General features: G+C 36.8%; 4 protein-coding genes, 2 non-coding genes and 2 pseudogenes across 8 annotated transcripts in view; 4 read left to right on the top strand and 4 right to left on the bottom strand.

Moving 5' to 3' along the window:
- LOC143574656 (nuclear pore complex protein NUP133-like) overlaps nucleotides 1-4,600 on the top strand; it is a 7,576-nt gene extending 2,976 nt beyond the window's left edge. For both annotated transcript variants that reach the window (XM_077059227.1, XM_077059228.1), the window contains exons 3-8: nucleotides 1-418; nucleotides 1,353-2,062; nucleotides 2,700-2,852; nucleotides 2,930-3,260; nucleotides 3,355-3,422; nucleotides 4,054-4,600. The exon at nucleotides 1-418 is cut by the window's left edge and continues 1,316 nt beyond it. In XM_077059227.1, coding sequence (XP_076915342.1) covers nucleotides 1-418; nucleotides 1,353-2,062; nucleotides 2,700-2,852; nucleotides 2,930-3,260; nucleotides 3,355-3,422; nucleotides 4,054-4,593 — 2,220 coding nt within the window. In that variant the 3' untranslated portion in view covers nucleotides 4,594-4,600. The remainder of the gene's footprint in view (nucleotides 419-1,352; nucleotides 2,063-2,699; nucleotides 2,853-2,929; nucleotides 3,261-3,354; nucleotides 3,423-4,053) is intronic.
- A 2,379-nt stretch (nucleotides 4,601-6,979) lies between these two features.
- LOC143574655 (chlorophyll a-b binding protein 36, chloroplastic-like) lies at nucleotides 6,980-8,008 on the top strand (annotated as a pseudogene). The gene is made up of 2 exons (XR_013142635.1): nucleotides 6,980-7,145; nucleotides 7,342-8,008. The product of XR_013142635.1 is annotated as a chlorophyll a-b binding protein 36, chloroplastic-like (transcript).
- A 25,854-nt stretch (nucleotides 8,009-33,862) lies between these two features.
- On the bottom strand, nucleotides 33,863-33,935 carry TRNAK-CUU (transfer RNA lysine (anticodon CUU)). Its single transcript has one exon. It is a non-coding gene; the product is annotated as a tRNA-Lys (tRNA).
- A 793-nt stretch (nucleotides 33,936-34,728) lies between these two features.
- LOC143574654 (chlorophyll a-b binding protein 36, chloroplastic-like) lies at nucleotides 34,729-35,719 on the top strand. The gene is made up of 2 exons (XM_077059226.1): nucleotides 34,729-34,917; nucleotides 34,999-35,719. The coding sequence occupies exons 1-2, from the start codon at nucleotides 34,772-34,774 to the stop codon at nucleotides 35,648-35,650; spliced, it is 798 nt and encodes a 265-aa protein (XP_076915341.1). The 5' UTR covers nucleotides 34,729-34,771; the 3' UTR covers nucleotides 35,651-35,719.
- Nucleotides 35,720-36,063: 344 nt separating this feature from the next.
- Nucleotides 36,064-36,258, bottom strand: LOC143574670 (U2 spliceosomal RNA). The gene has a single exon (XR_013142636.1). It is a non-coding gene; the product is annotated as a U2 spliceosomal RNA (small nuclear RNA).
- Nucleotides 36,259-47,109: 10,851 nt separating this feature from the next.
- LOC143574653 (heat shock protein 90-6, mitochondrial-like) lies at nucleotides 47,110-52,133 on the top strand. Its single transcript, XM_077059224.1, has 19 exons — nucleotides 47,110-47,286; nucleotides 47,765-47,950; nucleotides 48,060-48,133; nucleotides 48,243-48,368; nucleotides 48,444-48,537; nucleotides 48,609-48,692; nucleotides 48,756-48,899; nucleotides 48,997-49,170; nucleotides 49,265-49,339; nucleotides 49,426-49,530; nucleotides 49,622-49,762; nucleotides 49,845-49,937; nucleotides 50,010-50,087; nucleotides 50,157-50,411; nucleotides 50,505-50,607; nucleotides 51,242-51,416; nucleotides 51,490-51,595; nucleotides 51,673-51,762; nucleotides 51,846-52,133. Exons 1-19 carry the CDS (start codon nucleotides 47,179-47,181, stop codon nucleotides 52,053-52,055), a joined length of 2,421 nt encoding a protein of 806 aa, XP_076915339.1. The 5' UTR covers nucleotides 47,110-47,178; the 3' UTR covers nucleotides 52,056-52,133.
- A 755-nt stretch (nucleotides 52,134-52,888) lies between these two features.
- LOC143574664 (protein NEDD1-like) lies at nucleotides 52,889-59,985 on the bottom strand (annotated as a pseudogene).
- A 1,046-nt stretch (nucleotides 59,986-61,031) lies between these two features.
- LOC143574652 (uncharacterized) lies at nucleotides 61,032-63,767 on the bottom strand. Its single transcript, XM_077059223.1, has 2 exons — nucleotides 63,601-63,767; nucleotides 61,032-63,218 (listed from the first exon to the last, which is right to left on the bottom strand). The coding sequence occupies exon 2, from the start codon at nucleotides 63,201-63,203 to the stop codon at nucleotides 61,314-61,316; it is 1,890 nt and encodes a 629-aa protein (XP_076915338.1). The 5' UTR covers nucleotides 63,204-63,218; nucleotides 63,601-63,767; the 3' UTR covers nucleotides 61,032-61,313.
- Between the last annotated feature and the right edge of the window lie 8,322 nt (nucleotides 63,768-72,089).

Here is a 72,089-nt window from a genome sequence, read left to right as displayed (position 1 = left end):
GTTTCTTTTGTTACAAACATTGCTCCAAGAAGGGCTAGTTCAGAAGCATGGGATTCAGGTGATAGACAAAGAACTGCTTTTACTGGTATTGCACATCGGACCGCACAAGATGAAGAATCTGAAGCTTTATTGTCTCAGTTTTTTCATGAGTTTTTACTATCTGGTGATGTTAGTGGTACACTGAATAAGCTTCAGAATTCAGGGGCGTTTGAAAGAGATGGAGAAACAAATGTGTTTGCTAGGGTTAGCAAGTCGATTGTTGACACGCTAGCTAAACATTGGACGACTACGAGGGGTGCAGAGATTTTGGCTTTATCTGTTGTGTCTACACAGCTTTTAGATAAACAGCAGAAGCATAAAAAGTTTTTACAGTTTCTTGCTCTGTCTAAATGCCATGAAGAATTGTCTGCTCGACAGAGTATGATTACTGATCTTCCTTTTTTTTGCATTCTACTTATGTGCAAGCCGTTACATTTTATTACTCATTAGTACTTTATATTATTCTAGAAAGAACTAAATTAGCTTCCTTTTTAACTATGTTTTTTGCGGGTGAGTGGGGTTACTGGGTTAAGAAGTACATTTATCACTATTCTTCTGTTTTCATTTGTGAATTATGCCACAAAATGTCTTTGAAACTAAAATGACTATTTTTTGGTGGATATTTTAAAGTTCAGGGAGTTCACCTTTAAATATTTCATTTCATGTTACTCTGTTTGATAGCTTCTTTAGACATGCTAATACCTACCATACACATTAAAATTAGCTCAAATAACCGATTTCGTGTATTAACTCAATTCTATTTGGATAAAAAGATAATGCTTTATGGTTCTAAATGGGCACCACATAAATCAATGCATGAAGTGATGGTGTCTCTTACACGATACACATAAAAGTTGTTATAAACCATTCGTTGAAACATTTTGTTAGTATGAAAATCTTTAAGTATGTATTTCAAGCACAGAATCATATTATAGGTTTTACAATTAAATAACTATAATGTATACAATTAAGTAATAACAAATATAATGTACAAAGTTGTCCGTAAATCATTTTTTACCATTTTTTAAATTTACTGTTATGGATTTATATTATGTTGTTTGTTATTTCTAATATATTGGTTATTTGTGAAATTTGGAAGTTTGAAAACTAAACGAGTCCACCTAGTCCAGCCTGATCCATTTTTACCCATGACCCATTTGACTAGCTTCTGAAATTGACTGTTTTGACCCATTATGAAACTTGACCGATCCTTTTCCGTTGGCTTTTTTGACTACTCTCTATGAGCATTCACCGATTTATATTTTTGTGTATTTCTTATTTTCAATAAGTTAGTTTTTACTTTTTTTTATCAGGAAAATCCTTGCAGATCATAATGGAGCATGGTGAAAAGCTTGCTGCCATGATTCAACTCAGGGAGCTTCAAAGCTTAATTAGACAGCAGACTTCAACTGGAGCTGCCTTTAACAACTCCATCTCACAAAATGACCTTTCGGGTTCTATTTGGGACCTTATTCAGTTAGTTGGTGAAAAAGCCCGCCAAAATACAGTTCTCTTAATGGACAGAGATAATGCAGAAGTGTTCTACAGTAAAGTATCTGAACTTGAAGAAGTATTTCATTGCTTGGAGAGAAAGTTAACTCTCATAATTAGTGAAGAGATGCCATTAAAGTTTCAGAACCAAAGAGCATGTGAGCTGTCAAGCATGTGTGTGACCATATTAAACACATCAATGAACTATAAGGATGAGAATCACATGTGGTACCCCTCACCAGAAGGATTAACACCATGGTATTGTCAGACTGTGGTAAGAAGTGGGATGTGGACTCTTGCATCTTTCATGCTTCATTTGTTAACTGAAATGGATCATCTTGATGCATCTTCAAAACTAGAATTTCATTCTCAGTTAGAAGTTTTGGTTAAAGTTTTACTTGAAGCATACTCGGGTGCGGTTAGAGCTAAAGTTGAACGTGAAGAAGAACATGGTGGTTTGTTAGAAGAATACTGGAATAGGAGAGATACACTTTTAGATTCACTTTATCGGCAAGTGAAGAGTTTTAACGAGGTAATTTTTTTAAGGTTTATATTTTTGACAGTTTAAAGATTAAATAATTGAAGCTTGACTGACACATTTACTTTAACCTGTAACAAACCGAACGTTCAGTGAACAGTCCGTGAACCATTTGGTGAAAGCCTGTTTATATTTGTTCATTTAGTTAAACGTACGAACATGAACACATGTCTCGTTCTTCATTTATGTACATGAACGTTTGTTTGTTCAAGTTTGCTTCTGTTCATTCATTAACGTGCATTTATGTTTATCAGGTTATGTTTGTTAATATATTCATTTAAAATATTTTGGCCCATGGTCATTACAACTTAGTTTAGTTATATTATCTTTTTAGGCCCAACAGTTCGACTCATTGTGTTTTACATTACTTTTAAGTGCTTTTAGCTCGGTTATGTTGGTTCATTCACACTCAGTTATGTTTGTCTGTTTATGTTCGTGAACCATTTGTTTATACTGTTAACAACCGAACCATGTTTGTTTTCTTAAGGAACAAACACGAACAAGTAAACCTTGTTTGTTTAATTGTTTGTGTTTGATTGTTTGTTCGGTTAGTAACGAACGGACATGCTTTGTTTGTGTTTGTTTGGTTCATTTACAAGCCTACATTTATTGATACTAATGATATTTTCAGGCTTCAAGTGAAGTAGTGGAAGATCATAACAAAGACATAGTTCAAAAACTTCCATCTAATTTGCTGGCTATTGCAAAACGACACGAAGGATACCAAACTCTTTGGAATTTGTGCTTTGATCATAATGATTTGGAACTACTCAGAAGCCTAATGGTATTGATGCAAACAATTTATTCATAAATTATGTTATTATTATTGTTATTATTATAATTAAATATTTATTCATGCAGCATGACAGCATGGGTCCAAAAGGAGGATTTAGCAACTTTGTGTTTAGACAAATGTACAACAAACGAAACTCTAAACTTATGAGACTCGGGGAGGAGTTTCCAGAAGAGCTGGCTATATTCTTAAAGGACCACCACGATCTTCTCTGGCTTCATGAAATATTTCTACATCAGTCTTCATTGGCTTCTGAAACACTTCACGGTTTGGCACTTTCTGATGGTGACAGTTCGATCTCTGAAGTTGTGGACCCCCCCTCTTACGAGGCTAAAGTTGAACCAACATTAGCTGATAGAAGACGGCTTTTAAACCTTTCAAAGATTGCTGCTGTTGCAGGTTTGTTTTGTGCAATGGTAACATAAATGACATTGCCACGTTTGCTTTTAGCCTTTTACCATACATGATTCTTTTTTGTTTTTGGTGTTTGTAGGAAAAGGTGCTGACTGTGATACCAAATTGAAGCGCGTTGAAGCTGACTTAAGAATTTTGAAGTTGCAGGTATGTTGCCTCAGTACTTGTGTTGACATCTATGCCCAAACTTATTAATTTGATATATACCCTTACAAACTTGAAAATTTTTATATGTACCCAATCAAAACTAAATATCATATATACCCAGATTTAATGAATTTTTACTTAATGACCGTTGTACTCGTTTTCATTATATTTGTTAAAACTCTATTTTTGTTAGGATTTCTATTACCGTGATCTTTTCTTCTTTGTTCTCTTGATGACAGATAATCAAACAATCATACCTATATGTTTTAAATAGATAATAAATAGGTATAACTACATAATAGTTGAACAATAAGCAATCTTACTTGAACCAGTTAGTTGCATTCTAAAAAAATTTAAGTTAAAATTGAGTAAAAAAAATTAAGCTAAAAATGGGCAAATAAAAAAAATTGGAAGTTAAAGATGGGCGTATATAAAATTTTTGGAAGTTTAGAAAAATAAGGGTAAAATGATCATTTAATAAATTAATTTTAATTAGTTAGGTATTTGATATTTAACTGCTCTGTATGGGCGATGATTATTTTTGTTTTGCGTGGGCATACATGATATTTTCCACATTTGTAAGGGTATGTATGAAATCGCTTCTAGTATTTATAAACTTGTTACTTTGCAGCAAGAGATTTTGAAACTGATTCCTGAAGATGAAGAAACCCACGAGCTAGCACAGAAGCTTCTTCCACCAGCCGACCTGATTCAACTATGTCTCAGTATTCAAAACAAACAACTGGCTCTGTATGCATTTGATGTGTTTGCATGGACCAGTCTCTCGTTTCTGAGGTGCAACACAAGTCTTCTAGAAGAATGCTGGAAGAATGCGGCTAATCAAGATGACTGGGAAGCTATAAGCCAGACAACCGTGGCTAAGGGTTTGACTGATGAGGAAACCTTGGAGGTTATTAAAGAAACAGCTCTGTTTCAAGCTTCATGCAGGTGTTATGGACCCGAAGCTGAGACTTACGAAGGTGGGTTTGAACAGGTGCTTCCGTTAAGGCAGGAAAGTTTGGAGAGTTCAGTGGGCGGGTCTTCAGTGGAAGGGATTCTAATGCAGCATAGAGGTTTTCCTGATGCTGATAAATTGATGGTGACTGCAATCATGTTGGGAAGTGTTGCAACTGATGCCACGTTGGATGATGGTCCTGCACCTATGGAGTGATTGGGTGACTGTTGGGATTTTTGTAATGATGGTGGTGATGACTTGTAATATCTGATTGTCCCTAATGTTTTGATGGGTTTTTTGACTTTGTCGATTTACAAGTTGTATTGTATAACAAGTTATCGTTGCACAAAAAGTATCTACAACGCTTTGAAAAGTTAACTCGTTTGGATCAAGTTGAATTAGTTTCATACTGGTTCTGGTGTGGTTTAGAGCTGGATAACACGACCTGGCTATGAACTTAGATTTTTATTATCTAAATACAAACTAAAACAACGTAGTTTTGTAAGTTTGAAAAGGCTGAATCAGTATTTGGGATATTCTTGTTCTGGTTGTTGAAAATTCTAAGACAAATTGCCAATTACGGTTTCAGAATCTGGAAAACCAAACAGGCCAGGTTGGGTGAAACAGCCAGACCAACTGGCTGATGTTTTAAAGGTTAGTTTTTACTGTTTGAACCTATTTTTATATTATATTTTTTCAAATTTCTTGTACTTAAAATGATAAAGCTGATTGAAGTTATACATCAACAGCAAATTTCCAAAATAAAAAAACCATAAAGGTGAAATGGCTGCTTCGGTTTTCATGGTTGTTCTTAGGTTTTAAACCGAACCGTCAGCTTTCAACACTTTTATCTGGTACCCTCGTATTCGGTTCCAATCATGCAATGAGACTTAATCTTTTGGTTTAACTTTCATGCAGTTGCAACATTCAATTTTTCCTATACATTAATCATTGTTATGTAGAATTGTAAGTTTTCTACGGGTCTTAATAAATGCATTATTGCATCTCATGAAAAAATATAAACAGCAAAATATATTCACCAAGAAACAAGCTAGACTCCAAAGGCTCATAGCATGATATGGTATCAACTATATCAAGGTTTCTTGAAGATTATAATCTCACGGTAGATAAAGTTTAGATTTTGAATATATTTAGGTGCTGTTTGTTTTTTAAGACAAAAACTGTCTGCAATCTGATTTCATCTGATTTCATGTCTGCAACTGAAGATGTGATATGAAGGTCTGCAATCTGAAAATATAATACTGTTTGTTTTATAAACTGGATATCGTCTGCATAAGCTGAAAATTACTTGCCTATCATACATATCACAGTGGATAGAATTTATTTAACGTCTGTAGACTGCTAAAATAATTGGTGGTGGTGTACGAATTGTGGAAGTGGGTGGTGGTGGGCGATTGGTGGCAAACGATTGTGGTAGGCGGTGAACGGTGGGTGGTGGACGGTGGGTGGTGGTGATGGACAGTTGTGGGGGGTGGTGGACGGTGGTGGTGGTAGTGAATGGTGGTGGTGGTTGACGGTGGGTGGTAGTGGTGATGGATGGTGGTGGTGGGTGGTGGTGGTGGACGGTGGGTGGTTGTGGTGGGTGGTGGATAGTGGTGGTTGTAGTGGACGGTGGTGGTGGCTGACGGTGGGTGGTGGTGGTGGTGGATGGTGGTGGTGGGTGGTGGCGGACAGTGGGTGGTGGTAGTGGACGATGGTTGTGGTGTGGCCGACGGTGGGTGGTGGTGGTGGTGATGGATGGTGGTAGTGGTGGGTGGTTGACGGTGGTGGTGGTTGGTGACAGTGGGTGGAAGTAGTGGACGGTGGTTGTGGGAAATGGTGGTGATGGACGGTGGTGGTGGTTGTGGGCGATGGTGGGTGGTGGTGGTGGTGGACGGTGATGGTGGTGGCGCACGGTGGGTGGTGGTGGTGTTGAACATTGGGTGTTGATAGGATGTGAAGAATTATAAAGATGTGTAAACAAGTTAAACAATAGCTTAATTTTTAAGATCATAAAAGCATTTTTCAGATTTTTTTCTTCTAAAAAAACAAACAGCTTTCAGAAAATTATATCTACGCGCCTGCAGACATAAGTTCCTTATAGACCTTTTAAGTAAAAATAAACAGAACCTGAAAGGGTGTGTGAGTTATTTGTTCTAAAAACAAACTAAACAAAAGTTAATATTATTTTCTATATTAAACAATTTTTTTAAATTATTATTAAGTTGATGATTTTCCTTCCTTATTTCATATTATGATCCCTTCATATCAATTGAAAACGAATGTTCCTAATTTCAATTATTTCAACTTTTCAAGCATAACTTTAAAAGGTTCAACCTTTGATACACAATTTACAACACACAAAATTGCCTATTATTTATTACTGTTTATTCCTTTTCTGGTGGCCCAGGGTCACCGTACCAAAAAATCTAACATATCCACATGGCAAAACAAAAACCACAATCTCAATTCTCACCCACAAAGAATCAGCAACCAAATTCAATAAACCAATCATGTAATGCTGACATGTACACAATCTAATCCTTCAATCCATAAATAACCCTCCAACTCCACGTCTCAGCCATCAACAAACACCTCAACAATCACACTCCCATTACACCAATGGCAACCTCGGCGATCCAACAGTCAGCTTTTGCCGGCCAGGCGGCGTTGAAGCCACAAAACGAGCTTCTTAGGAAGACCGGAAGCTTTAATGGCGGCCGCTACACCATGCGAAGAACCGTCAAAAGTGCACCACAAAGCATTTGGTAAAATATTTTATTAATAGTATATCGTGTAAAATAGAGTAGGCTTAACATCCACTATTAAAAAAAATATGTACCGCTTCTTAATAAGGTTTTATAATATAAATTAAATTAAGCGTTTTATTTTTTTATTTTTGAGATTTATAATTTTTAATTTTTTTTACTAGTAAATTAACTAAAATTGTTATTGGTTTAATAGGTACGGTCCTGACCGCCCCAAATACTTGGGCCCATTCTCTGAGCAAACCCCATCATACCTAACAGGTGAATTCCCGGGTGACTACGGGTGGGACACTGCTGGATTATCAGCTGACCCCGAGACATTCGCCAAGAACCGTGAGCTCGAGGTGATCCACTCTCGGTGGGCCATGCTCGGCGCACTCGGGTGCGTTTTGCCCGAGATTCTTTCCAAGAACGGTGTGAAATTCGGTGAAGCCGTCTGGTTCAAGGCGGGTTCCCAGATTTTCTCCGAAGGCGGGCTCGACTACCTCGGGAACCCGAACTTGATCCATGCCCAAAGCATTTTAGCTATTTGGGCTTCCTAGGTTGTTCTCATGGGCCTTATTGAAGGGTACCGTGTTGGTGGGGGCCCGCTCGGTGAAGGGCTTGACAAGGTATACCCAGGTGGGTCTTTTGACCCGCTTGGGTTGGCTGATGACCCAGAAGCGTTTGCTGAGTTGAAGGTTAAGGAGCTTAAGAATGGTCGGTTGGCTATGTTTTCGATGTTCGGGTTCTTCGTTCAGGCTATTGTTACCGGAAAAGGCCCGATCGAGAACTTGTTTGACCATCTTAGTGACCCAGTGGCTAATAACGCTTGGGCTTATGCTACTAACTTTGTGCCCGGAAAGTGAGTTGAATGATTGTAAATTTGAGAGTGGTTATGAAGTAATATTACAAGTTTCTGGCTATTTTAGTTATATTCTTATTTTTGTTTCTAAAATATTAGTTGCAACGTGATGGTTTATGAGATTAATCAAACACTATTTCGTGGATTGCCAATTTGGATAAACAATTTGATAAATGGAATCTAACATTTCATTTCATTCATGCATTTTTTTTTATTAAAACTGAAAGTTTGGAATTTCTTAAGTTATCAGGTATATTTCTTTTACTTCTACGAGTTGAATGACATATAATTCTCCAAATTATATTACTACTTGGTTTTATCTCTCAATATTAAGTGGATTTGTTTCTAATATTTATATATTTTTGGTATATGATTTTTAATGATCTTAACTATTGTCTTTTGGTTACTATTGGTCCTAACTAATGAATTAGGTACTGATGGTCCCAACTTTTAAAGTATTTGTTTGTAACGGTCAATAACTAACAGAATTCTAACATAGTTAGTTCCAGGTCGCTGGAAAAACGGTTTTGGCCGGAAAACTCAATTTCCCCCCCAAAAACTCAACATTTTCGTCCCAAACATCTTGGTAACTTCGTATCAGACCTTTAGGAAACTTTTTCTAGTAAAAGCCCCAATTATTAAAGTCGCCAAAAACTCTAGAACCATCTTCGGAATCAGTTGATGGTGCTCAAGTGGTGGTAGTTGGTTAACGGAGAGTCAATTGGCAGTGGTTGCGGTGTTCAGGTGGTGTTTTCCGGCAATAAATTTGAATTTTTCAGCCAAAACTGTTTTTCCGCGACCTGAAACTAACGGCGTTAGGATTCTGTTAGTCGCGGACCATTAGAAACAAATACTTTAAAAGTTGGGACCATGAAGAGCAATTCATTAGTTGGGACCAGCAGTGACCAAAAGTCAACAGTTAGGATCATTAAAAACAAATATTCCTATATTTTTTATATTTTAATTTTATTTATTGTAAGTAAATTAATAATATATTTAAGGTTTGATGATGAAATAGTTTCATAAATAAATGAGATGTTATAACCTGGTTTAAAAACTATTTGGATTTGATGAGACCCATGACCCGCTTATTTCTTTTACTATAAAATTGTTTCTTAATTATATGTAATATCTTGACAGAATTACAGAAATTGTTCTTTATCTTTCACCAAAATTTCTCTCGTTGTCCCTGATCTTTAAAATTGATTTTTTTATCCTTTATGTTTCAAATCCAACAGCGTTTGTCCTTTTCGCCTAACCCGGTTAGATTTTCTTGTTAAGTTAGGTCATGTGCCCTGCACATGAGGGAAAATTCATCTTTTTATCCATTTATTTAAAAAAACATTTTAATTAATTAAAATTCCTCCACAGCCACCAAGCTTCATCTCCGGCGAGCCCACCGCCACCGTCTTCTCCAACGACGAAAATCACCACCATAGCCACCGGAAAACCACCAACACCACAGCTGACCCACAACCACCATCAAACCACCTATACCATGTATTTTGCGGCACAGCTTGTTGCCCGTTTGCCTGCCACTTTATTGTAATCGTTTTATAGTAAATTATATAAAACTTCGATTGTGATGAAAAAAAATGGAGATATGTTAAAAACAAATATACCTTCACGCACCAAACACTCTGCAACAATCATCTTCGCAACCACCATCGTTAATCTACCGCCACCATCACCATGAAACAGCCACCACAACTTAAATACCACCGCAACCGAAACTACCACAGACCGGACCTGCTCCCCACCCCACTAACTCTAGCATCGCCACCACCGGACCTGCTGCAATCAGCCTAGCACCCTCTTCCAATCGCTTCCAATTCCACCTTCACCAGCTGCTGAACCCGTTGGCCAAACCACCGCCGGATAAACCATTTTATTAACCCGTCGGAATTGGATTCGTGTTCGCCACCAATATTTGAAGAACACCACAATCGCTACTCTCTGTTTCGTCACTCAATCGTTTCCTCTTGTTTGCTGTTTGATCCGCCGCCGACGTGTATAACTCCGGTAAAACTACAATCATCTAATCGGGCACCATCCGAGGTAGGTGATATACAAATCTACTTGCTCCTTTTTTTCTGATAAATAGCCCTAAAGTATGGATTTCAAATTGTTATCACATTACGCGAATTTTGAGCTTGAATACAACGGGGTGAGTTCTGGATCTGTTGGTGGCAAAGGATTAGTATGATATTTGTTTGTAATTATGATTGATAAGCAAAAAATAGAATATAATAGAATGAAATTGTTACCCATTTATTTGTAAGTTAGATGAACTCACTCCGGTAGCAGACTGCGAAAGAAAGAAAGAAAGAAAGAAAAAGAGGTGTTAGCAAGCAAGCAATTACATAAACATATCATTTGTTCGGTGGTAGCTACGGGTCAGCTGTGGTGTTGGTGGTTTTCCAGTGGCTGTGGTGGTGATTTTCGTCGTCGGAGAAGACGGTGGCGGTGAGCTCGCCGGAGATGAAGCTTGGTGGCAGTAGAGGAATTTTAATTAATTAAAATGTTTTTTAAATAAATGGATAAAAAGACGAATTTTCCCTTATGTGCAGGGCACATGACCTGACTTAAATAGAAAATCTAACCAGGTTAGGCGAAAAGGACAAACGTTGTTGGATTTTGAAACGTAAAAGACAAAAAAGATCAATTTTAAAGATCAGGGACAACGAGTGAAATTTGGGTGAAATATAAAGGACAATTTCTGTAATTCTGTCAAATATCTTTAAAAAAATCGGATATTAATTTCTAGTATATTCCTATTTTATAGGATTTCCATATCAAATATTTGGTGAGATTAATTTTTAATTTAATGAGATGTTATAACCTGTTTAAGGGCTATCTGGGTTTGGTGAGACCCATACCTGTGAATTCAGGTCAAATGCATGAGAAACTTCCATTTACAAATAAAGCAATCTGGTGGTGACTTGAGGGGAGGTTGGGAGCAACCAGAGAACTTTAAAGGTTTCGTTTATATATATTTAAGATTTCCTAATATGATTCAATTCAAATATGTAAAGTTTATTTATATGTCTTACTCAATATTGATAGTTAGGTAGCGTTTGGTATGCAGCAGTGACAAGTGGAATGGAGTGATTTATTGCGTGGGAATAAAAAAAGTGATGTTTGGTTGATCAATGTAATGAAATCATCCGTTACATATGGAATCCCATTTCATCAAAACCATTCATTCACACCCTCCCTTCTTTCTTTTTTCAGTCAATTCCTCCTTCACCATACTTTCTCAACGACACCACCACTTAACAACAACAACCACCGCCCCTACCATCGCCACCACCACCACCTAACCGCCACCACGAACGCTACCGTCGCCGCCGCAGTCGCTGTAACATTTCGGGTTTTCCGTACTCATATTTGTATTTGTTTATCAGGTTACGAACATTATTCGGATATTTCTTAATAATAAAATTATGCATTTATTAGTGGAATAATTATTTTTACCTTAGTTTATAATTTCTTAACTTCCATTAGTGCCAAATAGCCCTTAGAATATCTTAAAATCGCTTAAAATGACTTAAAAATGCGTTTTTGAAACTACAGGGACTAAAACTGTCAAAAGTTGAAAGTCTGGTGAAGTTGCACGTTCACACGGCGCGAAGATGCAACCAGATCAGCCAAATTCGTTTAAGATCTTCGTTTAATGCTAAAAATCACGAAATTTGAGCCACAAGTTATTTAGTGTGTAATGATGCCTATGTTCATACTCAGTAATTTGGTTAATATATCGATGATTTAAAGACCCGATTTCGTTCTTAATTGTATGATTCGGTTACCAAAATCAACCCGTTTCTTGTCCAACAAGTTGATTAAACCCTTATATAAACACATCATAACTCCAAACCCTAAAGTTGACTGCAACTAAGCATTCCCAGCCGTCACCTACCCTCAACTGACGTTTTCTTGCTCGTTTTGCTCGTTTAAAGTGAAGATTCGTTAGCTGCAGTTGACTTTGACATTCTTTAAGCCTTTGACCTCGATTTCTTGCTAATACAAACACCATCCGGGTAAGTTGTTAACTGAACAAACGTTCATTTATACTCACTTCTCGATAACCCTCAATCAATTTCTGATATTGAGGAGTATTGGCGGGACAATTCGAGTCAAACCCGTTTAAGGGCAAAATAGGCAATAACTTTGACTTTACATTTTCTCATACTTCTGGTTGGATTCAACGTTCGGTCCAGAGTACTTTTATTCTCGTAATGAAATTTTAAGGCTACTGACCAAATCCCGACTTCCGACTCGCTGTTCGGATTCTGGTCAGTACCATCTCACTTAAATCTTAAATATAACATAACCGGAATTCTAGATGTCCGTTTGGATTGATTCCAGCGGCATTAAGTTCATTTTTACTTATATTATCGTATCTCAAAGTTTTAGGTTCTGATCATTAATCTCGTTCGACGCGTAGTGGACGACTCGCTTAATCTTTAGTTCGTTTATCTTAATTATTAATCACTTGCCTTTAATCTAAGGTGAGTTTTATCATTTCCCTATTTTACTCAGTTTTCTAAAACGTTTTGGTGACATATGCGTATATCATACTATATATACATATATATAAATAAAATAGCAAACGTGTAATTATGTGTGATTAATCAAATATACTTGTTATGTGCTTGTTTATGTGCATTCGTTTGACATATCCCCCTGTGGAAGGTTCTTATTGACCACCGCCCGATTCGCTTGGCAACGGTCTTATTATTATTTGCTCATGGTTTGATTTCATTACCGCATTTATTACGTTTTGCTTATTTCTCTTATTTATTATATTAACATTATTTTTTGTGTCAAAAATTGGTGATAAACTCACTCAACATGTTTGTTGACAAAACTCCATTTTCTACGCATATGCAGGTTGCTTGTATTGAAGATTGAAGTTTGGACACGTAGATAAGACCTTAGGATATAAACAAGAAAATATTATTTGAGCTTACATTCATATACTTATATTGTTTGCTATACCTGGATATTGTGTGTATTCTTTCAATAAAATAATTAATTAGATATTGTTACATATTATATATGATAGTATCTTCGAGCCGTGAGCAATCGGATCACACCCCAACATTTCTGTCTTAGGTTGGGGTGTGACAGTCGCTGTGACATCTGACCCGATCCGACCCGACCCAGGTACCCGTTTCTCTGACCCGATCTCTTTCTTTTATGATTTAATATTTATTTATACTTATATTTTATTTTTAATAATAATATATATTTCCTTCCCGCCTCTTTCTCTCTCTTTCTTTCCGCCGTCCCCTCCCTCTTCCTTCTCTCTTTCCGCCTTCTTTTCCCTCTTGTCGCCGTCCCGCCCTTACGCCTTGTTTCCCTCTTCTAACTCTTTGCTTGTCCTTTGGTTCTTCCCGCCTAAGTATGTCTGCAGCTCCACGCGCCAGACTCCTTACATGGAAGCCTGCGTGAAGACATCTTGTTCCTGCGATGCGTGAAGAGAACTCTTCTCGCAGCGCGCTAAGAATGCATGTTCTTCCCGCAATGCGCTAAGAATGTATGTTCTTCCCGCAATGCGCTTTGAATTCTAGTTCTTCACGCAGCACGCTAAGGATTTGTGATTCTTCCCGCAGTGCGCTAAGGATTGTTGTGCCAGCCTTCGCGCTCGCGCACTCAGCCTTCCCGCGCTTTACCCTTTCTAGCCGTTTGCTTTTGTAAATGTCTTTTCTTCTGAGCTGTTGACCTAACCTATCTAATGTCTGAATGGTTACTTTCGGCGCAGCATGCGTACCAACCCCATTGGTTGGTAGAAAAAGTGACTGACATTATCTTTTGAGATCTGCTTTTGCCATGCTTTAACCAGTAACTTTATCTGTCCTCTCCCATGCCTTTTTCTGAATCCTGTCAGCCTTTTTCTCTTTTTCCCTGCTACCATATCTTTTGATATCTTTACTTTTCAGAACTTTTTACTGTTGATATCTTTTCTTTTACTTTTGGAGATCTTTTCTAGGGTTTGTGTCCCCTAGGGTTTGCCTATATATAGTACTATTTTCTTAACACTTCACACACTACACTTATTCTCTTCCTCCCTTTTTGCTCTCTGCCGTTGTTCTTCAGCCGCCTCCCTCCTCTCTTGCCTCCGTTTTCTCCTCTCCTCTGCCTTGTTTTCCGGTAATATATTATATATAATAACTTATTAATTATGCTAACTTATAATCAAGACTTAAAACAAATCATTAAAACAATAATCTTATTTATAGGTTAACTTGTGCTTGTTTAAAGTTGGTTCTTGCTTTATCTATCATCGCATCTTTATCAAGTGAGTAATCTCGTACCTAATCCCTTTTTGCTTTTAACGTTTTGGGATGTTCATGTGTTCATACAAACTTAGAGTCTTAAACTTGTTTATGAGCTTTAGTCGCGCAGTATCCCATGTGTTGAGGACGTTTACTTGGCTGTTTATTTGTATGTGTGTATCATTAACCGCTTTGTTTGGCCTATTCCGCAGTTTTCATGGATCCATTAGATGAACACGGGAGACCTATCGTTTACGGTTTTCTTTGTTTACACTTGCACAGATGTTTTCTCGTTTTTGTGCTCAATTGGGAGCACGGATTGAACTATGAACTATGAGCTATGATCTATCTAGGCTTGATCACAATCTGATTGCACCCTTGTTAAACACCAGACATACACGTGTTGCGCGCAGATTTATGGCTATCTATGTATTGTATTAAACTTGATTTCTCACCAACACGCAAGTGTTTGACGTTTATTTTAACACATGTTCAGGTTTGCAGTAGCTGTTTTGGAGCTTGTGGACACGTAGGACGTTTTTACTTTTGGACCTAGAATTAAAATGTATCAAGACAAGTTAATGTTGTTTGAATGTTATAATTTATAATATATTGATTTATGTTTGATTTATGTTCTTTATTTTCCCCGCTGCGCGTGCGCGATAAAATGTGTATTAATAAATATTGACACCAATAGTGTCGCGAGTAATGAAGCAATATGTGGCGCCCCGATGTATAATCCGCCTTTGGTCGGGGTGTTACAGATTGGTATCAGAGCTCGTTGACTTTAGGATAGGTGGTTAGACGTAACGGCCTAGAATACCTAAGAGTCCCTTCTCGTGCATGAGAGAAATCTCATGTTTGCGCGCTTATTGTTAATTACTCGTTATTTATGAATATGCTCGCGCTTGCGCAGTATATGATTTTATTCCGCGATATTTCGATTTTTGTGAATTTCGATTTTTATTGATTTTACTTACATATTCGTTTGTTGGGATTGAAAATCCGAAAAGTCATGGTGATACATGAATAGTTGATTTTCAATTTCCATTTACGATTATGTTCTGAGGTTGGAGACTTGAAAAGTCATGGTGATACATGAATTGTCAACCTCCAATACTCATTTTCTTGTGTATTTTATATTGAGGATTGAAAAGTCATGGTGATACATGAATCGTCAATCTCCAATGCTCGTTTGCTCGTATATTTTAAATTGGGAATTCGGAAAGTCATGGTGATACATGAATTGTCGATTCTTGATTCGAATTTGTTACCTTTATTAAGTCTGCATTTAGGATCATTTATTTTACTTTAACTGTTGACTGTAACTGACTCCGTGAAACCAAGCTTTATAAGATTAAAACTTTGCGCTAAAACCAAGATATTAACTAAAATTAAAATTTTTATAGAATGCCTCCGCTATCTCGCCGATTTCAGAGAAGAGAAGCCTCGCGCATGCGTAGACAGCAACGTTCCCAGGAAATGGCCGCCGCAATAGCCCAAGCTTTGAGCCAAAACAATACCAACACCTCGAGTTATAACATTAAGTCCTTTAACGCGGGTAACCCTCCAAAGTTCACAGGTCTTGAAGGAGCCACCGTGATGCTCCAGTGGCTTGAGAAAATAGAAAACACTTTCCTTCACACCCAATGCCCCTCAGACAGACGAACCCTATATGCTTCCAGTGTCCTGGAATCCAGAGCGCTTACATGGTGGAATGGAGTAGCTCATGCGCGTGGCGCAGAAGCTGCTTCTAGCATGACATGGGAGGAATTCAAGGAAATTCTTACGCGAGAATTCTGCCCTCCCAACGAAATTAAGCGCCTGGAGGAGGAATTTTGGAATCTTAAGCAATACAGCGGTGAAGCGCGCGAGTACGCGACGCGCTTCCATGAACTAAGCCTGCTTGTCCCTCACCTTGTTACCCCTTCCCGCCGAGCCATAGAGAAATTCCTTGGGGGTCTCCCCATGGAAATTCAAGATTCTGTATGGGCCAGAAACCCAGTTACCCTCTCTGACGCCATTGAGTTGGCCGCTGTGCTCAGCGACAACCATGTCAGAGCAGGAACCCTGTTCCTGCGGGGAACTGAGAAGACCAAACTCACCAAGACTGCCCCTGAACCAACAGAAACCAAACCAGAACCCTCAAACCGTAACAACCTCAAGCGCAGGCGCAAGGCCTATGCGCTTACCAACCCGCCCATTATCCAACAACCCATTTATCAACCTCCAGTTTATGCGCCTAACCCACTGTCAACCTACCCAACACCTCCTGTAGTCCATAACTATGCCCTAACCAATCCCGCACTCCCTGCCCCGCCACCTAAGAAACCTTACACAGGAAATCAACCCTTTTGCCCAACCTGTAGACTTCACCACCCAACCCAAACCCCGTGTCGTCAATGTAACCGATGTGGCCGCGTTGGTCACTCTGCTGAGTTCTGTAGAGTCCCTCCCGCCAATCCAATTGCGCCAACACCACCAGTTTACCCGCAGAACCCACAACCAACATACCAAAACCCACGACCCAGAACGTGCTTTAACTGCGGTGATCCCAGTCATTTCCGGAACGCGTGCCCGAGACTACAAGTGCAAATCACACAAGCGAATCCGGTGAACCAGATTTCAAACCAAGTGACGCGTGGACGAGCTTTTAATATAACCGCGCACCAAGCGCAAGCGAATAATGACGTAGTTAATGGTACATTTTTGCTTAACGGATTTTATGCTTCTGTACTTTTTGATACTGGCGCCGATCGAAGTTTTATTTCTCGCGCCTTCGAACAGAAGCTTGCGCGACCGCGCGATGACTTAAAAGAAGATTTTTCAGTTGAATTGGCTAATGGTGAAACTGTTTTAATAAACTCAGTGATTAAAGATTGTACGCTTAACCTTAACGAAAACGATTTTCTGATCGACCTCATCCCCATGCCTCTTGGAAGCTTTGATGTTATCATTGGTATGGACTGGCTCTCGAAGAATCGCGCCGAAGTTATTTGCGCCAAGAAATTGATTCGCATACCTCGAGAAAATGGTGATCTTCATATTTACGGCGAAAAACCCTCCAGTGGTCTTAAACTTATGTCTTGCGCCGAAGCCCAAGGACTCATGCGGAAGAAGTGTATTGCATTTTTAGCACATGTGGTTAAACCTGCTGAAGAGAAGAAGCTTCGCGATATCCCTGTTGTGCGTGATTTCCCTGAAGTTTTTCCTGATGATCTTCCTGGTATCCCTCCCGCTCGTGAAGTCGAGTTCCGTATTGATCTTGTCCCTGGTGCTTCCCCCGTAGCTAAATCTCCTTACCGTCTTGCGCCCGCTGAGATGCAAGAATTGGCAAGCCAACTTCAAGAGTTGACTGCTAAAGGATTCATCCGCCCTAGCTCTTCGCCCTGGGGTGCTCCGGTGTTGTTCGTTAAAAAGAAAGATGGATCGTTTCGCATGTGTATTGATTACCGCGAGTTGAACAAACTCACCATTAAAAACCGGTATCCCTTACCGCGTATTGACGACCTCTTTGATCAACTCCAAGGTGCCTCTTGTTTCTCGAAGATTGATCTCCGCTCTGGCTATCACCAGTTGCGCATCCGCGATGAAGATGTTCCGAAGACTGCTTTTCGAACTCGTTATGGCCATTTTGAATTCTTGGTCATGTCCTTCGGTCTAACCAACGCACCCGCCGTTTTCATGGATCTAATGAATCGGGTGTGTAGGCCTTTCTTGGATAAATTCGTGATCGTGTTTATCGATGATGTTCTGGTGTATTCTAAGACCAAGGCCGAGCATGAGCAACATCTCCGATTGGTATTGCAAAAGCTTAGAGCTGAGCAACTCTATGCTAAGCTTTCCAAGTGTGAATTCTGGTCTGATGAAGTACAGTTTCTTGGTCATGTTGTTAACAAGATGGGTATTCATGTCGACCCATCCAAGATTGAAGCAATCAAGAACTGGATTACGCCATCCTCTCCTTCCGAGATCCGTTCCTTTCTGGGCTTAGCTGGTTATTACCGGCGCTTCATTTCGAACTTCTCGAAGATCGCTTTGCCTTTAACAGCTCTAACGCACAAAGGTAAACCGTATATTTGGGGCTCGAAGCAAGAAGAAGCCTTTCTAACGCTCAAGCGTTTGTTGTGTGAAGCTCCTGTTCTTGCGCTACCTGAGGGTAATGATGATTTTATCGTGTATTGCGATGCATCCAACCAAGGTCTCGGTTGTGTTCTTATGCAACGAGGCAAGGTTATCGCTTACGCATCAAGGCAACTTAAGGTTCATGAAAAGAATTATACAACTCACGATCTCGAACTTGGTGCAGTTGTTTTTGCCTTGAAGATCTGGAGACACTACCTTTATGGTACTAAGTGCATCCTCTACACTGACCATAAAAGCCTTCAGCATATCTTTGATCAAAAGGAACTCAACATGAGGCAACGCCGATGGAACGAACTCATCAGCGATTACGATTGTGAGATCCGGTATCATCCTGGTAAGGCTAATGTGGTAGCCGATGCGCTCAGCCGAAAACCCTGCCAGCTTAACTGTATCTTGCCGCGCACCCAGCTTCACTTCGCGCCGATTCAAAGCAACCTTGAATCGCGTATTCGTGACGCGCAGCGCGCATCCCTCAGTAATGGTAATCTTCGCGCCGAGTTAGCGTGTGGCGCGGAAGCACATTTTGTCCCTAATCTGAGTGGAATTCTCTGCTATCTCAATCGCATCTGGATTCCCTTTGATGAGAATCTTCGCGCTGATATCCTGAGTGAAGCGCACAAATCTCGGTATTCTATTCATCCTGGCGCTGATAAGATGTACAAGGATTTGCGCATAACTTATTGGTGGCCCGGTATGAAAAAGGATATTGCTGTGTTCGTAGCTAGATGCCTGACTTGTTCTAAAGTAAAAGCTGAACACCAACGCCCATCTGGTTTGCTCGAACAACCAGAAATTCCTACGTGGAAATGGGAATGTGTAGCAATGGACTTTATTACCAAGTTACCTTTGACAGCAAGCAAACATGATAGCATTTGGGTAATAGTGGATCGATTGACTAAGTCTGCTCACTTTCTGCCCATTCGTGAAAACTACCGTGTTGAGCAACTCGCGCAGCTTTATGTCAAGGAAATTGTCTGCCGCCATGGTACTCCTTTGAGCATCATATCCGATCGCGATGGCCGTTTTATATCTCGCTTTTGGAAATCTCTCCAATCTGCGCTAGGAACTCGCTTGGACATGAGTACGGCATATCATCCTCAGACTGACGGTCAGTCTGAGCGAACTATTCAAACTCTTGAGGATATGCTCCGATCTTGTGTTCTTGATTTTGGAGGTAATTGGGATTCGCACCTATCTTTGATCGAGTTCTCTTATAATAACAGCTATCATTCCAGTATTGGTATGGCCCCATTTGAAGCACTTTACGGTCGTAAGTGCCGCTCCCCGATTTGTTGGAGCGAGGTGGGAGAAGCTCAAATCACAGGACCCGAACTTGTTCAAGAGACAACCGATAAAATCGCCAAGATCCGTGATCATCTGCTGACTGCCAGAAGCCGACAGAAGAGTTACGCAGATCGTAGGCGGAAGCCTCTCGAATTTCAAGTTGGTGATCTTGTTCTCCTCAAAGTGTCGCCCTGGAAAGGTGTTGTCCGCTTTGGGAAGAAAGGTAAGCTTGCTCCTCGATATGTTGGACCATTTAAGATTCTCGCGCGTGTGGGAAAAGTTGCCTACAGACTTGACCTGCCGCCCGCGCTCAGTAATGTGCATCCAACGTTCCATGTATCCAATCTCAAGAAGTGTTTAGCTGACGAGAACCTTCGCATTCCACTTGATGAAGTTCAAGTTGATGAAACTATGCATTTCGTTGAGAAGCCTGTTGAGATTATGGATCACGAGGTTAAGCAAACCAAGCGCAGTCGTATCCCTATCGTGAAAGTTCGCTGGGAGTCCAAGCGCGGAGCCGAGTTTACATGGGAAAGGGAAGATCAAATGAAGATCAAGTACCCGCACCTGTTCTCTGCGCAACCTACTTCGAGATAAATTTCGGGACGAAATTTCTTAAAGTAGGGGAGACTGTGACATCTGACCCGATCCGACCCGACCCAGGTACCCGTTTCTCTGACCCGATCTCTTTCTTTTATGATTTAATATTTATTTATACTTATATTTTATTTTTAATAATAATATATATTTCCTTCCCGCCTCTTTCTCTCTCTTTCTTTCCGCCGTCCCCTCCCTCTTCCTTCTCTCTTTCCGCCTTCTTTTCCCTCTTGTCGCCGTCCCGCCCTTACGCCTTGTTTCCCTCTTCTAACTCTTTGCTTGTCCTTTGGTTCTTCCCGCCTAAGTATGTCTGCAGCTCCACGCGCCAGACTCCTTACATGGAAGCCTGCGTGAAGACATCTTGTTCCTGCGATGCGTGAAGAGAACTCTTCTCGCAGCGCGCTAAGAATGCATGTTCTTCCCGCAATGCGCTAAGAATGTATGTTCTTCCCGCAATGCGCTTTGAATTCTAGTTCTTCACGCAGCACGCTAAGGATTTGTGATTCTTCCCGCAGTGCGCTAAGGATTGTTGTGCCAGCCTTCGCGCTCGCGCACTCAGCCTTCCCGCGCTTTACCCTTTCTAGCCGTTTGCTTTTGTAAATGTCTTTTCTTCTGAGCTGTTGACCTAACCTATCTAATGTCTGAATGGTTACTTTCGGCGCAGCATGCGTACCAACCCCATTGGTTGGTAGAAAAAGTGACTGACATTATCTTTTGAGATCTGCTTTTGCCATGCTTTAACCAGTAACTTTATCTGTCCTCTCCCATGCCTTTTTCTGAATCCTGTCAGCCTTTTTCTCTTTTTCCCTGCTACCATATCTTTTGATATCTTTACTTTTCAGAACTTTTTACTGTTGATATCTTTTCTTTTACTTTTGGAGATCTTTTCTAGGGTTTGTGTCCCCTAGGGTTTGCCTATATATAGTACTATTTTCTTAACACTTCACACACTACACTTATTCTCTTCCTCCCTTTTTGCTCTCTGCCGTTGTTCTTCAGCCGCCTCCCTCCTCTCTTGCCTCCGTTTTCTCCTCTCCTCTGCCCTGTTTTCCGGTAATATATTATATATAATAACTTATTAATTATGCTAACTTATAATCAAGACTTAAAACAAATCATTAAAACAATAATCTTATTTATAGGTTAACTTGTGCTTGTTTAAAGTTGGTTCTTGCTTTATCTTGTTGGGTTTCTATGGAATTTATAAACTTAGTTAACCATTTAACTAGTCACAATAAAGGCGGAAGCGTGATATTTACAAACTAAACATATGTATCCATGTGTTTATATATGTATATATTACAAGTTTATATAATATATGTTCATGAACAACCTAGTTTATCCATGTCATTAGATTACCAATAATCTATATGTTAGAAACCCGAGGCAAGGATCAAGTAATACGAGAAAACTAAACTATCAAAGCTTGTAAAACTTACATTCTTAAACCTTTAAGAGATGTAGTTGATGGTTGAAGAAGATGATGATGTGAATGCTAGACTTTCAAAGGAAAACCCTCAAACGGAATATACCCCGAGCCTCCAACACACACCGAGCTATGTTAGGAAGCTTAAACACCAAAAACCGAGACCCGAGCCTTCCTTTTCTTCCTTGGCCGTAAACAAGAAGAAAGAAAAGAGAAAGAGTTGTGTGTTTTTGGTTACTTGAAAGTCCTTTTACTAATAATGTATCTTGATCATTATATTCTTAACATCATGCATAAAACAATACCCATGGTGTTAGGTATTTGATCATGTATCCCATACCAAATACATGACATGATTTGACCAAGACAATGGGGTGTGGGGCCCACCCTAAAACCGGCCCCAATATGTATTTATTTTATTTTATTATTATTTTTTTTTTTTATTTATTTTATACTTTATAAAATATATAAACACCCCATCTTTTATAAACCATTTTATAAAAGAATACATAGTTAAATAATCATTCCAATAATAATTATTTGAATAAATAAATTAACCAATTAATTTATTTAACACTTTCAAGTAAATATTCAGAAACCCGATTTTCTGAATGTGTCGTGTTCTGTATTTGTCTTATAGATCTTATCTTAACAAATACATAATTGGTGTGTGTCTAACTCGTTATTGGGTATGACCCGACTTGGATCAAACACGGCTAGCCACATTAACCTAATTATGTGTCTCGGGCATACGGTATTCCAACAATCTCCCACTTGCACGTGACTCATAAGAAGTTAATGCTAATGGTGAATACCGCCTAACAACAGGTCACCACCCCTAGTGTGTTTGACTAAGTGCCATTCAATAACATCATCCCCTTCAAGTCCATACTTGATATGATATAGGTAAGTCTTATCATTACATCCCTTTGTTACTAGATGTCCTGTCAAATCGAAGAGACACAGAGTGATCATTCTCTCAACGATTTAACTTAACAGGCCTTAGACATCTAAACTCTCAACACATAAGAGGAACAAATCCCATCTTGACTGCATACATCCTCGTTGACATCTCATATAATATCTGAGCTCTTTCTTACACGTCATCGTGTTACCAAAATAACAAAGAATAGAGTCAAGATATCAGACTTGATGAAAAACCAGATCCGATATGCATCTCAGGTCAAAGGACACAATGATACTCGCCTTTACTCAAGGATTACTTATGATCAATTGCACTAACTCCATGCAGTGATCCTTGAGAGCGGATCATGTCCAATATTTGTATCCCACAAATATCTATGAACCTTGGTGGCAAACCTATGCCCTATATTCATCACATGAATATCAACCAATCCGGGTTCATAATAGTCTTAACTTCATACTTGTTCCCACAAGTATGATCGACTACGGACGTTTAGAACAACATAAGTCATTCATGGATTAAACATGCAAATATAGAACATAACTCATTGAATAATTAAAACATAATTAATTTTCATGAGATACCCATTACATTCGTTCTTATACAAACACTAAATACAGATTAAATCCACTCACTAGAATACCGAAGTCCTAATGCACAAACATGACCCTCATGCTTTGGCCTATCGAGGAGCTTCGTGAGTGGGTCCGCAATATTTTGATCGGTATGAACTTTATGAATACATATCTTTCTCTTTTCAACTTCATCCCTTATGTAGTTGAATCTGCGCTCAATGTGCCTCGTTTTCTGATGAGCACGAGGCTCCTTGATCTGTGCAATAGCACCTTCATTGTCACAGAATATCTCTAGGGGCTCCTGAATGGTAGAGATAATCCCTAGATCCATGATGAACTTTTTCATCCATGCAGCCTCTTGGGCTGCCATTGAAGCGGCGATGTACTCAGATTCTGTAGTGGATAACGCGACAACATCCTGCTTCGAACTCTTCCAAGAGACAGCGCCTCCATTCAAAATGAAGACATATCCCGACTGTGATCGAGAATCATCTCGGTCAGTTTGGAAACTCGCATCCACGTAACCCTTTATGACGAGTTCCTCCTCACCAGACCCATATATTAAAAACATATCCTTAGTCCTTCTAAGGTACTTTAATATATTCTTGACAGCCATCCAATGACTGTCACCTGGGTTGTGCTGGTATCTACTCGTTATGCTTAAAGCATACGAGACGTCCGGTCTAGTGCACATCATTGCATACATAATAGATCCTATTGCCGAAGCATAAGGAACATGCTTCATCCTATCCTGCTCTTCCTTAGAGCTAGGACTTTGGGATGAGCTTAACACGGTTCCTCTAGGAATAGGTACCAAACCTTTCTTAGAGTTTTCCATCCTGAACCTTTTTAGGATTTTATCAATGTATGCACTTTGATTAAGTCCGATCAATTTCCTTTTTCTATCTCTATAGACCTTTATTCCCAAGATATATGTCGCTTCTCCAAGATCCTTAATTGAGAAACGACTACTTAACCACGTTTTAACGCTTTCCATACTTGGTATATCATTTCCAAATAAAAGTATATCATCGACATACAAAATAAGGAACATGATTATACTCCCACTAGCCCATTTATACACACACGCCTCATCACCGTTTTGGACGAAACCAAACGCTTTGATTTCTTCATTAAAACGATGATTCCACATCCGTGATGCTTGTTTCAACCCGTAGATTGATTTCCTCAACTTACATACTTTATCAGGATTAGATGGATCGACAAAACCTTCAGGCTGAACCATATGGACATCTTCCTCAAGATATCCATTTAGAAAAGCGGTCTTGACATCCATTTGCCATATCTCATAATCAAAATGAGCTGCAATGGCAAATAATATCCTGATCGACTTAAGCATCGCAACCGGCGAGAAGGTTTCATCATAATCAATCCCTTGAGTTTGCGTGAAACCTTTTGCGACAAGTCGAGCTTTGTAAGTATCTAAATTTCCATGCATATCGGTCTTCTTCTTGAAGACCCACTTACATCCAACCATTTTGGAGTTAAGTGGACGATCAACCAATTCCCAAACTTGGTTATCGTGCATGGATTGCATCTCGGCGCTCATGGCTTCAAGCCACTTGTCACAATCAGGTTGTGACATAGCATCTTTGTAGGAGATCGGTTCATCCGAATCGACCAAGTAGCAATCATCCACAAGAAATCCATATTTCTTGGGAGGTCGACTAATCCTATTAGATCTGCGAGCAACGTGTGTATGATCAACCATTTGATCACCTTCAACATCCTCGTGTTGAAAGCTAGTATCGACCAACTGTGTATCATCCAGTGATTCTTGAACCTCTTCAAGTTCCACTCTCTTTTCACTAGGTCCTTCCATAAGGAACTTAGTTTCTAAGAAGTATCCTTTGCGTGAAACAAACACCTTTTGTTCACTAGGATCATAGAATATATATCCTATATCATCCTTTGGGTATCCTATGAAGATACACCTGATGGATCGAGCCTCAAGCTTATTTGGGGTGTCACGTTTAACATAAACTATGCATCCCCATACCCTTAAATATGAAAAGGATGGAACCTTTCCATGCCATACTTCATAGGGTATTCGATCCACCTTTTTGGTCGGGGCCATATTCAAAATACGAGCCGCTGTAAGTAGCGCATATCCCCAAAATGATGGCGGTAGTGAGCTTCGTGCCATCATTGATCGAACCATGTCCAACAGTGTTCGATTCCTCCTCTCGGATACTCCGTTATGTTGAGGAGTACCAGGAGGAGTGAGCTGTGAAATAATTCCACAATCTCTAAGATGACTTTGAAAAGCATCACTTAGGTATTCGCCTCCTCTATCGGAGCGGAGTACCTTGATTGTTCGGTCGAGCTGATTTTGTACTTCATTTTGAAATTCCTTGAACATTTCAAAGGCTTCATGTTTGTGTTTCATTAGATACACATACCCATATCGACTAAAATCGTCGGTAAAGGTAATGAAGTACCTTTCACTATTCCTACTAGTTGGCTTGAAGGGTCCGCATACATCCGTATGTATGATACCCAACAAGTCCTTAGCCCTTTCATTTGTACCTTTGAAAGGCTCTTTGGTCATCTTGCCTTGAATACAAGATTCACACTCATCAAACGAACCTAACTCATTTGTTTTCAAAAGACCATTCTTTTGGAGAGTATTTACACGATTCTTGTTTATGTGTCCAAGACGACAATGCCAAATGTAGGAATCACTCAAATCCTTTTTGAGTCTTTTAGTGGAAGTTTGATATAATGAGCTATTTAAGGTATTGTCATGAACCAATTCATAAATACCGTTGTTTGGTACAGCTTTAAAATAAAAGATACCATTAGATGATACATGCATTTCTGATTTTACAAATTTAAAGTCAAAGTTACATTGTCTAAGAAGGTGCACAGAAATAATGTTCCTAGTCAAACTAGGAGCATACAAAACATTTTTCTAAACAACTTCCAAACCACTTGGAAGCGATAAAGTGAAGTCTCCTCTAGCGACCACGTGCACCCTTGCACCGTTGCCCATGAAAAGACTCACTTCGCCCTTCTTTAAGTCTTCATTCCTTTTGAACCCCTGCAACCAATTGCAAATATGAGTTCCACATCCGGTATCCAATACCCATGTGTTAGAAGAAATAAGATTTAGCTCAATATTAATCATAAAGACATTACCCGAGGTATGCCCCGCATTCCTCTTGTCTCTTAGCTCCTTTAGGTAGACCGGGCAATTGCGTTTCCAATGTCCGGTCTCCCCACAACCAAAACAAGGATCATCCTTATGACCCCTCGGTTCCATAACCTTTTGTTTCTTTGCCATAACCGGTGATTTTCCCTTACCCTTAAGATGCACAGGAGGACCCTTCCTTTTTGCTACCTTAGCCTTAGGATTGGGTTGAGATCGATTCTTGGATCTACCTTCATTGATCGCAAACACGGGTAAAACCCTTTTACCCATACTCGCCTCGGCTGTTTTAAGCATCGAGTGAAGTTCTCCAATGTTTTTGTCCCACCCGTTCATGTTATAATTTAACACGAATGTGTCGAACCTTTTCGACAAAGAGTTAAGGATCAAATCCGTTGCTAACTCTTTTGAGATGGGACAATTGAGCTTGGCGAGGCGATCAATGTAACTTTTCATCTTAAGTACATAAGTTGAAACTGGTTGATTATCATCCATTCTACATGCATGCAAGGCTCGAACCGTTTCGAACCTTTCAACCCTCGATTGCTTAAGGAACATTTCCTTAAGTTGAGTAATCATGTCGTACGCATTATGGTTTTCGAAATCCTTTTGGATTTCGGGAACCATAGTCGCCAACATGAGGCATGACACTTGAATGGAATCTTCCGTGTGTTTGACCCAATTCATGTATTCGACCTCAGTTCCCTCTTCCGGTTCGTTGGGGATAGGTGTTTCCAAAACATGATATAATTTTTCTTGTTTTAGAACAATCCTTAAGTTTCGGAACCAATCCGAAAAGTTATTGTGGTTAAGACGGTCTTTAGCGAGAATAGATCGGAGAGATACGTTTTGGACGTTAGGGATTATGTTGTCGTCGACGTGTGCGGCCATCTGCAGAATTTTAATTAAGTTCATTTTAGTGTTTTACATATTTTAATTATTAATACCCTTTTATATATATACCAAATATAATTAATAATTAAAATCTAGAATCCAACGATAAACCCGACTCCGGTTAGGTGACCTTTTTCCCATTGTCGGTTTATCAAGGTAGTTATTCATAACAATTGCAAACCCTTTTGCAACTTCTAGAGTTTATGGGACCGGTTCGAAATCATATTTCGTGTCGGCATGTTTATCCCATCAACACCTATTAGACCCCATGCTTGGGTGACCCTCTTCACATGGTTCTAATTTAAGTTGTCCTACTTGTATCAACTTGTAATATTAACATACAAACGGTTAGGTGACCTTTTTCCCATTTATATGCTAATATTACCTCAACATATTAATTTACTCTACGCGGTTAGGTGACCTTTTTCCCACTAAGAGCTTACTAATATGTTAAGCGTTAATACAAAAGGATGGTGTTTAACTTGTTATCCTTAATTTCAAAAAGGGATTTTTAGTTTTAATAATTCTAGTTATAAAACTTTAAATCATGTTCTAACATGCATTTAGTAACATGATTATTTTGAAACCATTTTTCAAAATTCTAATTTATAATAAAACCATTTTATTATGGGCGTGAGACGGCTAGTTAATAAATCCATTTTATTAAACTATGTGTCACGTAATTACCGATAATTATTAGAACCCGTTTTATGCTTTGTTAATTAATTCTAAGTGACGAAGTTGATATCCTAATATCTAACAACCACACAATCAAACAATCAATTAACAAGCATACATAATTATACTAGACACGAGCCACTAATTTAGACCACACTTGTTAGCCGAAACAAGTGTGTGTCTTAGGTCCAATCCTAAGGGACACATGACACATGGATGTTGTAGCTCCCACTCGATCCCGCATCCAAATGCTTCGAGCATCTTCTTCAACCCCGTTGTGATCCATTGGGCTTGAACTTGGGCCTTAGCTTCCATAAGCTTCCATTTGGGCTCATTGGGTGGGCTTAGGTCCATTTGGGCTTGAATCCCTTTAATGGGCTTGTGAGACCCATTATCACCATACCCGGCCCAATAAGGCCCAAACTTCCAATTTTGCAATCTTCTTTAATTTTACAAAACCAAATGTCCTAATACATTTTTTCTATAAAATAAAGATATTACAAATAATCTATTTATTACATACCCATATGAATAAATAATTACAAATAGCCCCTAATTAATTATTACAAACCGAAACTTTGAATAATTAACTACAATCACAACATCAACCACAATCAAACATCCATTTTGGTCTACGGCTCGGTCTAGTTTTAACAAACATAACCCGTTATGTCTTAGGAACCCATTCCAAAACCCCTTGACCTTATCGGGCCTAGCCCAACCCATTTGGGCTTGACCCAATAACATGTTTATGGGCTTCGGCCCATATGTCCAAAACACATGGGCTTCGGCCCAATAGAAAGTTTCATGGGCTTCGGCCCATTTAACCAAAAATGGGCTTCGGCCCATTTACTCTTTCCCTCCTTTTTTTTTTTTTTCGGTTAGCCCATTAACCAAAACAAGTGGGCTTCGGCCCAATATCACCCGATATGGGCTTTGGCCCATTTAATCGGTTATATATATTTTTTTTTTTTTTTTTTTGAACAAAGCCAAAAAATATAACAAGATTAAATACAAAAAAAAATATGCATGTTAATTTTTTTTGTATAAAATCTTTCAAGGGGAAAATATAAAACCGAAAACCCGAAGCTTAGTTTCCCGTATCCCGGCTCTGATACCATTTGTTGGGTTTCTATGGAATTTATAAACTTAGTTAACCATTTAACTAGTCACAATAAAGGCGGAAGCGTGATATTTACAAACTAAACATATGTATCCATGTGTTTATATATGTATATATTACAAGTTTATATAATATATGTTCATGAACAACCTAGTTTATCCATGTCATTAGATTACCAATAATCTATATGTTAGAAACCCGAGGCAAGGATCAAGTAATACGAGAAAACTAAACTATCAAAGCTTGTAAAACTTACATTCTTAAACCTTTAAGAGATGTAGTTGATGGTTGAAGAAGATGATGATGTGAATGCTAGACTTTCAAAGGAAAACCCTCAAACGGAATATACCCCGAGCCTCCAACACACACCGAGCTATGTTAGGAAGCTTAAACACCAAAAACCGAGACCCGAGCCTTCCTTTTCTTCCTTGGCCGTAAACAAGAAGAAAGAAAAGAGAAAGAGTTGTGTGTTTTTGGTTACTTGAAAGTCCTTTTACTAATAATGTATCTTGATCATTATATTCTTAACATCATGCATAAAACAATACCCATGGTGTTAGGTATTTGATCATGTATCCCATACCAAATACATGACATGATTTGACCAAGACAATGGGGTGTGGGGCCCACCCTAAAACCGGCCCCAATATGTATTTATTTTATTTTATTTTTTTTTTTTTTTTATTTATTTTATACTTTATAAAATATATAAACACCCCATCTTTTATAAACCATTTTATAAAAGAATACATAGTTAAATAATCATTCCAATAATAATTATTTGAATAAATAAATTAACCAATTAATTTATTTAACACTTTCAAGTAAATATTCAGAAACCCGATTTTCTGAATGTGTCGTGTTCTGTATTTGTCTTATAGATCTTATCTTAACAAATACATAATTGGTGTGTGTCTAACTCGTTATTGGGTATGACCCGACTTGGATCAAACACGGCTAGCCACATTAACCTAATTATGTGTCTCGGGCATACGGTATTCCAACATATCTATCATCGCATCTTTATCAAGTGAGTAATCTCGTACCTAATCCCTTTTTGCTTTTAACGTTTTGGGATGTTCATGTGTTCATACAAACTTAAAGTCTTAAACTTGTTTATGAGCTTTAGTCGCGCAGTATCCCATGTGTTGAGGACGTTTACTTGGCTGTTTATTTGTATGTGTGTATCATTAACCGCTTTGTTCGGCCTATTCCGCAGTTTTCATGGATCCATTAGATGAACACGGGAGACCTATCGTTTACGGTTTTCTTTGTTTACACTTGCACAGATGTTTTCTCGTTTTTGTGCTCAATTGGGAGCACGGATTGAACTATGAACTATGAGCTATGATCTATCTAGGCTTGATCACAATCTGATTGCACCCTTGTTAAACACCAGACATACACGTGTTGCGCGCAGATTTATGGCTATCTATGTATTGTATTAAACTTGATTTCTCACCAACACGCAAGTGTTTGACGTTTATTTTAACACATGTTCAGGTTTGCAGTAGCTGTTTTGGAGCTTGTGGACACGTAGGACGTTTTTACTTTTGGACCTAGAATTAAAATGTATCAAGACAAGTTAATGTTGTTTGAATGTTATAATTTATAATATATTGATTTATGTTTGATTTATGTTCTTTATTTTCCCCGCTGCGCGTGCGCGATAAAATGTGTATTAATAAATATTGACACCAATAGTGTCGCGAGTAATGAAGCAATATGTGGCGCCCCGATGTATAATCCGCCTTTGGTCGGGGTGTTACAGTCGCCACCACCGCCACCTTACAACCAACGTTACCACCACCACCATCGTCGCGGTAACCACCGTAGCCATTGTCTTCGCCTCCACCTGGCCATCACTGCCACCACCACTGTTGCTGCCTGACTACCACCACCTGACCGCCACCATCGTTGCCGCCACCCTACCATCGCCACCACTATCAATGCTACCACCGGTTAACCACCACCACCCCCACCCCCACCGCCACCACCACCACAACCATTGCCCTTATCACCTGACCACCATCATCACCACCACCACCACCACCCTCACCACCGCCACCTCCATTTTCGTCACCGAAGCGACCACCATCACCATCGCCAATGTAGTTTTTTTTGGTAAAAAATAATTATTTTGAGACATGAGTGTTTTTATTATTTCTATTTCATTCCTACAATTTTTGAATACCAAACAACATAAAGTAATAATTCATTCCATTACCTTCAACCAAACATACCATTAATGTTTAGCATATTTTTCCTCTGTAATCACTCTTTGTAATCGTGCATTTATATATTACTTATCAAAGGAATGAAACTATCAATTTCTGCAATCTCTCATCTTTTACATGGTATCAGAGCCTTTCTCTAAAACCTCCTCCACACACATATCCTGTTTTTCATCACCGAATAACTCTCAACCAAACACGCCATCCGCAGCCATGGCATCAAATGACTCCTTGCAAATCAACACCTCGATGATGGACCTTACAGTCATCACTTTACCGGCCGCCCTCAAGCTTACCTCAAACTATCTTGCCTGGAAAACAAAAATCGAAGCACTACTCTATGGCCTTGATTTGTTTAAATTCATCGACGGTTCACACCACGCACTAAAACCTACTCTTGCTGAAGACGGAACCGAAATTCCTCATAAAAATTACTCTCAATGGTTCCGTCAAGACAAGTTGCTTTTTGGAGCACTCGTTGGAAGTTTGCCACAACAAATTGTCCCACTTATCACGAGAGCTTCCTCGTCACATGTAGCATGTCAAATCTTAGCTAAGACCTTTGCGTCTCCAACCCGGGGTCATATTAGGCAGTTAAAGTACCTTCTCAAGCAACTCTCTAAAACTCCTACTCAACAAATTGCCGAGTATATGCAAGACATCAAAACAATAGTTGATGAATTGGCTATACTAGGTAAATGACTCACAAATGTTCTGAACAACATTGCCATTCATGCCCCATATGATGGAACAGAGGAACTCGTCATTGGTGATGGTTTGTGTCTCAAAATCACTCATATTGGTTCACCCATTATTAAAACTTCCAATACACCTCTTATTCTTAAACATGTGCTGTGTTCCTTAAATATCTAAAACCATCATATCTATTTCATGTTTATGTTATGATAATAATCTTTCCATAAAATTACTTTTTTGTTTTTGTTATTAAGGACCGGGCATCCAAAATCAAAGTCTTCCAGGGAACAACTAAATGGATGCATGAGCTTAGCTCCGCCCCCCTTATCTCCACCATCGGTCTTCACCATGCAAAGAACAAATTCTGTCATTTGGCATCATCGTTTTGGACACCCGCTTAATAAAGTTGTAAAACTTTTGTCATCTTTTGTTTCTTTTAATTCTAGTACAAACGACAACTGTAATTCTTTTCATATTAATAAAAGTCATCGTTTGCCATTTTTATATTCGACTCTTTCATCTAATGCACCACTAGATTTAATTTTTTCTGGTGTATGGTATTCTCCGGTCACCTCATTTGATAACTACAAATATTATATTATATTATATTTGTTGACTACTTTACAAAATACATCATCATCATCATCATCATCATCATCATCATCATCATCATCATCATCATCGTACTCAGTATATCCCACCAATAGCAAAGCTATGGTAGGGTCTGAGGAGGGTAAGATGTAGGCAGCCTTACCTCTACCCCATAGGGATAGAGAGGTTGCTTCCGGTGAGACCCCCGGCTCGATAGTAGTTTTGCATCAAGCCTTAGACATAAGGCACATAGCACTCAATCATCGGGACACCGGCTGATCGGTGCATGTACCCTTATCTTTCAGCTATCAACGCCACTACATGATGCCTGATTAACCGTCCGTCACTTTTAACGTTATTTTCACGAGATTAGTAAAATAACGTCAAAATTAGTGCAATTTCACTTTTGCCCACCCGAGGGTTCACACATATATACATCATATGTGCGCACCGCAAGCAGGGCTACTACTTTACAAAATACGTATGACTTTATCCTTTGAAAGGCAAATCTGATTCTCTTTCTACATTTCTAAGATTTCAACAACTCGTTGAAATTATTTCAATCGAAAAATAAAACAATTATTTTCTGACAACAGTGGGGAATATTTAAAACTTCAACCTCATCTAATCTCTTGTGCCTCACATCACCACCTCACACACCGGAGCATAACGGTTACACAGGACACCGTCATCGACATATTGTCAAGACTAGCCTTAACTTACTATCTCACGCCAAAATACCAGTCACATTTTGGCCCTTTGATTCTACAACAGCCACCTATCTAATAAATAGGCTTCCTACACTCACTAAATAACTCATCTCCGTTGTTCCTGGCGGTTCCGGTGGCACCTTTCCACCACCCCGATGACAACTCCGTTCACCCTAATATATTAAGGGGAAAGAGGCACTCCTAACTTTTATCAAACTACCTAAAATATCAACCAACCATTTAGACATGTGGTGCAACCTCATTTTAACTAAAAACAAAACAAATGGTTGCGGCGTGTTTCCAAACCACCCAAGCTACCCGACATACTTTTCAACACTAACTAATATCACTGGGTAAAACCCTTGGTTCATGAACCCAAGTTTGAAGCCATTGCGAAACCCCGAACGGGGTGCAGCAATTGATAATACCCATGTCACAATAAAATAAATTATAATATAAAAAAAAGTTAATTAATTTGAGTGGCTAATTTTACTAATTTGCAATAAGTTTTAAAGAAAAAATCACTTATTTTTGATAAAAACGCCCACCGTGGGGCTCGAACCCACGGCCACAAGGTTAAGAGCCTTGCGCTCTACCAACTGAGCTAGACGGGCTTTTGTCTGTCAAAAGAATTGAATGATTGATATTCTGGTTTCAATGTAAGTACTTTCTATAATGGGAAAATTAAATCAGCCTTTGCTTAATCCGTTACGAAAGCAAGTCTCAATGTAAGTACTTTCTATAATGGGAAAATTAAATCAGCCTTTGCTCAATCCGTTACGAAAGCAAGTCTCAATGTAAGTACTTTCTATAATGGTGAAAAGCTTGCTGCCATGATTCAACTTGCTCAAACACTTTAGACAAACATAAAGGTTGAAACATAAAAGTATAAGGATATCCATATTTAGTAAATCGAATTAAGACCAATTTATGTCTCTATATATAGCCGCGCATATTGTTCATGGAATATACACTTTTAGAAAGGGTTGAAGGTCTACTCGAGTCAAGGCGTTCGACCTTGAGAGGTGAGGTTGAGCCACAACCCATGGGCCTGACAATCCTTAAACCAGGAGCCCAATAAAACCGGGCATAACGACTGAGTGGATATGTTTCTCGTCGTCGCGCTTGGAATTAGGCTACAATCATGATAGTTAGAAGTGGTCCTCAGCTCTAGACAAATAAGATAATGCTGCCTATTCAACAACCCAGTTTTTATTTTTCTTTTGTTTGATCTAAATAATTATAGGATGAAATATGCTAGCCAGGATCTCCATTTAACACCTCAAATCACAGCCTATATCCAATTGACCAATCAGAAAATGCTGACTTGTACACATCCTAATCCATCGAAATTCTTATATGTCCTATATATATATATATCACTATAATTCTTCATCATCTCATAAGTAATTAACTATTCCTTATTTGCCTTAAATCTTCTTATACACATATGGCAACCTCTTCAATCCAACAGTCAGCCTTTGTCGGCCAGGCCACATTAAAGCCACAAAACGAGCTTGTTCAGAAGACCGGCAGCTTCAATGGTGGACGCTTCACCATGCGCCGAACTGTCAAAAGTGCACCACAAAGCATTTGGTAAAACAAAGCTCACACATTCATATTTTTTCATTTTTTTAATTTTCCAAATTTATGTCAATATTTTAATTGGTTTAATAGGTATGGACCTGACCGCCCCAAATACTTGGGCCCGTTCTCTGAGCAAACCCCATCATACCTAACTGGTGAATTCCCCGGTGACTACGGGTGGGACACCGCTGGATTATCAGCTGACCCCGAGACGTTTGCCAAGAACCGTGAGCTCGAGGTGATCCACTCTAGGTGGGCCATGCTCGGCGCACTTGGGTGCGTTTTCCCCGAGATTCTTTCAAAGAACGGTGTGAAATTCGGTGAAGCCGTCTGGTTCAAGGCGGGCTCCCAGATTTTCTCGGAAGGTGGGCTCGACTACCTTGGGAACCCGAACTTGATCCATGCCCAGAGCATTTTAGCTATTTGGGCTTCTCAAGTTGTTCTCATGGGCCTTATTGAAGGGTACCGTGTTGGTGGGGGCCCACTCGGTGAAGGGCTTGACAAGGTTTACCCCGGAGGGTCTTTTGACCCACTTGGGTTGGCTGATGACCCGGAAGCGTTTGCTGAGTTGAAGGTTAAGGAGCTTAAGAATGGTCGGCTGGCTATGTTTTCGATGTTCGGGTTCTTCGTTCAGGCTATTGTTACTGGAAAAGGCCCGATCGAGAACTTGTTTGACCATCTTAATGACCCAGTAGCTAACAATGCTTGGGCTTATGCCACCAACTTTGTGCCTGAAAAATGAGTTGAATGATTGTGAACTTGGTTATTGTTATACACTGTTTCAAGCAAAATATTTCATATTTCAAGATTACCTTTTTATTTACCTTGTGTGGTTGACCTTGTGAATCTCTATGACTTTACATTGCAAGCTAACCATCATTGGAGTTTATTGAGCTACACACCTAGCAGCAGAGGCGAAAAGTGAGACGATAATTAACGGATCCAAATGTTTTTGTATGATCTCCAGCGTTCCATCAAACTCAAGTCTCATCATCATACCCTTAACGTAACAGACCACCTAGGATTTTATTAAAACATCATTTTTATAATAGCGGTAACAAATTTGCATTGTATACGATTTGTAACATTTGTTTATCATATAGATGATTCTGATAAAAACTAAACTTCACCAGCAACAAATTTAACTATGATATTGAGGGGTGGGCCAGGCCTTAGTTGTAGTGTAAGACCAAGGTGACGCTTAAAGACCCAAGCAGCAAGCTACTTTGAAGGCCTTCCTCCATAAAAAATAAGATTAATATCGAGTGAGCCGATGGCTCACATATCAGATATTAAACTGATACGAATAGATACTACACTTGATCTTAACCAAAAGGCCGAGAAAGGTATGCTTTCTTTCCCCTTTGGTCGCTGATTATTTAGGCTGTTTATTCCTCCTTATTTCTTCACTCAGCCAATGTGGGACGGTGAGTGACTTTGCTCTTTGTATTTCCATCTTTCAAGATTTAAGACCATCAATAAAGCAATTATTAATATATGATAAAACTAACCCCTAAAGATCACAAAGTGTTCATCAACTGATGTACAACATTCCAAAAATAAAACAGAAAACATTTGTTAAACTGACTCCATCAAACTGTTGACATTTTAAAACACATCAACTCTCTCCAAGGTGAAGTCTTGGAGTTTGTCGAAGCACGAAATGAATCTTACCTGATCCATGACGATGTTTCCACGGATTTTCGAGATGAACGAACCACGTCTTGATCTTCTTCTTCTGCGGCTGCGCCTGGTGACCTGCAATGCTGAGACCTGCAATGGTTTCGGGGGTGTGGAGGTGACTGCTAAGATATCCTGAGGATTTCTTGTTTACAGACACAAAAAGTGGTGGTGGCTCTTATTGAGCGTGACCTATGATAAGGAGGTGGAGACCTCCTTATATAGAGTCTCATGGCCACCATCATGGTACCCTAATGGGCCTAGCCCAGTTAGGGTTACCTCCACAAAACCCACTCGGCCCAATAACATTGTATTAGTCCATGCGATAAAGTAGGCCAAACATAATAGATTTAGGGTCGTAGAACCGGGTTTTAGTACCATACCCCTACATAAACAAAAATTCAAATGAAATTAATGGGTTAAAATTAAGTTGCCCAAACAGAACAAACAAAAACCTAAATGGGCCAAAAGTCACTCATATATGTAATTTAAGAAAGCTTTTCAGATTCAAATCTTTGCAGCATTTAAGCATCGCCATGCCTTTGTACTATAGCCTTGGTTTGGCTCACCCCTCTAAACCATAGCTAAACATGTTGAATTATTTGTGTAAACGCTTAAAATTAGCATAATTCCATATGCTATAACCTTCATTGGTGTGTTGACATTCTGTTGTTGACCAGGTCATTATAAAGAAGCAAAGAATTGAATGTGATAGGATGAGTGCCACATCCTAAAAAATACACATTTTGATCCATTTTGCACCTCTAATAATTGCTCAAAAGATGGTTAGCTTGGAGTGCAAAGTAAAGTAAAAAAAGATAATATTGAAATGTTAAATCTTTTGCTGTAATAATAATAATAATAATAATAATAATAATATAATCACACTTACAATCATTCAGCTCACTTTCCTGGCACAAAGTATCATAAGCCCAAGCATTGTTAGATATCGGATCACTAAGATTAGTGGTGTTCAAAATAATCAGAATTCATATTTAAAATATCCGAAAATCTAAATTCGAATTGTCCAAAAATTTCGATCTTTCATATTTGGATTGTGATTTTGAAATATTTTTGGGTAGTTCGGATATCCGAGCTATCCTAAATATTTTTTTAATTGTTAATAATAAATATTATTTATAAATTTCGGATAATTTTTCGGATACTTACCCCAAAATAGCATATCTAAATTATAAGAAAGCCTAGAGTTACCACAACTGCGGAATTTGCTCCTTTTAAATTTTTATTTGTTAGAGTATGTAAATAAATCGCGAATACGATCCAAATAATAAAAGCCCAAGTTTCCTTTGGATCCAACTCCAATATGATCAATATAGGATAAATCTTCGGGATGGATAGAAATAGAAAGCAATTTTCAATGGTTTGCTCATGTACAACTGCAAAGTAAGAAACATTAAAATTGGATTAAGTAGACCACTTTTTAGTCATTCATTGAATGATAAATCACTACAACTGACGGAGATACGCGATTTAAATAACGGAAATTCCAATATTTGAATCCAAATTTGTCTATGAAGAGCGGATCTAATTGTATTAGTATCTATAATTAATTTCTTCTGTGTAATACTAATCGATAGAGCCGCATTGGTAAGTGCAGCCTTGGAACATACTACAGCCCCATGTGGCGAAGAGCCGACATCGAAGTGCCAAACCTTCCCGTCGATGTGAGCTCTTGGGGAAGATCAGCCTGTTATCCTAGAGTAACTTTTATCTATTGAGCAACAGCCCTTCCACTCAGAAACATCGGATCACTAGGCCGACTTTCATCCCTGCTCGACAGGTGGGTCTTGTAGTCAAGCTCCCTTTTGCCTTTACACTCAAGGGCCAATCTCTGTCTGGCCCGAGGAAACCTTTGCACGCCTTCGTTACCTTTTAAGAAGCCTACGCCCCATAGAAACTATCTACCCGAGACTTTCCCTTGACTCGTACGTCCTGACAAAAGGCTAGAAAATTTACGGATAATTTAGATAATGTTTTGGATATTCGGATATTCAAAATATTTTTAAAATAGTTGGGAGAGTTGGTGCAGGTTCAACTTTATTAATCTTTCATTGTAATTATGGTTTGTGTTCTCTTTTTGTGTTTGTTAGTTCATATCTTGTTGGTTCAAGTGGGTTCCTAGGTACTTGCTAGAATTCCCATGTTTTCTTTTTAATACAATTTTGCCTTTCAGAAAAAAAAAAAAAACATAAATGAATTGTGAAGTTATCCTACCATTTTCTGTTTTAAATCAAAAGGTTTGACTTCTTTATATATATATATATATATATATATATATATATATATAGAGAGAGAGAGAGAGAGAGAGGGATAATTTGAAAACTTTGTTAAGTTTTAAGAATTTAAAAACTTCATGCTTGACCACACATTTAATTAAATAGATTATATAATGTGATTAAAATTAAATGTGATTAAAAAATTAAAGTATGAGAGAAAATAAAGATGTACAGTGATTACACTAATTTAAATGTCCGTTACACTTATGTAATAAGTCGACTCGGTGCGTAAAAAATTCTGTAATTTTTTTACGTACATGTAACCTACATATATTACGTATGTGTAAAAAAATTGTTACGTTGAGTTCTTTCAAGTTCTTAAAACTCAAAATGCTTCTCAAAAGAAATTGTTATATGCTTGATAACGGGAGTATGTCATGTAGTAGGTACTATTTGCTAGATAGTTACTTAATTGCACCTTAATCGTATCTAATGGCCATTCTGGTAGACTTTGATGCTTAAGTTTAGGTTTGGTTCGATAAAATATCCATGATTGTCTTAGCTGTTACATATGGATTTAAAAATTGTACAATTGTGCAAAGATTTTTGATCATCTAATCTCAAGGTTCATGTCAAGTTAGGGTGTTCTGGTTCGGTAAAACCATAATGAAGCATGGTAAGGCGGCTTCAAAGCTTTGAAAGTGTGGGTTCTATTTTAATCATATTAACTAATAAAATTGTCACACTTTATTTTTCCTGGTAAGTATTGAGGCATCGGTAATCGCGGTTTTTGTGTTCTCTGTGTTTAATTAAAATAACCTAAAAGCATTTTGTAAAAATAATCTCTGATTCTGATTCCATTGCAAAGTCTTTTTCAGGACGAAAAAGGATAAGTGTGGGGATGTGATAGTTGTGTAAAAGTTATGTATTTTATTATATTAATTAGTTATAATTAGTTAAATAAATGAATGAACATTGATACCTCAAGCATCTTTACGTGTTTCAGGGCATCGGACGTTATAGAGGCTTAAGGGGTTGATTTACGACCTTGGAATGAAGGCTTAGAAGTGCAGGAATAGGTTTGCACGCTTCACGAGGCAGAAATAACAAAAAAAAATTATGGCTGTTGCTTTTGCACGAAGGACCCTTGAAGATGCTGGTTCATGCTACGCGAGCTAAGACAATTCTAACCCCGACCATTTTGTCCTTCCCTCTACTCGAACCACCTTAAAACGAAGAAAATTAACCATAATCACTATATAAACATATTTAAGCCCCCATTCGTCATACCACTTGTTCCAAAGGCTGAAGAAGGACCTGAAGACGATTATCTACCATCCCGAAGCTTTCGGTTCAGCCCTTGATCACATGTTCTTCAAGATAAGTTGTTTTAACGTTATGTCGATGCCCGGCTAAACTCGTGTGTTCATTCTAGGCTAGGGTTTGTGTAATTTGACTTATGACCAGATTCGTTGTGCTTAAAGGTTAAGTATTTGATTAAGTTTCATGATTTGATCTTGTTTTATTATTGCTTTGATTGTTCAAACAGTTCATGTTCTTGATTATTAATTACCACATCACTTGTTTGGTTTTGTTCATCAACACTTAGGATTAGGCTCTTGTGTCATTGGACTGGTAATCATCATGGTATTGTAACTTAATTGGTTTTCATAACATAAACTGGTAATTAGGTAGACTAAGTTCAGTTGTGTCAACAATTCGGTTAATTATCGTTTACCATCACAATCAAACTAATAGGTCTAGTAATTACTACGCAATCAAGTCAGGTGAATATGTGATTAAGTTGAAGGCTATATTACCCGAACCTAGAGTGAATGTCTTTCATCATTATTATTTGAAAATTTAAAAGTAATCGTTTAGTTTTATTATTAATCTTTCAAACCGCTTAACATCGTTTGTCTGCCTTAGTTAAATAATTAATTAATTTAGCATAGAAACTAGTTGCACTTTCCTTGAGTCCCTGTGAAGATGACCTTACTTACCCGTACTAGTATAGGTATTTAAGTCACTAAAATTAATTGTTTGAGTAGACCATGACAGCCTACGTCAGGCAACTCACGTGGTGGAGGTGAGTTTTACCAGTTTAGGCCGGCTTTCTATTTTTGTTTTGAGGTTAACATGTGTACCAAAATTTCAGAATTTATGATAAATGATTTTCTCAACTACAATCCAATTATATGAGTTTATGTGTATTGCACGATTAATTATTACATGCTTAATTGTCATTAGTATGATCATAAGACGTCCGAGTAAACTTGTTTGAAATAGCTAGTGTCATGGTGAAAATACTTTTTTGTTTTATTAGTTGTTAATGTCGCCCGAGTAAATGTAAGGCCCCGTTCCCGGTGCCCAACGTTGGGTGTTGGATTTACTCATAAACACAGTTCTAAATATCAGAGTTAATTAAAACTTTCGCGGATTAATTAAAAACATCAACCAATATATTACAAAACACAAATCTTGTCGTAACATAAGTCAACTTGTCTTAAACATAACATAATAATTCATAATATTTCTTCCCAAGATGTCAGTCTTCCAGTCTGTCACACCCCCAAATTTCGACTAACGGAGTTTTACTGCGAGGCGTGTGACATACCAGGATCTAGCTCATTCGTTATATCAAACAACCAAATTAAGGTATTCAAAACATTTATTTAAGTCTCATTCAAAATTGAGAAAACAAAATCCAAACCGACAATTTAAAAGTGTTGCGGAAGCGTTAAAGTAAGTGCCTTAAGATAAACAATAAATCATGTGTTTGAACACACACAGGCCATCATATATAAACAATGTGAAATAAAAGATCATGCGACAAGTGTGCTCTAGACATATGCAATGCAACCTGCTCCTTAGCACACCTAGCAACCTGCGCAAGTATAAATACTCAAGAGTCAACACGAGGTTGGTGAGTTCATAAGTTGTAGGAAAAAGTAATGTATATAGTATAGATAGTATACGTAGTATAAGTAGTGTATGCAGATTTAGCTCTTTTCAAATATACCAGGGTAGCTAACCCATTTACAAACTACTAGACGTTTGAACCGAAGCTGACTGTCTGTATGCCTTCTTACCAGGTCTATCACAAAACACTGGCAATGTATGTTAGGACAATTTACACCTGTCCGATCTCAAGTCGAGTTATAGCAGGTGGGGTTTGTCAAACCTAGTAGTACTACTTAAATTTCCCCGCGATCTCATCCTAACGGTTCAAGGTATGTAAGGACTTTAAGTGATATGAGGGCATCTAGTATACACTTGTGATACATAAGAAACTACATAAATCCAAAGTAAGTCGCTGGGTTTTCATCCAGAAACCAGTATGTAAGTATGTCCATGTTTTCAATCCAGAAAACAAGTAAGTCGCTGCGTTTTTATCCAGAAAACCAATATGTAAGTATGTCCATGTTTTCAATCCAGAAAACAAGTAAGGAAATGTTTGTTGTTTTCAATCCAAAAAACAAGTATACGAAAATAGTTTTGTTGTTTTCGATCCAGAAAACAAGTATACGAAAATAGTTTTGTTGTTTTCAATCTAGAAAACAACTAGGGAAAAAGCATGAATTCACCTGGTGACGCGTGTAATGGACTTTTCTCAAACCAAGGTATGCACTTGACTCTTTAACTGCTACCTAGTACAAGTGTTTATGTTATGAGAATGTGTTTAACAACACAAGACTCTAAGACTCATGTATGGACACACACACAAACACAAACTTGACCCAACGACTTGTTGGTGATATTAAGTAGTGTCAACTGTAATAAAAGTCCTAACATGTATCCACACATCATTTCATGGCAAAGCAACCAAATATTCATCATACAACCTAACTCATGATCATTCAGTAAACGAGGCAGATTCTAGCATGTACAAACTGATTTTATTCACTATGCAAAACTCAAAGATAAATTCTACAAAATTTCTCATAGTATAATATATGGATTAGGTTTCTCAAACAATTTTTATTATATTTTTATCATATATGAAAAGGTTACAATAATTCAGTCATTGCAGATAGGTACAAACAGTTCAGCAGATTGCGCAACAAAAATTATTTTCATCGTTATCTCAACTCATTTATCCAAATTATGCAAGGACAATTGGGTTGTCTCCTAAATTCATTATACTAACTTCCAGAAGTGGAACCAACCCAGTTGGCTTTGTCAATCTCAAGTTATGATGTCGGGAAGTTAGACCAGAAAACATCTTCCCAAATCAGATTTTAGACATGAAATATTGTAAAATCATAAAACCTATATTCTATATATCCAAAATTTACAATTCATAACTTTCTGGAAACTAGACTCAATGAACTATATCCTAGAATCAAGAATATATTAAAAACAATCGTTTATCATCAAGTTACAGTCGAAACAATAAGCAAGTACAAAGCTGTCAGCATTCTGATTTCAACAAAGATTGATCAATAATCATGTATACGACAACCCTAACGTTCTACCACACCAATAAACGAACCAACATCATTACAACCATCATAAAACCTCTATATTACAGAAATATTTCATATCTTATTAGGGTTTTTCAACACGAACAATAGACAAGCACGTAAACGAGTTGTTATCGATTAACCACTTACAATTAACGATCATACAATGATGTTGATGACCCCTAATCTTCCTAATCACCCACAAGCTCCCAAAGTGACCCAAGAACTTATATTTTTCGTCCAATGACGGCTGGAAAGGGTTATGGGGTGATTAGGGTTTGAAAAATAGGTTTTAAAGAAAATTTCCCGACCTGGTCGTCCCCCGAGCCGCGCGGAGGCTGAAGCCTCGGCCTACGAGACGCGCGGCGAGCTTAATTCTTTTTTACACTAGACTTTTAATACTAATTATAATATGGAAAAGCATTAACACCAAATCACTTAACATGCAATAATTAAATCATACAAGTTATTAACGTAACCGGTTCGACATTAATCACCAACGCTTACAACGGGACTCATGTGTGTGACTTGTTACCGACTCGTGTAAATGTTATCGTGATATGTTAATATAATGGAGTTGGGTTTACGGTGTTAACGTGGAAGAGTGAGGTGTCACACAGTCCCTACCATGTGCCATTCTCAAGCCAGCTCCTTTAACCTATTTACCTGCGTGCATACTAAAATTCAACTACGCAGAGTGAGTTCTAGTTAAGCAGGTAACATACATTACATTCGCATTCTTACACATGTATATGTATCCGAAGACACATGTTACATTCGTACTTTAACTTACTTTCATTATTTTATACATGCATAACCATTCTACGTTTTGAAGAGCCATTCGCCCTATAACCTTCGCAGATATTATTAGGGTCTGCAACCCTAAGTTAGTGAAGTCCCTAAAGAACGAGGGTCCGGGGGCAGCGCCCCTGGTAGCATGTAAAACCAATCGCATGAGAACATTTTAGTCGCATCGCATGGGGAAACGCTTCGCATCGCATGAGAAAACAATTCGCATCGCATGGATGCAAAACGAATCGCATCGCATGGAAAACGAATCACATCTCACTCTTTAAATGAATCGCATCGCATGGTTGCAAAACGAATCACATCGCATTCTTTAAATGAATCGCATCGCATGGCTATGCGATGCGATTCTGTACCGTGCGATCTACCGTGCAATCAGAATCTCCTATTCTTCATTTTTACCATTTTAAAGCCATTTTCCTTCGTGACTCTTCCTTATGACTCAATTTTACTCTTTTTATGGGTTTTGGGTCGTACCAACTTTGTCTATACGCGTTTTACAATGTCTGAAGATCACCTTTTTGTCCTTTATCGCACCCGGTGGGTTACGGCCTACCAAGTTTATGTTTTTATTACATCCCACAGCCCGATCTACCATTATATCAGTTTACATGTCGAAACCGACCTTAAAACTTAACCTTTTTAACCAAAATCACCTTATGGTCTCGGGTTCGGATCTGAACAACCCATGGATATTAGAAGTGTTTCTTGTTGTTTTAAGATGTTGAATCACGAAATTTGTCCTTCCTTTGGCTCGGATTTGGATCCGGGTGTTAGAGAGAGAAAGTGTGTGTAGGGAGGATGGAGATGGAAAATGAGGAGTATTTGGAGAATTTGGGGCTTAAATACTCCACCCTTTGGGCCTAAAGCCCGCAACCACTCTCTCAAGCCCATTCATAAGTCCTAGGCCTAACACTAATCTCTTTATACTTAACAAAAATTGAATAACGACACACACAATAATTACTGAAATTCTCTTTTGTTTATTATTCTCAAAATACGGATGTTACAGTAAACTTGACCGAACTAGTGTCATGGTGAAAGACTTATTTGCTTAATTAATTGTTATTAATACCGCATCCGCATAAGAATTGTCTTTTATAAATACTAATATATATTAAATCTTGTGTTTTGCTCACTCAACATATGTTGTTGATATATATATGTATGTATGTATATATATATATACACACATATTTACGTTTTTTACAGGTGTGTTTGTTAGATGATTGAAGTTTGAAGCTAGTAGATTGACCTTGGGATAAAAATAATATGACTATTAACATGAGGCTTAATAAGAATTGAGCTTATGTTAGAAGTCCTACTAATGAAAGTAAAAAATAGCGAGCCTTATCAATTTAATTTAAATTTAATATTTAACCTAAAAGTTGGGTTTGGACTTAGTTTAAAGAATGAAAACCAAAATACTAAAAAAAAAGAAAAATTAGAGTAAATTGCGGTTTTCGTTCCTGTGGTTTGTCTAAATCTGCGATTTTAGTCCACTAATTTCAAATTTACCATTTTCGTCCCTGTGGTTTCATTTCACTTGCAATTAAACCCGAATTCATTAACCCCGTTAAGTCTGGTTGTTAAACCCATAAGCGTGCCCTTCACATGAGGGGCAGTTTTGTCATTTTTCTCCCCAAATAAACCCCAGCCCTAATTCGTAAGCCCCGTCATATGAGGGGCTGAGGTGTATTTGAGGATAAAAGGACAAAACTGCCCCTCACGTGAAGGTCACGCTGATGGATTTAACAACCAGACTTAACGGGATTGTGAATTTGGGTTTAATTGCAAGTGAAATGAAACCACAGGGACGAAAATCCCAAATTTGAAACTATTTGACTAAAACCGCATATTTGGACAAACCACAGGGACGAAAACCGTAGTTCACTCGAAAAATTAAGTGTGAAGCAAGATTTAATCTTGGGCAAACTAACTTGGTGAAGGTGAGTTTTACCAGTTTAGCCACATTAATATTACTAAATTGCAATAGTTTGTATATAATAATTAATATACATGAATGTTGGCAAATAGTTCTGGGCCTAAATAACTATTGGGCCTTGGCCATCGGCCTCTCTGCCCACCCTATGGGTCGGGCCTGACAATGACAAATGGTTTATAACTGATTTTAACTTTGATGATAGATTTCTACTTTTCTTTTATGACGAGAGGTGATTTGCAAAGAGGTGTATAGTGTCGGAAGAGGAAGATACGGTGGTTACTTCGTTTTTATATTATCATAGTAAGTTATGGTTTAAATATGTAGTTTTCTGAGTAATGATACTTTCATCACTTTTAATCTAGTTGAGATACATCTCATAATTCCACTAATTTTTTTTATTAAAAGTAAAGACATTTTAGTTATTTATTTTATGTACGATATATAATCTTTTAAAACGTACAATAATCATATACACCAACAATGTCTATATTCTTTCTCTATCAACCTCTATCATGTCTCTCTACCACAAACTCTAGCAACCAAGAATTCTAGCAGCCAAGAACTACGACAACCAACCATGTGACTTATAAGCTTTTATGACAACAAATTTCCATGAGTTATAACTTTTGTTATCGTTAAAATATGACATGTTACAAAAAAAATATATATCAACAAATATCCATATCTTATACTTGAATCAAAAGAACCACACTCGTCTAATTTAAATTATCAGTCTCACTAGTCGCTATGGGTGAGCAAACGAACCGGATCTGTTTAATGGAATTCTTAAAACCCAAAAATTGACCTTATTGTAAATTATTAGGTCAAATATCTTGTGGATATTTCCTAGTTACAGCCATATAAAGACCTGACCCGAACACAGTTAATGGCATTCTTAGAACCCGGGGACTCAATCCTATTATATTACAACCGGTGTGATCGATTCAGGTATCACGAGTCATGTGGGTTTAAAAAAAATACAAAAATAAAAACATCTGAACATCTATCGGGTTGAACCAGTAGTATCAATCTCCAGAAGGTTCTCTAAACCCCTATAATAATAATACCTTCAAACCCTACCTAAACCCTTGATCCATCCATTCAGCCACCACTCTCCTTCGTCTCTGTCACAAGTATGCACCGGCTATCACGGCGTTCCGTCAACTCTCTCCTACGCTACGGCGGCCATCTCCGCCGCGACGCCGTGGCAGCCGCCGCGGTTTCCCCCAATTTCAACGATTCGGTATGATTTTTTGTATATGTATGTATTGCTAGTCGCCGTTCCAGAAATGAATGCGATTGATGTTTAATGTACTTTTTTATGATCTCCAGTTAATGATTTTGCAAATGGTTTTTGTTAGGGGCTCGCTTCGGTTACTAGCTGAAACCGAAACCCAAGTCATTGGTTAATCTACTTTTTTAACCAATAGGTTTTCGGTTAATTGGTTCGGTTCAGTTAATAACCAAAACTGAACGTTGGCTAAATAAAATGGAGATATAAAACATGATACACATGAAATGAATGTATAAAAGCAGGAAATGTACGAAAATACGAATGGTTTGGTTCGGTTAATTTCGGTTAACCGAAGGTAAAAAAGATAGCTGATATTCGGTTTGGATTCGTTGGTTTTTGTTTCGGTTGTTGCTCACTTTTAGTTTTTCTCATCAGTTAGGTTAGAGTATTTGTCAGATTGCATTATTGATGTACTTGACACTAACAGGATGTTAAGAGGGATGCTAGTGGGAGATGGTATTCGGTTTTAGCCCCTGCATCATACAGTGGGCCTGCTTCCACTAAGCCTTTGAAATCGGTTAACATGCTTCCATCTGGGAGGCGGTTTGAGTCGACTGTTTCAGACTTTCAGAGACCTGATGCACCTGTGAAAAAATATGAGTATCAAGCAGAGGTGTGTGATTAGTGCCTAAAGTTTACTCCTTTTTTTTTCTAATATAAATAAATTTGAATTAGTTTGTTATTCATAGTTATTGTTATCTTGATGATATGTTCTGCTGCAGGTAAGTCGGCTTATGGATCTTATTGTTAACAGTCTATATAGCAACAAGGAGGTGTTCCTTCGTGAACTTATCAGGCAAGTTTCTAAATTTATCAGCAAATTTGTAATGTAGTGTGTTATTATGTTTATCCAATCTGCATATAATCTAACAATGTGCACCGATAAAAAAACTTTTATATGTCAGCAATGCAAGTGACGCGTTGGACAAGTTGCGTTTCCTTAGTGTTACAGAGCCACAGCTTTTGGAGGGTGCTCCTGAACTTGACATACGCATTCAAACTGATCAAGAAAATGGAATAATCACTCTCACGTAAGACTCGCAGCTTCTAAGAACATTAGTTGAAATGATGCATGAGTACTTTTTTAATGTTGATGCTATATACAGGGACTCTGGTATTGGTATGACGCATCAAGAGCTTGTTGATTCTCTAGGAACAATTGCTCACAGTGGAACTGCAAAGTTTCTTAAAGCTTTGAAGGTTAGTTAACATGAGTCAATATCTTTACTAAATAAGCATCAGATACTTATACAAACTATTGAATATGGCAGGATAGCAAAGATGCTGGTACCGACAGCAATTTGATTGGTCAATTTGGTGTGGGATTTTATTCAGCCTTTTTGGTTGCTGATAAGGTATGGTGTTTACCTTTAACCATTTATACTCTTCATTTGTCTCATTGTTTATGCTGCTAACAGGTGGTGGTCTCAACAAAGAGTCCCAAATCTGATAAGCAATATGTTTGGGAAGGAGAGGCCAATTCAAGCTCTTATATTGTCCGAGAAGAAACCGATCCTGATAAACTTATTCCGAGAGGAACTTCTATCCAATTGCATCTAAAGGTCAAATATAGAAACTTCCATTTTTATATAATCTTTTGTTTGCTTTTTTATTATCAGTGTTAGTACTAGTATTAGTGAATAATTTATTTGTACTCAGCGTGATGAAAAACATTTTGCTCATCCCGAGAGAATTGAGAGACTTGTAAAGAATTATTCTCAGTTTGTGTCGTTCCCGATTTACACATGGCAAGAAAAGGGCTACACAAAAGAGGTTGAGGTTGATGAGAATCCAACTGAGGCCAAGAAGGACGGGACTGATGACGGTGTTGAGGTGAGCAATGAATCTTTTAGTTTTGAATTCTTGTTGCTCAAGGTAAAAGATTTAACTTAACTACCATAAAATGGTTTTTTTTTTGTTGCAACAGAAAAAGAAGAAAACTAAAAAAGTTGTTGAGAAATACTGGGATTGGGATCTCACTAATGAGACACAGCCTATATGGGTGAGTTTTTTATGTGATGTTTAATTGTTTATATAACGAGCATAAACTGTTTGTAAAGATGTGTATCTCAAGGTCTTTTTTCGCAGCTTCGGAACCCTAAGGAAGTTACAACAGAGGAATATAATGAATTCTACAAGAAGACATTCAATGAGTACTTAGAACCTTTAGCATCTTCACACTTTACAACAGAGGTGAAATACAATACTTTGATCTTTTTTTTTTTGTTTTTTAACTATGACTCTGTGAGCAAGATAACATTTTCACAATTATATAAACTTGCAGGGTGAGGTTGAGTTCAGATCAATTCTCTATGTGCCCGCTATCACTCCAATGGATAAGGGAGACATTGTGAATCCAAAAACCAAGAATATAAGACTATATGTCAAACGTGTTTTCATTTCAGACGACTTTGATGGAGAACTGGTATGTATTTTGTTGAAGAAAACCTTTCTAGTTTTGAGTTGTTTTTCAACCACTTATTGACTTTTATTTACTTTTGGAGTAGTTTCCACGATATTTAAGCTTTGTCAAAGGTGTTGTTGACTCTAATGATCTTCCTTTGAACGTATCACGTGAAATTCTTCAAGAAAGCCGCATCGTAAGTACAACTGGCATTTTTTTTTTTAAATTGTTTTTAAAGTGTATTGATTTTAATATTCATATTCAAAAGGTGCGGATAATGAGGAAACGATTGGTTCGGAAGGCGTTTGACATGATTCAAGGCATATCCGTGAGTGAGAACCGAGAGGTAAATCATCTTCTTTCTCATCGCGTATGTTATTTAGATTACTTAATTTTTAAACTAAACTTTTATTAGGACTACGAGAAATTCTGGGAGAATTTTGGTAAGCATTTGAAATTGGGATGCATTGAAGACCGTGAAAATCACAAGCGTCTCGGTCCATTGCTTCGATTCTTTTCTTCGCAGAGTGAAGAAGAGATGATTAGTTTGGATGAATATGTTGAGAACATGAAACCTGACCAAAAAGATATCTATTATATCGCTGCTGACAGTGTCACAAGTGCAAAAAACACACCATTTTTGGAGAGATTATACGAGAAAGATCTCGAGGTACAACTTTTTTCCTTTATTTGGTGGTTTTTATTTTGTTATTTATGCTGTTAGTGAAGACTGCCGCTAAATTTTTTATGGGATTTGTTACAGGTGCTGTTCCTTGTTGATCCAATTGATGAAGTTGCTGTCACAAATCTCAAATCATATAAAGAAAAGAACTTTGTTGACATCAGCAAGGAAGATTTGGACATTGGTTAGTCTTCTAATATCTGTATTTTCCATTTCTCAAAAGGTTAATCTAAAACCTACACGTCTACACACTTGAGCTAATCCATTTAGCATTGATATTTAGAACCACTAATTAGGCCTGTAAATGTCCAAAAGAACATGAACATGTAACATGAACATGTCATGTTCATGTAACTTTAACCGAACAAATGATCGAACATGAACGGAATATTTGTGTTTGTCTACTAAGAAAATGAATGTGTTCATTAACGTTTGTTTGTTATTAGTATAAGCAAACGGTTCACGTGCGTAAACGAACAAATATAACTGAAGATGAATGAACAAATACAAACGGACAAAACTGAGCAAACATCAATTAAAAGTTATGAATTCGTCGGGTTTAAAAAATTAATAAAAGTAGTCTAAATTGTATTGGGCTTGACAATTTAAATGAATACATAAACGACCTAAATTAACAAGCATAACTGAACGAAGGAGATGTGTGTTCATGTTTGTTCGCTTAACTAAATGAACTAAAAGTTTAGTTCATGTTCATTCGTTATTAAATAAACAAACTTCCCGGCGAATGGTTCGCTAAGCATTCAGTTTGTTTACAGGCCTAACGACAGTTGATGTTTTTCTTTATGTTAAATTACTAGGTGACAAGAATGAGGAGAAGGAAAAAGAGATGAAGCAAGAATTTGGACACATCTGTGATTGGATGAAGAAACGATTGGGTGATAAAGTTGCAAGTGTCCAAATTTCAAATCGCCTTAAAACATCGCCTTGTGTTCTTGTATCTGGAAAATTTGGTTGGTCTGCGAACATGGAGAGGTGAGTTATCTTTGTATTCAAGTTTGAACAAATCGCGGTTTTCTTAATGTGTTTTTATTATGTAATCTTTTAGGTTGATGAAGTCGCAAACAGTTGGTGACACATCTAGTCTGGACTTCATGAGAAGCAGGAGAGTGTTTGAGATCAATCCTGAGCATCCTATTATTCAGACATTGAGTGTATGGTTTTTATTTTCTCAAACTGCAATTTTGACATTATTTTTTTAAAATTATTTACCGGTGCACGCATGATGCAGGCTGCTTGCAAGAGCAATGGTGATGATGAAGAAGCCCTTAGAGCTATTGATCTTTTGTACGATACTGCATTGATTTCTAGTGGTTTCACTGTAAGTTATCTATTCTTCATGCCTATATTCATGACGCCTGGCATAATTTTTAATTAAAATTTATGGTGTTTCAAATGTTGCAGCCTGAGAGTCCATCACAGCTTGGTGGGAAGATTTATGAAATGATGAGCATGGCTTTGTCAAACAAATGGTCACTACCTGAACAGCCAGCTTTCAACATGCACAACTCACAGCCACAGGAGGCAGAGATTGTGGCTGAAGCGACTGAACCACAACCAACCCTTGAAGCAGAGGTGGTTGAGCCGGTTGAAACCACTGCTTCTCAGAAATGATGCTTGCACGTCGAGTCAAGTTGAAACCAGGGCTCTGGAATAATGTGGCTAGAGAGGTCTAGCGTTTGATATTTCTGTTTTTGCAGTCTGAAGGGGAAACAAACACGAATGTAGAGTGAGATACCAGAAAGGGAATTGATTTTGAATATTGGTTAAATTTGCAATGAGCTAGTTATTTATTTAAGTGTCTTGATGTCAGTTAATGTGCTAAATTGAGTACCGTGTATAATACAAACAGATAAAGTTGAAACCAGAGCTCTGGAATAATGTGACTATAGAGGTCTACTAAAGTTACTGTTTTTAAGTGGACTTAATATGTTACTAGCTTTAATAGCTTTAGAACTTGTGTAATACTTAAGACTACACAAATGACAATTACAAATAAAATCATGTTGGTCACATGGGTGGCACCCAAGACCGGGTGTGACACTAATTGTTACCTGTGCACGATTTTTACAGCACTGCTTCTATCTATACTATGTGTAGAAAGATGTGTATGTATAACATTTTAAGCTGTGGTCGTTTTTCCATCATATTCCGACTAACAACGATATGAAAATAAATTAAGAAAGAATCATTTTCAAATGCTATAAACTTTTAGTTTAGAACTTCAAGTTAAAACCATGACACCTAAACTTTTAAGTTAAAACCATGCCACTTAACTTTTCTTTCAAAACAAACCATCCTGTTCTTGTAATATTACAAAGTAAACCACACTGAATATAGTGTGTTCTTTTCTAGCAATTTCACAAGAAAAAAGATTAATTTGCAACGAAAAACCAAATAAAATGATTTAAAAAGTTTAAAAATAATATGAGACACGAGTTAATAGTTCACAGCAGCTGGCGGAGTTCCTGGTTTTCTTTTCGTAACAATTTGATTTCATTCATAAGCTTTGCTTGCGTTTCCAAAATCGAGCTCATTGCATTTGACATTTGCACCTACATGAAGATTACGTAAGTAAGTAACAAATCTAACATAAAATATTTAAACAAATATTACAAACTTCATGCATATGAAATTGCCTTACAACTTCAATGTGAAGGTTTTTAACATCTTCATGAATGGATTTCCGAAAAGAAGCAAGAGCTTCATCAAGAGTGCCTTGAAATAGGTGAAGTGAGAAGGAAGAAGATCCCGGTTGCTGCTGTGAATTAGGATGTACAGGTGATTTCTGGCTTTGCGTGTCAATACCCTGTCAATAATATTAACACTATAAAAAAAATAAGACATGGCTTTTATAAAAGGGGCTAACTTCATAGAATAGTAACCAACTTTAAAAAGTGTTCCAATTAGGTCACTTAACTTTAAAAAGTGTTCCAATTAGGTCACTCAACTTTCGTGTTTGGTTAAATTAAAAGTTTTAACATGTTATTTTAGCCAATTTCTTTTCTGTTTCACATAGGAAATCTTTTTATCTTTTTTTTGAAGTTGACGTTGAGTGGCGACGTGAATTTTATTTTTTATTTTTAAATTTTAATATAATTAACGTTTTTTTAAAATTTTTAAATTTAACTACATATATTGCAAATTCCGACACCCACATCTTATCATCCATTTCTTTCTTGACGTACACAAAAATCGGTGAGACTTGATTTGAAGATTTAGTGACCCGATTTGGGGAAAATATGCATCAGTGGCCTAATTGGAACACTTTTGAAAATTGGTTACTATTCTATGAGATTTTCCCTTTATAAAAAGGAAAATCAAGCTGTTGAGTCGATGAAGGTCAGCTCACAAAGCACGACCATTAGACATGTAAACGAACCGAACCACAAACGGGGCATGTTCATGTTCGTTTAACTTTAATCAAATGATCGAACACAAACAAGTATACATGAACGGTTCATGAACATAACTTAGCACAGATGAGCAAGCATAAACTTAGTGAATAAAACCAAGTGAACATGAACATCAATTTTAAAGACTTAAAAAAATCATAAATCTAGACTAAATTGTAATGAGTAAATTTTAATTTCACAAAACTAAAAATTTTAGAAAACCTTATAAACAAATGTAAATAAACAAAGAACGAATGTGACACATGTTTATATTCATAAGCGAACAAGCAATGTTTGTGTTTGATCGTTTATTAAATAAGCAAACTTCTTGCCAAACGTTTCGCAAACAATTAATTGAACATTCGATTTGTTTACAGGCTAACGATTATAGCAAACGACATCCTTTTTTTTGTAACAATGAGATTAGTATTGTGGAAAGAAAAAGGGTAAGTAAGTTTACATTCACAAACGGAGGAACTCCCAATTCTGTGACAGTCGACATCTCCTGCCTCGGTGTAAACTTATCCAACGTGGCAAAACTAGAGGTCCCGTGCTGACGTGGACGAATAAACTTATCCGATCCTCCACCCGTTCATCGGGTTTTAAAGATAATGGTTGAGAAACAGGTATGTGGTTGTCATCCTGAAATTAATAACTATTAGTTTTTAACATCATATATTAGAGTTACTAAATATTAACTAATGAAATGCACAAAAATGTGCAGCAAAGCCACCTTTTTATTAACACCATTTTTGATTCCTTCAAAAAATTTATCCAAAGATGATGTATCGGTTTTACTTCCACAAGTGGGGAAAACACTTTCATTTCATCTTTAATATTATTATAGCCACGTGACGCACCAAGCGTTAACGAGCGCGCTTCTTCACCTGCTGCTAATGTATCTGTTAGACTAATCTTGCATAAGTACGGGGACCTAGTTGTCCTAGTTTGGTCTAAGAAAGATTGGTGTTGCTCTACAATTGGTTGGTTTATAAATAGGTTTATTTGTAATCAATTTAATAATCTCAATTAATAAAACAATCAAGTTTAGACTAGTCTTTAATATATCTATCATTACCACTTGAAGTTGCTGACGTGGCAGAGCTTTGGACCCGATAATTGAAGTTGTTGATGAAGGAAGCGGGTCTGGCATCACGAAGGAATCGTCCACTGTATCACCAATGAGAGCCGTTTCAGGTGTGCAAGTTTTTTCGTTTACAAAAATCGGTTTTGATCTTTGCCAGCATAAACTTGTGACAGCCTAGTTAAACAAAATAACATCAAAACTTATGATATATGCAAATTAAATAAGAACAATAATAAAGGTGTTGCGACTATTATTTATATGGTTATCAATATTGTTATAAATATGGTTTATTACACCATTATGAATATTATTAGCTATTACACATCAATAAGAATGAACTCTTCTATTCTTTCTTCTCTCCATAATCCATGTTCTTATATTCTATTACTTTGCATATTATATATTTGCTAATAAGTCATTGTTTCACAACAAAAGGGTAATGGATTAACCTCAGAATTCGCATAAGCACGAAGGACAGTAATCGGTTGAAGGTTTGCACGCACGTCATAAATACCACATGCCCGGTTGTTGTGCCAGCTGCCAGTGTGTTTCCATCGTCATCAAACACCACTGATGAGTAAGGTGAATCGTATGGTATGCAAAACGTGGGTTTTCGTGATCCCGAGTCAAAAGTGTATAACTTTTTATCAAATCCAACACTAGCAATTATCTGCCAAACTCCAAAACGTTATAAAAGATACCTTTTTGATCAATGCAGAATTTTATTTTCATTATTTTCTATCACAGAAAGCAGGCTAGTAAACGAACCGAACGTTCACTGAACCGTTCAATGGAAAGTTCATTTATGTTCATTTATTTGATATTACATAACAAAAGTTTTTGTTCATTTAGTTAAATGAACAAACATTAATACATGAGTCATTCTTTCATGTATGTTCGTGAAAGTTGGTTCATTTAAATTCATTTATGCTTGTTCGTTTGCATCCATTTACGCTCGTTACATTGCGTGTATGTTTGTGTGTATATGTTCGTTAATATCATTCAAATTTTTTAGGCCCATTACAATTTAGTTTAGTTTTAACAACTTTTTAAGCCCAACATACTGCTATTCACATTTACTTTTATTTGGTTTTAGCTCAATTATGTTCTTTCGTCTATGTTCAGTTATGTTCATTCGTGTTCGTTTGTATTGTTAACGAACGAACACACACACTAACACGTTCATTGCTTAATGAACAAACACGAACTGAAAAACCATGTCTGCTTAGTTGTTCAAGTTCGATCGTTTGTTTGATAGCTAAACAACAAGCATGAGCAAGGACACGTTCGGTTCGTTTACAGCCCAAAAGATATCTCTTTCACTAATACAGATTCCAACCTTGTCATTGGATGGAGAAAAACTAATGCCGGTTGTTGGTGCAGAATGCTGCTTTAACCAAGAAACCTACCTATCAAAATCAAATCTTTATAAAAATTGTGTCTCAGTTGATCAACCTAGCATGCATGTTAAACAACAACTGTGTCAATTAATCAACCTCGCGAAAAAATTAAAAAAAAAATGGCACGCGTATGAGTTTAATAAAACGGGCCTTTGGGTTGCGACGAGTTGTATCCCACAAATGAACAGAACCGTCATCGCCAGCTATCACTAAAAGGTGCCTGCTAGCCCGCGAATAATCAAGCACCCTCAAAACCTGAGCTTAAACCATCATATAAACATCTAGCACATCAGAAAACAGAAGTATATAAACTGCGAACACCAATATAAACTAAAAGACAGATAACACACATACTTGCCCATTAGGATCCTTGAGTTCAGTGGCCCTTGCACCCGGTCCAAGATTGTGAATTAAAATATCACCAGAAAGACTAATAGAAGCTAAATGCTCATCTCTGCAATTATACTTGACATCTGTTATTGTGTCTGTGTGGCCTTTTAACCACTTTATACATCTTCTTCTCTGCAAATCCCATATTCTCACCACTTCCACCAGAGCATATGTAACGAGACGGTTGCTACTAAAGCTGATGGCGACTATAGACTCCTGCAATCATAAAAAACGATCAAAAACGGTTATTGCCAGTAACCGGTTACAATTACTAACCAGTTACTGAGTGGAAAGCCCCTACCCTACGTAACCAAATCGGTTCAGTTCAGTTATTAACTGATAATTAACTACTGAAATGAACCTTAACCTATTTAAACTAACTTTATCAAGTTATCAACACTGACCGTATTAGCCTATGTTTAGTTAACCGGTTCCTAACCATCGGCTAGCAAACAGTTTCTCCTATTAACTGGTTACGCTTTGCACCTCTACCGGCAATAGTTGTTTATGTCCGTTCGATTAGGTTCATGTTTTTAATATTCTACTATTAATATTTTTATTAATTTGTTTTACTATGTAAACTGTTAAGCTTTTTTTTTTTTTTTTTTGGATATTTTGGGTGTGACTCAGGATTTCTGACTGAATTTGTGTGGATTTATGATTATTATTGTTATTATTCTGTTCATTTAAGTTTGTCTGTTCATTAGTGTCCAGTCACGTCCAATAGTGTTCATTAGCGTCTGTTTGCGTTCGTTTGCAATATTAGCAAACGGAAATGAATTGACCTGAATATTATCATGAGCAGTATCAATAGTCCCATAGTTTGACCATTCTTCGTCCACAACGATATCATCTTATCATCACCGGCACTCGCCACCACCAAATCAAATAAAATTGAGGCTAGTTTATTTACAAGTAATAATAATAATAATAATAATAATAACCTTCCTATCTATCTACCTATTCTAATAAAGTAAAATAAATTGGGACACTTGTCATGTTTTGATTAATTCTCACAATTTTTTCTTTCCAAAACTAATATACCCTAATATATGTAATAAATCAATAATTATTCACTTTTCTTTTACACTATATTTATATAATATCTATATATTTTTATTAATATAAATATTAACATATTATTTTACTATATATTTCAAAATACTTTGTGAATTCCAAAAATCAACAAGAAACCATGTTTCTCAAATGAAAATTGTTTCGGGTTTTTTGTGGAAGTTAAATTTGATTTTATGGGTCAAAAGTTGGTAAATAGATTGTTTGATACAAGTTAACTACATTTGGGTCAAAATTTGTTACAGGCCAAAAATGAAAATTTTGAGTATTTTTATAAGTTTGAGAATGCAAAATAGATTTATCGTCAAATTAGTTATGGATTCAAAGTGTTGACTTTAAAATGTCAAAAGTATGAAAGTTAGAATTTTAAACATGATTCGGGTTTCAAGTTTATTTTTAAGGGCATTTTTTGAAATAATCAAAAGGTTCGGGATTTGGCAAATTAACTATTTTTCCATCAACTATTAAAACTTAAGAAAAAATTGCGACACTTTCGACAATCCCCCCACCCCATGCCTATCAATGCTTCTTAACTTTTATCAAATTTCAAATATTATGTCAACATTAATTTTTCCTTCAAATGGTGAGCAGAACGTTGTATGGGAAGCTTGTCATGCAAAACTATGCTCAAATGAAACAAAATGTTTACAAAATTGAATGGGTTAACATGTTATTTTTTATGTTGTCATTATGACAAAGTTGAGAAGCCCTCTGAAACTTATCAACATTTTTTTTATGGTGTAACTCTGAAAAACATAGTTCTTGAAGAACATCTATTGTTACAATTTAATATCATGCTTTCCTTTGATGGGTGGTAAATTGATAAATATATCAATAAAGGTAACGCCTCTTTTTGTATTTAGTCTGAGTATTTAGAACTACTATCGTATGAGAAGTCTTATTTTCGAAATTGATTCATAACCAAAATTCTTTCAATTATACATATATGACATCGAGTAAGAAGTTTTCAATAGAAATAAGCATTCTCGGGTACGATTTTGCACGGACATTTTTTTATTAACTTCATTTAAAAAAACCATTTTGTGATATAAATAAAATCAATTTATGTACACATTTTATAGATACAATCATAGATGTAATCAATTTTTTTCATATACGCTATGTAATTATTTTTTTTACTTATAATTTTATAATTTGAATTATCCCGTGTGTAGCACGGGCTTTAAAACTAGTATTCTAATAAAGTAAAATAATTGAGAACACGTGTCACTTGGAGATTCATTCCTATCCAAAATTTCCCGCCTAAACTATGTTCCTATTTTGAATGAACTATTTTCCTATTTTAATGAAACTTATTTTATGTCAGTGTAATCAAAACATATCAATCCACTATTTTATCAAATAACAAATTAACTAAATTATAGAGATTAAAAATATTCGGGTATTTATGTCAGTATTAATAAACATATTTATATATTTAATGAAATCATATATAGATGCTATTTATTAAATCAACTTATAAACATTTTTCAATGTAGGAGATGAATATGGTAAAAACTAATGAACGATATTTATAGGTCTAAGGAGATAAAAACAAAAAGAAATTATGAATGAATACGTATTCATTCAACCTCCATGGATCCATTGAGTTCTCATCTATCTTTTTCAAATCTGTAATACAAAAGCGTGTTTTAGTCATGCTAATTTTATATATTATTTTATGGCAAGACTCATTTATAATGAAACATCTTTCATCTTTTGTTAAAATTCGATATTCCATTAAAAAATATAATTACAACTTATAAAATCACCAGGTGCGTCTTTTTCGTGGTTATAAAAAAATTGCGTGAGAATACACCACGTATTCATTATGAATATTCCATTAAAATATATAATTGAAACCCATTAAACTATTTAATTTGATAAAATATAGGTTTTTTTAAATTTAATCATTTAATTTATATCGTTTAATTGTATTTCTTTTGAGCTTCCCGTGCATCACACGGGTTCTAAAGCTAGTAATAATAATAATAATAATAATAATAATAATAATAAAAGATGAAGCGTTGTTTAAGATAACAACAATAATTCTTACTCGTATGGTTCCACTTAATGGAGTTAACTTGAGAACCGGGACACAGCGTGTGGCTGAGAACACAAGGATCGCTGCGATCGATGGAGACGTCAAAGAGTTTAACGGTGTCGCCAGCGCTGGCGGCCAGTAGCGACATTGCTGGATCGGTCATCGGTTAGGGTTTGACGATGACGATGATGATGATGATTAAGGATTTTCAAAAGAGGATCGAGAGGGAAAATCGTAACGGTAACCACGTTTTTTGAACCAATTTTATAATAAAATATTAGACTTTTTTTTTAATTAAAAGAAAAAAAAACGGTTTCGGTCTTTTTAAAATGATACTGATACGAGCATTATATGATCTTGAGGTCATTAATCCTACGTCCATGACCCAACCCATAATGAGGATTTATCAAAGAGTCTTTAACCCGGCCCAAAAAATAGTGTTAAATGACAACTACAAGTCATGTCAAGGATGCATAATTCAAGGGTTCAACATTTGACTCATAAATGTTTCCCATAATGTTAGTTTTTAATTTAATGCTCGTATTTTCTATTAGTATTTATAGTCTTGTAACAGGAACATGTCACAATTGATTCGGTAAGCTACGTGCTCGGTCCACGGAGAACTGTCTTCAGTCCCCCAAACTGACATACTTGTGGCAACCTTCTGGCCGCCCAACAATGCTAGAGAAAGCATGGAATAATAAAAAATGTTTTAAGTCCCTTCTTTAATCTATTAATTCTTGGGAGATCCGGTTCATCTCAAATAGAACCTTAGCGGAATACTTGCTCAAGTAAATTTTACAGTGATTTACAACCATTGTGGATACATAAGAGTGTTTTTATATTGTGATTTTACATTAACCGGTTGGATTTCTTGAGACGTTTTCTCCAATGTCAAGACGCCGCGCGAACTTCGATCCTAGATCAATGTTTGGGCTCAACATTTAGCGAATATGAGAGAAAGAGGTTCTACATGAATTCGTATATACGCAGGTGCATATTAACCTAATAAAGCTTCACAGGTCTTCAAAACTGTAATCTATTAAATATTTTTTGATGGCTTAAAACATGACAGATTAAACTAGTTAGCCTGTAATTTGTATGCAACATATTTAGAAAATGGGAATAACTCATACAAATCCTGTGCTTCTGATTTGAACGGTACTAATTACAATCAATCTCAACAAAACTGGACAACATTGACAAGATACTAAAAAGAAAGATAATTTTCATGCTGCAATGTAAATTACAACCCATTGACGCATAAGGGGTATAAGCGTAGCTAGCAAATCTAAAGGGTAACTAAATCATAATAAGTGATTAGTACAAGTTTCCCGAGTCTCGACCAACATTTGAGTCATTTTAAAACCAAACTGCGCTCTAGCCGCTAGGGGTCACCTTGTGATCCCATTCCAGCTATTACCTAAATTCCTCACCAATTGCCTCACATCACTATGTCTTTGGATCTATACACTATCACTCTTACACACTCAAATGACCAAAATGCCCTTCCACCTTAACCTTCTTTTCCTCTTCTTCTGCATCCGCTTCCGCCTGGAGAAGCTGCTCTGGTGTAGCCGCAGGATCAAGATCCCAACACCCATCTGGTAAGTTCAAGCCTTGACCTTTTAGCACACAAGCCGGCACCTGGTGCGAAAACCGAACCATTTCTTTTCTGGGAATTACCCAAACTGCGTTCTTGTTAGGGTTTCTTTGATACACAGTCTTGTACCCTTCTAGTTTAGCCAAAGGTGTCACACACACCCCAACTTTTTCAGAATAATCGTCAAGAATCTCCACCATTTCAAATTGTTTCCTTCCCTTCTTTGATCTTTTATTCCGACCCTCTGACCAGTTTCGATACACAGCCCACACATCGCCTCGTTTCGGGTATATTTTAACGCACCCTCCTTTCCCAACATTATTCTCTCTCCCCAAAAGATGAGAAAAAATGTTGACTTGGTCAACAAAGACAGAATGGGCCACCTTGAAACTTCCACATGATTTATTAAATCCGAATTCAGCATCAGGTTTTGAGTTTAAGTAAGTGATGTGAAGCTGAAACGGCTTCACAGAGATGACCTGGCGAATCAGGCAATACAGACGGGGCATCCCGTCTTCTTCGTCATATATAGCCCATATTTGTTTTGGCTTAAACACTTCCTCAGACCGATCCATATCAAAATCGTGAAAATCAGGATCTGGGACCGTTATCGCCATTGAACTGCTTTTCTTGACCATTTTCCCATTCTTTTCAGCCTTCGTAGCAGAAGTGGTTTTCAGTTCTTTTAACTTAGCACGAATGACCGTTCGAGCTTTATCAATCAACAACTTTCTTGCATCAAAAGCAGGAGGAATCGAGTAATGTCGCGTCAACACATCAATCCCACCATTTCCATTCAAATTATTCGAATCCGAATTCGGTTCGGTTTTTAAACCCGTTTCCCCATTTTCAACCTTTCTTTTCTTAGGAGGCCGGCCCATCCTAGGAGCTACACTCTCACCGGGGCCCACATTTAACCTCACCTGGTGTCTCCCGTTAGATTTTTGCCGGCTCATGCTAGCAGATTTAGCAGGTAACCCGTTAGGATCCAAAGTAGACGAACCAGAATAAGTATTCCACTGAAACGAAACTGTCCCGGCATACTCGTACCCTTGTTGTGTCGGGTGAATAACCGATGACCCGTTTCCTGTAAAACATACTGATGTACTCGGTACATATGGGCCCGCATTATACGCACCATGGCTAGCATGGTTAGCATAACCATTTTCAGACGTATATGACCATGGAGCGTAAGTAACGGGAGCCGCACCCGTTTCAACAGCTACAAAAACCCCACGACAATTCTTACACGAAAGTCGTTTATTCACATACTTTCTAAGATACTCATACTGAACACGACACGAGGTGCACACGGTCCAAAAAGTATCCAATCTTGAAGTTTCAGAAACACCAGAAGTATTATAACCCGATAAGTGTTTATTTCTTTTGGCATCATACGAGCTTCGTTTCACATTATCAGACAGCACGGCCCACGCTTCAGACACAAGTTTAAAAGCTTCATCAGCTCCAACAGTTTTGTTCTTGTCAGGATGAAGAAGAACCACCATCTTCTTATAACGTTTCTTCATTATCGACTTATCCGCAGACGGATCCAACCCAAGAACCGAGTAAAAATCAACTTCCCGGTTCATATTTACCGTCGCAGCATATATCTCAAACGTCGCCACCATTTGAGATATACCTTCCAACTGAGGACACAAAGTCTGCGCCCTTAACGCAAACTGCTTCGCACCCGCAAAATCTTTAACCAAAAACAACTTCTCTGCATTCTCTTTAGCCCTAATTGCTTCCTCTACGTTCGGATCCATCTTCAATATTCAACCCTATAACATAATCAGCATTTGAATAACACATTTCAGTCGCATGCAATTAATAAGAGTTTGAATAAATTAACCAAATCAAGCATCAAAACTTAGTAAACATGTTAATTACAACCTTAATTACAAAACCCCCAAACTAATTTCCCCCAAACGATCATAATTACCATTTCAAGAAACCAAATCTAGGTCAAAAAAATTCAAATTAAAGTCAAATTGACAACGAAAACACAAACTTTACTCAAATTCAAACAAAACCCAGAACGGAAACAGTAAGATCTAAGCTCCGATCAGCAAAAAGTTAAAATCTTGAAACTTAAAAAACCCTAAAAAAATTAAAAATTTACACATTATACAGTAATTAAACCCAAATTGAAATAAAACTTACTTGAATCAGCATCCAATAGAAACGGAACAGGATGTAGATCTCAAATTCGTTAGCGGATTGAAGTGGGTTTGCTTCAGATCTACGATGATGATCAACGGGAGAAAGAGCTTAACTTTTGTAAAATTAGAAAAAGTGAAAAATAAAAATAAACTTAACCTTTAAATAAATAAATAATAAATATTATTATACCTTGTAATTATTTATAGTATAATATATATTATTATTATTAGGGTATTGGGTAGATTTGGTAATTTAATTTAAAACAAAAGCAAAAGATGGATTCCGGCTGCCGGACGGTGGAATGGAATATTCCGACAAGGAGCCGATTAAAGTGCAATATTAAAATTAGAAATTATTAAAAGTATGTGGTGTAAATACGTGAAGAATAAATACATAGGTTTAATTTATATGAGATTTGGGTTGTTTTTGTATTGTATTTTGTAGTTATTTTTAGTGATTTGGAAATTAAAATGGGTGCCGCACAAATCCCACCTATTAAATTAATAATGTGATTGATTTAAATTTTTAAGAAAAATGTCACTCAATAATTAGGTTTGATTATTACTTTATTTTTATTTTCGACTTTTTATAAAAGTGTTGGATTGAAATAGTCAAAAAAAAAAAATGTTTTAGGTCCGCTAAGTTCTTTTTAAGAGTATTGAGATGTTTTGACTTTTGAGTGCTTTGAATCATTTATCAAAATAACAATGCATATGTAATTAACTAACAGCATGTGACATACTAGGTCCGTCCATGTATCTTACATCAAAGATATCAAAACATCCAAGTGTAGAATTTAGGTTGATTCTTTTATAAAATCCATAATTTTCTAGGTCACATAGAATGCGCACGGGAGCAATCGGAAGTTGAGATGTCAATGAGATGCCGACAGGAGCATTGCCCCATGACTTTTGAGTGGAAGCGGAAAGCACTCGTTGAGTCTGTGAGAATTTTGTGAAGAGAGGAAGGGGTCAAGAAAGGAAATCGAGATGTAGGAACTTGGGAAAGCGAAAACAATGTCTATGGACTACAGTACCGAATGCAAGATTTCGCTTCCCAATGGGGCTATGGGAAGTATTCCCTTTGGTCTAATGCGATAATTTTTTGTTGTTCTCGATTTCAGTTGACTTTGAATTAATAGGAAAATATTTATTTTGAAGTTAACATGGATGACTTTTTATTTTAAGGTTAGCGTCTTAACAACTTAGAAATAACAACTTATATACATTGTCTCATGAAGAAATTAAATCAACCATAAACACCGTAAAAAAGAACCCCTTAGCTTAAGGAAAATATTATCTTGCATTTAATTGTATAAATCATATTCAGATTATCTTACGATTGTTTTATAGAATGAATTAAATATTTAAATATACAATGAATTACGATATGAAACTTAAAAATATTTAAATACTACAAAAAGAAATCTAAATTTAGAGTACATCAAATAACATAAATATGTCATATGCTGCATCATAAATATGAATATAAATGTTGGTCTTTGTTTGCTAAAATTAGACGGTGACTCGAACTTTCATATTCTCCAACCTAATTGCCACATTAAATCATGCGGTGATGGTAGGTTTTAGCTTTTAAGATGCTATCATCACCATACACACTAATCATACATCAACGGTGGCCTTTTGATTTAACTGGATCGAGCAACACGAACAACACTGATAATTTTGTGATAATTTATAATAACTCTTTTAATATTATCAAATACAAAAACCACACAAAATACAATGATCATATACCTCTATTGGTACTAACATAAATTTATTTCTTACTCCAATTCGAATTCCTAATAATGCTCAACAGACATAATAAATAAACTTGAGTTTTTTTTAAATGGGTGTTGGTGAAAAAAGTATTTACCAATATGATGTTCATTGAATAATATACACCAAAATATAAAGTTGTTAAAAGTTTTTGGTTTCTCACTCCAAAACTTATTTTAAGATGTTTCTTTTTTATGTTTATTTTAAGTAATAATGCTAATTAAATCTAAAATAAATAATTTTTTATACAATTATATGTTTTGTTCTTTTATTTGATTGATGATAGCATCTTTAAAGAAATTTTGAAATTGTTTGCAAAATTGATGTCCATTTTGTGTGATTAAACTCGCTTTTGTACAGAAACTAGATTTTCACCATGCGTAAAGCAAAACCTCAACGTTAAAACCTGGGTGTTGGTAAAACCTGAGCGTTACACCAGTGAGTTTACTTGAATTTAGTATAGACACCATTGGTAAAACCTTAGCATCCAAAAAAATGTATTCATCAAAATAACATATAAAAAAATTTATTTAAAAGGGAAAAAAATATAAAAATTAAGTGGACCAATAGGGTAGTGTCAGTTGGTAAACTTGCGCATTGGTAAAACCAAACGTTGTCGGTCCTGGACGTTGAGACGTTGAATCTATGCGAATTCGGTCGGCTTTCATCACGTGCATTATGATATCAGAATTTAAACAAAAGGAAAAATAAAATTGTCATTCGGTCCGCTTCCATTATATTTGTTACGGTACCAGAATGGGAAAAAAACAAAATGTATGGACAAGTAAGGTGTTGTCAAGTGACCCAATGACGACCTAATAGCACCAAACTTGACATTTATATATATTACATAATAGATAATTATAAATAAATGGACTAATTACACTAAATTGATTTATGTTAAATGTGATACATTTAACAAAAGTTTTTTAAAATTTCATTAAGTTTACTTGGGTATGCTAAAAACTAATATTATTTTTGGGTATAAAATAATAGTATCAGAAGAAAAAATTCAAATTTTGTTTTTTTAAATTAACAAAATTATGTAATGGATCCTTTTTGGAAATGAGTTTACTCTTTATCCTTTATTTGTATGTTTTCCTCGATTTTTGCCCTTTACACTAACAGGTGCTAAGTTGTTCAGTAAAGTCACCTCACGTGCATTTCACATGAGGGCATTTTTACCTTTAAAGGACTATTAGTGTGATTAACTAGTTTTTAAACTTGGTCAAACCATTTTAGAATGAGAATTTATGTAATTCTTTATAAGTGAGACCTGACCATTTTTGTAATTTTAGAAGGACCATCACTCTGAAATCCTCACTTCCAAATCCTCACCACCACTCAAGCATCCCTAAACGTCGGCCAACACTTATCCTCAACGAACTTCCGACACTTTACTCTCGAACCTTCCAAACACTCTGCCATTTCTCGCTTTTCACATTTTTCCCGCTCTATTAAATCCTGTTTGGTTAGGATTTTTCTCCACCACGGTGTGCATAATTTTTCTCGATCCGAGCACTGGCTTCGCATTGGTGGATAATGGATGATTCGCATGATCTATAGGCGGTTTCCCAGGATTTAGGGTTTGGGAGAGTGAGGATGAAGGAATCGTAGGTTAAGGACGATGTGGGATGTCGGAGGAGAGGGATTTAGCCGTCAAAAGTGATTAGGGTTTCTACTTGTAAGCAATCGCCGGTGACGATTCCGTAGATTCCGGTAGCATCTTTGTCGTCAAGTCAACCAAAGCCGCCTGTGGCAAAATTGGAGTCTTTTAGTGCAAATTTATAGAAATTGAAAGTCTAATTTCGTAAACATGACAAATTTTCAAGTAATTGATGAACCGGGTGAAATTAATATGGGAAAATTGGGCAAGATTGCATATTTATGCATACAATGATTTGGGTTTTTAGAAATTTATTGAAAAGAAGTGAAATTTATGTCTGAAGTGCAAGATTTAAGGTGGGAAATTGGATATGAAGATATGGCTAAGTAGAGATCGATAGGGAGGTAGTGGTTTGTTGCAGATGAGGCAGAAAAAGATACAGTGGTTAAATGTGGGTTTCACTTATAAATAATTATACAAATGATTCTTCTAAATTGATTTGACCAAGTTATAAAAACTATTTAATTACACTAATAGTCCTTTAAAGATTTAAAAGACTAAAACGCCCTCATGTGGAATGCACATGAGGTGACTTAACTGAAAAACTTAACACCCATTAGTGTAAAGGACAAAAATCGAGGGAAACGTGCAAATAAAAGATAAAGAGTGAAACTCATTTTAAAAAATGACCTATTATATAATTTTGCTAATTCGAAAGAACAAAAATTATAAGTTTTTCTTATTAGAATTTATTTTTGGGTGTTTTGAAAGTATAAAATAAGTCTTTTCAGTTTTAGGCATACCAAAAGAGGTGGAGTTCAAATGCATAGTCTTATCAAACTAGGAAGTAGAAAATATATCAAACGAACTCCGATTAGACTAAAACTAGTGGTATTGGAATCGTCTCATCAAACTTTACGATATTAGATTTTAGGGTTTTGTTTCTCAAATTCTAGCTTGTAGATTTTAGATTATTTTTTAGATCATTGCTGTCACACCCTGACTCAGGGCCTGGGTGCGACGTCCATTAGTTGGTATCTGTTTTGAAAATATATCAGAGTTGCGGGTTATTAGCGGAAGTCTTTAAAATATATTATTCATTTATAAAATGTCATGTTAGAATACCCGTTCGGATATTGTAAAATATCATATCAGCGGAAGTCTTTTCAGGAAAAACATTATTATATTGTAATTTTGGGAGTTTAACACCCGTTTGATAATTTAAATACATATCTTTTGAAAATATTATTCTTTATAATATTCTGAATAAAATATCTGAACCATCAGATCACCTCTAATGACTTTGTCTCAAATCTTCTATCAGTCTTGCCAGTCAGTTCTATTCTTTAAAGTTTTCCCTGAAATATGGGGGAAAATATGTCAGCACACAGCCAGTGAATGACGCTGACTCAATAATACCAGTGTGTAATAATAATAATACCTTTGTGACAATACTCATTAGGCACCCAACTCAATTGGGTTATAATTACCCTAAGTACATGTACAATTAATCATATACACAATATCATTTCTCTGAACAGTCCTGTAGACTACCAGAGGCATGTTTGATGATATGCATGGCCTTGGGGAACTCCGAGTCACCATGTATGTATGGATCTAGACACATGTATACTCTTAATTTGAGTATGCCCGTTTCTCATTATCGCAACACAAAGTTTTAAGGATTCGTAAATCTTATGTAAACAGTTCAGACTATAAAAGAGTTGTAAAAGTTTAGGGCGTATTCACCTTATAGGATTGTAATCAGTTTCTGACACTGATTCCTGTATATTGATCAGTTTCTGTTACTGACCCCTGTCTGTAAATCAGTTTCTGTTTTCAGCTTTCAGATTGATTGATTGGCTGTTATCTCGGACCTATAGTACGAGTATAACATTTGTATAAATATCTAGATCAACGATCTAGCTTCAGACCTTTAGTCCGATTGCATAACCTTTACCTTGACATTTTATCTCTTTATAAATATAAGGACCTCTAGTCCTTTCTTGTTAATCACTTATAAACCTTTGTTTCTTCTTCGGGAAGAAACATAGGTTTTAAATTTTCTTTTATTATAAGAAATACTTAATAAAATCTTTATATATAATAAAGAAATATTATTTTATCTATAATCTCGACTTTATGGAATCTAATTTCCACTTTATAAAATCAAGGTATATGCTATATCCCTAACTATGGTCTAAGCCATTTATAATATAATAATCGGGCAAAATCCCTACCTTGAATGGCTTATTACTCGAAATGCTTATATTCTACTTGAACCGCACTTTTATTTGGACCGTACTTCTACTTCGACCGCACTTTGGAAGAAGGTTGAGAGAGTATTTAGGTAGGGTTATGGCACGCATTTCGAGGTAAGACTTGTCGGAATATTGCCATATCGGGGTCGTGGCACGCTTATCGAGGTAATGTAGGTGTTTTTGGAGTGTGTTGGATGAGTGAGGACCACCCCCATGACCGGCCTATTTATAGAAATTTTCCTGCATCTTCGCGTATCCCGAAGGTGCACTAGCTTCGCTGAGTCGCCGCGTAGGCTTGCCACGTGTCGCTACGGTATTGCCACGTGTCCTGCATCTTCGCGTATCGCGAAGATGTAAAACTTTGAATCTGTTCATTTTTGGTCCCCGATCTTTTGGTAACTTGCTATATCTTGATTTCGTCTCATCATCATCCAAAAATACAAAGGCGGCTCGCGGCAATGCGAGCGTGCACCATCAAAGCGCCCATCGCTCGTGGCCGAGCCCGTGCGCGTGCGAGTCGGGTGCTTCGCACCCTCCGCTAGGACTAGGGAGAGTGATTGGCTACTTAAGAACATTATCATGGAATGTTCTCCCCTTATAAAGTGCTTAATTTTTCTTTCTTTCTCCGATGTGGGATGGAGTCTCTTTACTCCATTCCTTAACATAAGCTACTTCCATTCTTCGTCTTATTTTTTCTCTTTACTTTTGCCATGAATATTTTTAGTCCTTAAGTTTTATTAGTTTGTCAAATTTTGACCAAAATTTTCGTGATGTTACATCCTCCCCACCTTAGAATGAATCTCGTCCTCGAGATTCGCTTGTCTTAGGTATGGGATGTTCTTACTTTGTTAATCTGTGATTAGATTCTATCTAATCTGATTCTCGTATTTAACTGTCAATACGGAATGGGGAAAATTTTCGGACCTGTTGCTAAATTTACATCTCGATTGATGTAATCGGTCAATAGTTCAGAATATCATAAGTAATTGTAATTTGCTAAACACAGTGGCCAGTTGTGTTTAATTATTTACCTTACCTTTCGTATTCTAAACATTTACTAATGTTAGCTTTATTGCTTCATGGATTCGATCTGTCGAATTAATTCCATCTCTTGAGCCTTATCATTTGTTTTCCTTACGTCATAACAGTACCTTTGTACTTTTGAACAATCATATCTGAGATGCTATACAATCATGTCTCTTAGACATTCTCGAGTTCCTTTGACTTTTTGATTAATCCTTGTTGATTATTCCATTAACAGTATCCTTTGAATACCTAGAGACTTCTTTCAATGGTATGCTATCTTTGCATATTTGATATCTCGTAACATCAGTGACATTCAGAATCTTGTTCCCTCAGTATGCTATTAACCTAATAAGCTAGCATAAATATCTAGATGGTGTTTCTTGCTTAACATAAGCTACTTCCATTCTTCGTCTTATTTTTCTTTTCTTTTTTTTTGCCATGAATATTTTTAGTCCTTAAGTTTTATTAAATTGTCAAATTTGGACCAAAATTTTCGTGATGTTACATCATTGTGTCTTTTTAATTATCATTGTTTTTTGTTTATTTTCGTGTGTATTTTATCCTCGACATTATGTTATACTTTTCGGCCCCTCGCCTTTAAGTTAAACTTTGGTTTATTAAATTTTTGCCATAAAAGTTTCACATGTATACGTTTTGGCCTCTCAACTTTAGCTTAATAAATATTTAGCCCCTGAACTTTGGTAATGAAACTTTTGTCACAAAACTTTTACTGTAACGAAATGAACCAATACATACTGACTGACTTCCACCGCAAAGCGCAATAGCTTTCGAACATGTTATGCATTTAAACCACTTCGCCACAACACACGGGAAGAACTACTTGTTAATTGACGTGTGTGATATATATATATATATATATATATATATATATATATATATATATATATATATATAAATTTAACTAAAAGTTTCACACAAATCGGGTTTTAAAAATGGTTTTCACCAACAACCAAACCACACACGAAAGGCAAGTGTACCTATCGTTTGTAGCAAAGTATCGGTAAGAACCGAGTGTCAATCCATGGACACGGCTAACTTTTGATACTAAATCTTTGTAATTAATTTAACCAAACAAACAATCCAAGTAATTTTTCAAGTAACTAAACTAGCATTTAACAATAACAAGTAAAATACAACTAACAATCAATTCAAACAAGGTTACTTAGACTATGCATCAACTCAAACTTAGTAACAAAATAAAAAATGATAATGACAAACATCATGTATTAAGCACCAACATCAAATTCCAATCAAGGCAACCTAATACTAGCAACAAAACAACATGATGGGTTTTCAACAAGTTAATAACCATAGATTAGTAAGTTTGTCAAAACTACCTAATCTCATAATCAAAGGAAAGCTAGAATGAAAACAACAAACTAACCACCTAAAATCATGTAAAAATAGACAAGTTCAAGAACACTAGTTAAACACATGAAACTTTTAATTAGCAAAATATGAACCAAGAATTATGGCCTTAATCCCTAGCAAATATTAACCAACTCAAAGAATCATATTATCACCATACAATTTTCCAATATCAAGTGATAGGTTTCATGCTTGTTAAAATTCATAACCAAGTTAATTTCCACTAGTCATTCCTAACTTAATGATATAAACAAAGTATGCATACACAAACTAAGTTCATAAACAAATGCTCAACACATGGTTTTCCAACATATTATGGTTAAACATCTATCAAACTAACAAGACTAGGAATTAAAACAAGCATTCAACCATCAAACTCTATTCAAGAACATGTCATAAACTTGAAGAACACCAACTTGTCAAAAT

Source organism: Bidens hawaiensis, unplaced genomic scaffold (assembly GCF_021521415.1).
Source record: "Bidens hawaiensis isolate Kalapana, Puna unplaced genomic scaffold, B.hawaiensis_p1.1 tig00027074_1, whole genome shotgun sequence".
NCBI classification, from domain to species: domain Eukaryota; kingdom Viridiplantae; phylum Streptophyta; class Magnoliopsida; order Asterales; family Asteraceae; genus Bidens; species Bidens hawaiensis.
The sequence above is the reverse complement of the archived record's forward strand: the minus strand, read 5'-3'. Positions and strand labels throughout refer to the sequence as shown.

Excerpts from the sequence above, each read along its gene's own strand:
- LOC143574654 (XM_077059226.1), top strand. The coding sequence starts at position 34,772 with ATGGCAACCTCTTCAATCCAACAGTCAGCCTTTGTCGGCCAGGCCACA. Across the intron at positions 34,918-34,998 it reads AGTGCACCACAAAGCATTTG|GTATGGACCTGACCGCCCCA; the intron begins GTAAAACAAAGC and ends TTGGTTTAATAG.
- LOC143574653 (XM_077059224.1), top strand. The coding sequence starts at position 47,179 with ATGCACCGGCTATCACGGCGTTCCGTCAACTCTCTCCTACGCTACGGC. Across the intron at positions 48,538-48,608 it reads AGTTTCTTAAAGCTTTGAAG|GATAGCAAAGATGCTGGTAC; the intron begins GTTAGTTAACAT and ends TGAATATGGCAG. Across the intron at positions 50,088-50,156 it reads CCGTGAGTGAGAACCGAGAG|GACTACGAGAAATTCTGGGA; the intron begins GTAAATCATCTT and ends AACTTTTATTAG.
- LOC143574652 (XM_077059223.1), bottom strand. The coding sequence starts at position 63,203 with ATGGATCCGAACGTAGAGGAAGCAATTAGGGCTAAAGAGAATGCAGAG.